This window comes from Nansenia antarctica (assembly GCF_963989245.1).
Source record: "Nansenia antarctica genome assembly, chromosome: 6".
NCBI lineage: Eukaryota > Metazoa > Chordata > Actinopteri > Argentiniformes > Microstomatidae > Nansenia > Nansenia antarctica.
The window spans coordinates 46,627,038-46,699,126 of NC_137676.1; the positions used below are offsets into that span (position 1 = coordinate 46,627,038).

The following is a 72,089-nucleotide window of genomic DNA, read 5'->3' on the forward strand; positions in this document are numbered from 1 at the left end:
TGGCGTTAGAGCGGGAACGACTCCAGTTCGAGCGTGAACGCCTCCAGCGCCAGGAGGCGCTAGAACGTGAACGCCTCCAGATGAACGGAGCGGAACGTGCGGCGGAGAGACAGCGCCAGGAGGCGTTAGAGAGGGAACGCATCCAGTACGAGCGCGAGCGCCTCCAGATGGAGGGGGCGGAACGCGCGGCGGAGAGGCAGATGGCGAGAGAGCAACTGCACGCAGAGAAGATGGAGGAAATGATGCAGACCATGCGCGACGTGTGCATCAGCAGAGCTCCGTCGGCCCGTAGCTCCAGAGCATCATCCGCACGGCCCTCTCGAGTGCCATCTCCTGAACCCCCCGCCGATGGCTCCATGACCCCCGCCATGACTGTCCAACTACAGGCCCAGCTGACCACCTGGAAAGAAGAGGACCAGGGACCCGACCGCTACGCGGCCCAGAGGGAGCCAGCGTCGCTGCCCGGGAGGGGAGCCATTCCCCAAGAGCGTAGCACACCCCTAGGTCCTCCAGTGCACCAAAATGCATGCAGGCCGGACACCCAGACCGTCACTCCAGCCCCGATCATCCACTACAGGATGTTTCCCCAGGTGGAGGGACCCAAGTTCCCCTTCTTCAAGGACGAGGACAGGAGCCAGTATGTGGAACTACGCATCTGCCTAGACACGCTCTTGGACGACTCCTGCTCAGAGTCCTACAAATATGCGATTCTCCTTCAGCATGTGAGGAACCCCAGAGCCCACAACATGGTACTGGCCCATGCCTCCGCACCGACACCTTACACCAGAGCGCTCGCCGACTTGGATGCCCGCTACGGTCGTCCCTGGAACCACGCCCTTGCTGAACTGCAAGCCCTCGAACAGCAGGCCCCCATCAAGGATGAACGGGCGCTGGATGACTTCGCGCTCCGCGTGCACACCTTGGTTGGAATGCTGAAGACGCAGGGCCCAGCTGGCGCCAGCGAGATCAACAGCACCTCCAACGTAGAGCGGCTGCTCCGCAAGATCCCACGCTTCCGGCAGGAGAGGTTCCGGCGACAGCAGCGCGTTCGTAACCCCGGGAAGTTGGGTCTGAGCATGGCTGCCTTCGCGGAGTTCCTACTGGAGGAAGTGCATGACACCAACGTAGACGCCATGGGTTACGCTGAGCCGAAGAAGGAGAGGGAGAAGGGAGACCGCTGGGACCGGCCGAGCTCGAACCGAGGACGCCCAGTAGGAGTGCTGCACACGGAGGAGGAGCCTCGGAGAGAGAGGAAAGCCCGACCTGAGGGAAAGGATTCCTCTCAACCCCCTCAAAGGGGACGGAGAGGTCCACCGCCATGTCCGTACTGCACCAGCGAGCACTGGTTCAATGAGTGCAGTGACTTCAACAACCTGAGTACCGAGGCCAAGCAGAGGTGGCTCGAGGAGAACCAGAGGTGCTGGAACTGTGGGCGCGACCATCTGGCTAAGAACTGCACCTTGAGGAGAAAGTGCAACCGCTGTGAGGAGGTCCACCTCAACATCCTACACGAGGTCTCCCTCGCCAGGTCCACCGAGGGCACCAGAAGCCCTAGGTCCGGTAGCGCACCGGAAGAGGAGACACCTGTCTACTATCTAGACCCAACCCAGAGCAGCGGCTCCAAGGTCCTACTGAAGGTGGTGAAGGTCCGACTGCACCACAACAACGCTGTGTACGACACGTACGCCGTTCTAGACGACGGGTCGGAACGGACCATCCTCCTCCAGGAGGCAGTGCGCCAGTTGGGGCTCCACGGGACTGAGGAGAAGCTGACTCTGCGCACGATACGTCGCGACCTTAAAGAGGTCACCGGGGCGAGAATCAACTTCTCTATCTCCCCGGCGGGGCGGCCGTCGGACAGATATCGGCTTCGGAATGTCTTCACCGCAGACCAGCTAGCGCTCTCCCGCTACGACTACCCCCTGGAGAGATTACGCGCAAGATATTCCCACCTACGGCGAGTAGACCTACATCCGATAGAAGGAGCGGAGCCAACCCTTCTCATCGGCTCGGACAACGCTGAACTGATCGTGTCGCTCCGTCCTCCGCTGAGAGGACCACGAGGCTGCCCGATGGCTGTTAAGACTGCGCTTGGGTGGGCCCTCCAAGGCGCTACCGAGTGGAGAGATAGAGACGGGAGAGCTACGTCATCCCTCCATGTCCGCACCGAAGAAGTGCAGACCATCAACTGCCTTCACACCAGTGTGGACTCCATGGATGCGGCGCTACTAGACAACGTCCAGAAGCTGTGGACGCTAGACGTTGCGCCATACAAGAATGAGAAGCTCTACGTACGGTCCAAGGAGGACGTCTACGCCATAGACCTCCTTAAAGCCAAGACAGTGCGTATCGAAGTCCAGGGCGTGAAGAGATACGTCACACCACTGCTCCGAAGAGAACTCATGCCAGAGTTTCGAGTGTCCCCTCGAACCGTCCTACAGTGTCTGACCAGCACTGAGAGGCGTATGAGGAAGGACGAGGTCCTTGCTGCTTCTTACAGAGCGGAGATGAAGAAACTGACGGAGTCCGGTCTGGTGAAGAAGCTTGAGCCAGCCGAGACGAACCAGAGTGCCGAGTCTTGGTACCTCCCGCACCACAATGTTCACCACAACGGGAAGAACCGAGTGGTCTTCAACTGTAGCTACCAGGTGGGGAAGCTCAACCTCAACCACTATCTTCTCCCTGGTCCAACCTTGACCCCAGCCCTCTTGGGAGTTCTGGTGCGATTCCGTCAGCAACCGATCGCAGTCAGTGGTGACATTAAGCGAATGTTTCACCAGGTCAGGATGTTGGAGGAAGACAAGCCACTCATGAGGTTTCTCTGGAGAGAGGACCCGAGCGACCCCGACCCCTCTATCTACCAGTGGGAGGTGCTACCCTTCGGGACAACCTGCAGCCCCTGTTGCGCCACCTATGCGCTACAGACTCACGCCGCGCAGGAGACGGCACCTCCTGGAGTGTTTGACGCCGTCCATAAGAGCTTTTACGTGGACAACTGCCTCCACAGTTCGAAGACAGCCACGGAAGCCCGCCAGCTAGTCCAGGACCTGCGTGCTCATCTCCAGGAGGGTGGATTTGAGATCTGCCAGTGGGCCAGCAACGACCCGCAAGTCATCAGAGACCTCCCGGAGGGGGCCACCTCGACCAGCAGCGAGGCTTGGGTCTCGCACTCACCAGATGATGCTCAGGAGATGACGCTCGGACTTATCTGGCAGTTCCAGACCGACACTCTACGCTATCGCAATAAGCCTGCCAAGCCCCAACGCGTCACGATGAGAACGATATACAGCACTCTAGCGAGCCAGTACGACCCACTGGGATATATCGCTCCCTTCACGACGATGGCCAAGGTGCTTGTCCGGGAGCTGTGGGCCCAAGAACGAGGATGGGACGATCCTCTGCCTCGTCACCTAGAAGAGAAGTGGAAGGCCTGGGAGCAGGAACTTCCCACTCTCCAGCACATCAAGCTGCAGCGGAGCTACTTCCCTCCCTCCACGGACCTAGAGAGGAGTGTCATCACGCTACATGTATTCTGCGACGCCTCGGAGATGGCGTACGGGTCCGTGGCATACGTCAGAGCGGCAGAGCCTGGAGGTGAAGTCCACGTTTCGTTTGTCCTGGCGCGTTCCCGAGTGGCGCCGAAAAAGCAACAGTCCATCCCAAGACTGGAGCTGTGTGCTGCCCTGAACGGCGCGCAACTGGGAAGGTTCCTGCTCGACGAGCTCCAGCTACCTCTGCTGAGCGTCACCATGTGGTCAGACTCCACTACCGTCCTCCAGTGGTTGAAGTCCAGCTCATGTCGGTATAAGGTGTTCGTGGGCACCCGAGTCGCAGAGATTCTGGAGTTGACTGAGGTGAACTGCTGGCGTTATGTAGACACCAAGAGGAACCCTGCTGACGTCATCACGAGAGGGGCAACTCTCCAGGATCTGGCGGAGCCCCACCTGTATCACACGGGACCAGACTTCCTACAGGAGCGGGAGTCAGAGTGGCCAGCCACGCCGGCGTTAGCAGAAGACAGAGAGGACAAAGAGCTGCGTAAGACGTTGTTCTGCGGAGTCACCCAGGTCGTAGACCCTGAGACTACTCCGGGAGAGGAGTGTGAGACGCTCGAAGAGCTGCAGAAGAGGATGTTCTGCTCCAAGGCCGGTCTACCCCTAGATACTACGCTCAGCGCCGAAGATTACACCGCGGCGGAGCTCCTGGTGCTGCAGAGTGCCCAACAGGATGCCTTCTCCCGAGAGCGGGAGTGTCTCGAGAAAGGGAAGCCGATCCCCTCGGACAGTAGACTCCGCGGCTTAGCTCCAGAGCTCGACGGTGTTCTCATTCGCGTGGGTGGGAGACTGCGCCGCGCTCAAGATCTAGACCTAGACACGAAGCATCCCATCGTGCTTCCCACTAAGCATCAGGTCACCAGATTGGTCATCAAGCACCATGATGACAAAGTGCAGCACGCGGGTGGAGAGCGTGTCTTCGCGGAGGTACGACGGAGATTCTGGATACTCCATGGACGGGAGGCGGTACGGAGATATCAAAGGTCCTGCTCGGACTGCCAGAGGTGGCGAGCCACGCCGCCGCAGCCCATGATGTCCGATCTGCCCGAGGACCGGCTGCGACTGAGACAGGCTCCGTTCCACTCTACTGGGGTCGACTGTTTCGGGCCACTCCTAGTCCGAAACCGGCGAGCCTCCGAAAAGCGGTGGGGCATCATCTACACGTGCCTGACGACGAGAGCAATGCACCTTGAGGTTCTGCACCAGCTCACCAGCGACAGCTTCCTCATGTCCTTCAAGAGGTTCACCTCCAGGCGAGGGACCCCTAAGACCCTCCGGTCGGACAGAGGCACCAACTTCGTCGGTGGTGAGGCCGAGCTGAGGGCGAGCTACGCTGCGATGACTGAGGAGGCCCGTGACCGACTCGCCTCCCAGCAAGTGAAGTTTGAGTTCAACCCCCCAAATGCTCCACACTTCGGGGGAGCCTGGGAGCGGGAGATTCGCTCAGTAAAGAACGTCCTACGTACCATTCTCGGACAGAAGGTGCCTACCGATGAGGTGCTCGGGACTGTACTAGCAGAGATTGAGGGCATCTTGAACTCCCGGCCCCTAGGCTATACCTCCAGTGATGTAGCAGATCTGGATCCCATTACGCCCAACTTCTTGCTGATGGGGCGGCGAGACTCTGCACTGCCTCAGGTAGTCTACGACCCTGCAGAGCTCACCGGAAGAAGATGGTGGAGGCACAGCCAGGTGCTCGCGGACCAGTTTTGGAGGCAGTTCATACTGCACTACCTGCCGACCCTGCAAGTCAGGCAGAAGTGGACGAGGGAGAGAGACAACTTGTCCGAAGGTGCCGTGGTACTGGTGATCGACCAGTCCCTTCCACGCGCCGCCTGGCAGACGGGCAGAGTGACCAAGGTCCTGCCGGGTCCGGATGGAAGGGTGCGGACGGCCATCGTGGACGTTGGTGGTCGCACTTACACCCGACCTGTGGCACGCCTGATTGAGCTCCCTCAAATTACCAAGGACACTATCACCTCCTACCTCACGCTGCTAGAGCAGCCTAGCCAGTGTGCCTTCCTAGTTAACTGAAACCGAGGGTTTCATGGGGCGGCTGTTGTGAAGGCCCACAGTTTAGAGCCAGTTTAGTTTCCCCAAACCAGCCCTATTTTGCCCCTGTTATTTCTTTATTATTTTCTATACTATCCCTGTACGTTTATGAAGGTGTATGTATTGTTATTGTAATGTTTATGTATATGTTTGGTGACGTGGTATATCCGGGGCGGAAGTGGTCTGTGAGTCAGTGTGTGATGAGAATCAGAACGAGAGAGAGTAACGAGAGAGAAGCAACGAGAAGTCAATCTAAGATGGCGGATTCAGTAACACGCACACCGTGCGGAAGCTGAAGACCAAGAGTGATTATCGAGTTCAGAGCTGTGATAGCCCGTTTAGTTGTGTTCCCGTTAGACAGCCTTGCCAGCAGCCGGCTGTTAAACGTTGGACCAAGCGAGACGCCAAACTGGACAGAACCGTCGCCTCCACGAGCGGACTGCGACCGAACGCTGACTCCATCGGAGCTTCGACGTGGACCACCGGACCTGAGCCCTTCACACCTCGGCGCGGACTACGAAGAAGGCCCTTTCTCTCCGCGTTGCTACGTCACCCCCCCCCCTTTTGTCTGCTACCTTCCTCGACGCACATGCCATCCAACCAGGCCTCAACGCGCACCACAGTCCGGGACTATAAGCCTGTTCAGGCCAGATACTATGCGTGAGTGATTGAGTGTGTGTGTGGCCGGCGGGGAGGGAGTGTATATATCTGGGGATGTATACATCAGTTATGTAAATAAATGTGTTTGTTCATATGTGATACCGTTACCGTGTGTTAGTTGTTTGTATGCTAAGGCTAATGCTAATTCCAAGGCTAATGCTAATGCTAATTCCAATGCTAATGCTAATGCTAATTCCCATGCTAATGCTAACGATAGTAACTGCTAGTCTAACGGTTTGCTGGCGCCCCCTGCCTGTATCCTCCTACACTGCCTATTTAGCTCAGAGTTAGCTAGATAACCAGCCCCTTCCTAAATTCTACAGTCCTTTTAGCTACTCCCTGGTTACAAGTATTGTCATTTATGACTCTCACAACTTTTTTTTTTACTTGATGTACTTGGTATGTTTAAGTTGATAGGTAATGACAAAAACAGTGAACAGTGATCTTGGCTTCTTTTATACAACAGTTAGTTCCGACCAAGTAATTTGATTGGACAAGAGGCATTTCATGAGTTACGATATACAGTAACAGCACTGGGACTTTTAACTATATGTATCACTCCGCCGCACAGATGTTCTACTAAATGACCGTTAATTAGACGACATGTTTGTGTTCAGGTTACTAGGCAACAGTCCTTTTGAAGTTCAGTTGCGGAACTATTTTTTGTTTATTTTTATGATTAAATAAACAAACAAATCATAATCTGTTGTCGCTTATTACTGTTAACTAATAAATTGCGCTGTAGAACTGTTGTATAAAAGCAATATCACACTCGAAGTCGTGCTGTTATACTGAATATCAGCACGGCTGTGATCATCTTCGGTACTCGGCCTGCAGCCTCGTAGGCCTACCTACGACCGAATCACAGCCGTGCTGATATTCAGTATAACACACTCCCTCTCGTGTGACATTGCTTAATTATAGACTTTCACTGATATTCCATTTCGACTCAGACTTATATTTTCAATAAAATATATAATTTTTAGACCTTAATTAAAATAATAATGTCATCATTCTCACCTGAAAAGATGTCGTCCTCCATTATGTCGGCTGCAGGCTGGCTGCACTTGAGGTCCTCACTTGCCTGGAGCAGGCTGGTGTCAACCACGACCACAGGCTTGAGGTCCTCACCAGGGTGGACCATTTTCACCATGGGCTCCCACACCATGCTGTCAAGGCCTGCCTCACCTGAGGCTCCAGGCTGGATTGAGGTGGTGACCTGAGCCACTGAAGCTGGCTTGAGGTGCTCGCCAGAAGGCAGCAGGCTGGTACTAGAACAGAACTTCTTCCCTCCCAGTATTTCAGCATAGCACTGAGCGATGTTATCGCTGTCAGGCTCTTTGAGGGAATTGAGTTGCATCACCCTCTTATATGACTCTAAAAAGAAAACCATTGTAAATTAGATTTATAGCAGAAGTACAGCATTTTTTTACTCACAAAAAAACCCAAACATTGGAATTCTTCAGTCATTAAAAACTACACTAGTATTGTCATTTATGACTCTCACAACTTTTTTTTTTACTTGATGTACTTGGTATGTTTAAGTTGATAGGTAATGACAAAAACAGTGAACAGTGATCTTGGCTTCTTTTATACAACAGTTAGTTCCGACCAAGTAATTTGATTGGACAAGAGGCATTTCATGAGTTACGATATACAGTAACAGCACTGGGACTTTTAACTATATGTATCACTCCGCCGCACAGATGTTCTACTAAATGACCGTTAATTAGACGACATGTTTGTGTTCAGGTTACAGGCAACAGTCCATTTGAAGTTCAGTTGCGGAACTATTTTTTGTTTATTTTTATGATTAAATAAACAAACAAATCATAATCTGTTGTCGCTTATTACTGTTAACTAATAAATTGCGCTGTAGAACTGTTGTATAAAAGCAATATCACACTCGAAGTCGTGCTGTTATACTGAATATCAGCACGGCTGTGATCATCTTCGGTACTCGGCCTGCGGCCTCGTAGGCCTACCTACGACCGAATCACAGCCGTGCTGATATTCAGTATAACACACTCCCTCTCGTGTGACATTGCTTAATTATAGACTTTCACTGATATTCCATTTCGACTCAGACTTATATTTTCAATAAAATATATAATTTTTAGACCTTAATTAAAATAATAATGTCATCATTCTCACCTGAAAAGATGTCGTCCTCCATTATGTCGGCTGCAGGCTGGCTGCACTTGAGGTCCTCACTTGCCTGGAGCAGGCTGGTGTCAACCACGACCACATGCTTGAGGTCCTCACCAGGGTGGACCATTTTCACCATGGGCTCCCACACCATGCTGTCAAGGCCTGCCTCACCTGAGGCTCCAGGCTGGATGGAGGTGGTCACCTGAGCCACTGAAGCTGGCTTGAGGTGCTCGCCAGAAGGCAGCAGGCTGGTACCAGACCGGAACTGTTCATACTCCTCTCCCATCGCTAGGAGGAGTTGAAACTCAGCAGAATCCACGGTCATCTTCGTCTCCCACACCATGCTGTCAAGGGCTGCCTGGCCAGCAGTGAGCAGGTTGGCCTCCAGAGTGGGGGGTGAGGCTGGGGAACAGTCATCCAGAGTAGGGGGTGAGGCTGGGGAACAGTCATCCAGAGTGGGGGGTGAGGCTGGGGAACAGTCATCCAGAGTGGGGGGTGAGGCTGGGGAACAGTCATCCAGAGTGGGGGGTGAGGCGGGGGAACACTACTACCTCGAGGGCCTCCACTTCACAGTCAGGAGTGACCACTCCGCCTTGCAGTGGCTCATGACCTTCAGAGAGCCAGAGGGCCAGCTGGCACGTTGGATCGAGGAACTACAGGCGTACGACTTCAACGTGATCCACCGTGCGGGTAGACAGCATGGAAACGCGGACGTGCTTTCCCGCCCGCCCTGCGCCGCTGACAGCTGTAGCTACTGTGAAAGAAGAGAGGTGCAGGAGGAGGAGCAGCTGCGACAAGGGGTGAGATGCGCCGCAGCGGCCCTAACAGCTATCGACGCTGGAGAGTGGAGACGCAAACAGGAAGAGGATGCTGACATCAGGCCCGTGCTCACGTGGGTAGCGGCGCAACACCAACCCCGGTTGGAAGAAATCGGCCTGTGTTCAAAGGCTACAAAGGGTCTGTGGAGTATGTTTACTAACCTAGGCCTGTGTGACGGGGTACTGCAGAGGGGGTGGAAAGACGCGGCCACAGGAGAGACGCTGTGGCAGGTGGTCGTACCCAGGACCCTGCGGGAAACGGTGCTACAATCAGTCCACGGAGCCCCTGGATCTGGTCATTTCGGGGTCAACAAAATGCTCCGCCGCCTTCGTCAGGGGTTCTACTGGGGCCAACATGGGCGGGACGTGGGGGACTACTGCCGCCGCTGTGACAGCTGCACAGCACGCAAAGGCCCCACGGGCACATCTCACGCCCAACTCCAGCAGTTTCCCACAGGCTGTCCCATGGAGAGAGTGGGGATTGACGTGCTAGGGCCGTTTCCTCGCTCAGACAAAGGTAACCGCTACATCCTCACTGCCATGGATTATTTCACAAAGTGGCCGGAGGCGTACTGCCTGCCGGACCAAGAAGCAGAGACAATAGTGGATGCACTGGTGGAGGGGATGTTCAGCAGACTGGGGGTCCCTGAGGTCATTCACACCGACCAAGGCAGGAACTTTGAATCTCGCGTGTTTGCGGCCATGTGCGAAAAGCTTGGCTCCCACAAGACCCGCACCACACCCCTCCACCCACAAAGCGACGGACTAGTCGAAAGATTTAACCGCACGTTGGGACAGCAACTGGCCATAGTGACGGCTAAACACCAGCGAGACTGGGACGCGCATGTCCCCCTGGTGTTGATGGCGTACCGACTCCACCTCCTGCTCCCCCGCACTTCTCATGCTGGGCAGGGAGATTAGGACCCCGGCTGAGATGAAGTTGGGCAGACCGCCCGAACCCCCGGCGGACCCCCCGGGGCTGGAATATGCCCGAAAGCTGCAGGATCGACTGGAGTGCGCCCACGAATTCGCCAGAAAACAACTACGGAGTGCAGGGGCGAGACAGAAGAGGAACTACGACGTGCACACCAAAGGGCAGCATTTCACGGCCGGGGAGCTGGTCTGGGTTTACAACCCCCAGAGAAAGAAAGGCAGGTGCCCTAAACTGGACAGCAAGTGGATGGGGCCCTGCAGGGTCCTCAAGAGACTGAGTGAAGTCGTGTACAGGGTCCAGCTGCCGCCAAGAGGTAGGAGAGTCGCCCTGCATCGAGATAGACTGGCCCCCTACCGTGGCACGGGCACCCCTCCAGGAGAAGGGGGTGAACGGCGCGGTAACCGGGTTGACCACCAGACCCCACCCCGCCCCGGCCAACCCCACCCCCCAATGGACGATCACCCCCCCTCCCCGCCCCGCCAAATCCCCCCCCCCGATGAAGTGTCGTCCCCCCGCCCCTCCCCACCCGAATTCCCCCCCCATGTACTGTCGCTACCTGTGTATAGTCTGTTGCGCTTAAAATTGCAGGTGTAGTTGGATAACGTGTCTAGTTGAGAGCAGAAGAGAAGTGTTTATATTATATTGAATAATGGATCGTTTCTTGGTCTCCAAACGGCCACGTTCTGTGGATGATCAACCCGCAAAAATTGTTGGCGAGTCTCTTGAAACAGAGATGGGAGATACAGAGGACAATCAGTTTGAGGATGATGTCGGAGATGCTAGTGGTGCCAGTATGGCTAAAGCGGTGGATGCTAGTGCCAGTAAACTTAGCGTGGTGGATGCTAACCCGGTTGCGGATATTAGCCAAAATCCTCAGGAAGGGCCAAGACGTCCAATTCTTAAAGGAAACCAATCACAGACATTTGGGACTCAGCAAAGGAGTTTCAACAGAAGCTGGTTCGAGCGACATGGCTGGATGGAATATAGCTAATTTGTTTAGATGTAAGCTGTTGTTCTACAAGCAGCCACAATGGTTGAAGGAGGAGAAGAGGTAGATTTGGTGGCAGATATTATAACAATGCCATTTTCAAGAAGAACCTTCTAAGAAAAGCTAGACATAACCAGAAGAGAGCCAACCCCGACGTTAGCGACGCTATCCATGTAGAAAAGGACTTATTGGTGGAACTGATCACCTGTACTACAACAGAGACATTGAAGTCTTCTTGAGGAAAGAAAGATGGATTTTGTGTTCAAATAATCAGTTGTTTTGGTGAGTACAAAGCATTTAATTTTTGCTGCAAGAGATGTAGATATACGGAGCGACCCTGGGGTTCATAGAGTGTGTGGTGTGGTGCACTGGCTCAGCTGTGTGAGTAAGTGGGGCTTCAATGCGATCTTTTAATCACTTCCCGGGGTGCTATATTGTAATATTGCATATATTGTACTTGTTAAAAGGGATGACACTTGTATGGTAGTAAAACAAACTTGTGATCTCCTTATTCCGTTCTACTCTCCGTGCTCCGATATGCTACCTAACTTCCGTGCCCTCTTAAAGGGGTATACCCCTATATCAGATATGAACATCACAGCAACGCCCGGTTATACTGCATTTCTGTCTAAATGTATAGTTTCTAGAGCAGCGGTTCCCAACCTTTTTGGACTCACAGCCCACTTTACAAATCACTACAGTATTCGCGGCCCACTCAGGCATAGCGCGCGCAAGTTTTTTCCTGTGCACGCGCATGAAACGTGCACGAGCGCTCAAAACAACGACGTAATTTCACCCAAAACTAGAGGGAGCGTGGCAAAAAAATTAAAAAATAAATAGCGGTTAAACCATTAAAGCCGAGCGGCGATGTTTTATATAGCAGGTGATCAAATACCAAGATCGTAAATGTTGTATGTGTTCAATATTTACGACCAAACATCCTTATGTGTGTGGGCAACTCCCGACTCCCGACTAGGGTTGCCAGATGTTTTATTTTATTTTTTTGGGGAATTAGCGGTTTTAGACTGTGGTTAGGGTGGAAAATGTTGATCCCATCTGGCAACACTGTTCGCGAGTCCGATTGTGACGGGGATGGAATGTAGCCAATCAAGAAGCGAGCTGACTTCTTCTTTTCGGATGGAAATATCGGCGCACACCACACACAATACGATCAAGGCTGTTCAATCCAAGATTTTTTATCTTTTTAAAATTAAAACGTTTTTGTAACAAAAAAAAAATACTTTTTTGCCCATGATTTGGCGGACCACCAGAGGGCCGCGGCCCATAGGTTGGGAACCGCTGGTTTAGAGTGTTTGTGAACTGCAGCTCATCCAAAATGTCGCTGCTAGGATCCTAACATAAATTAAGAAGTTTGAACACATTACACCAATCCTGAGATCCCGACAGTGGCTACCAGTCTCTCAGAGAATTCAATTCAAAGTACTCCTAGTTGCATACAAATCACAAGATAGTCTTGGAGCAAAATACATATCAGATCTCCTCTCACCCTATATTCCAGCAAGGCCCCTAAGGTTCCCTAGGAACCAACTAGCTGAAGAAATCAAAGAGGCCCAAACACAAAAGATATTTAAATCTAAGATAAAAAACCATGTTTCGCAGCAGTTATGATTAAACACAAACATTTCTATGAATGTCTTTTTATCCATTAACTATTATCTTATTAAATGTTTTATTCATTTACTTCTTATATTTGCTTTTTTATTTTCTTACTATGCTGCTCTGTATTTTTTAATAATGTATGTAAAGCACTTTGAATTGCCCCTGTTGTATGTGCTATACAAATAAACTTGCCTTGCCTTACAGAGCATCACACTCAGTCTGAGGAGGAGTGTGGTGGAAGAGCTCCCTCCTCTGGCAACAGGAAGGTGGAGAAAAGATGGTACTGTATACTGTACTGCTAACATCCCAACATTGACTGTAGTCTAGGGAGTACTATTCCTCACACAAAAAAATAGAAAGAGAAAATTAAATAAATGACCTGACTAGGCAAAACCCTGGCCCCTAGTTATTCTGTAGAGAACCATTATCTCACACCAGATAGTGTGACTCCGTCTGCACTGAATATATGGCAGATTATTTTTTATATTTTTAATCTTGCGCTCACAAGACAGGTCAGTTGAGGCTCTGAGCATCCCGTAGGAATGATGACACCTGTTGTGAGACAGGCTCAGAGTTGGGGCCTTCATCATGTCAGAAGGATCAGTAAAGAACCCAAGAGTAGACCATCATTTTAAACTAATAGAGAGTTAACATGCTTGCCTTACCTGAATTGAGGATCTATTCTGCATTCAGTCAACAACCTGGCAACAAATATGCCTTTTATTGTGACCAGCCTAAGGCACATCTGTGCAACAATCATGCTGTCTAATCAGCATCTGGATATGCCACACCTGTCAGGTGCATGGATTATCTTGGCAATGGTGAAGTGCTGACTAACACAGATTTAAACAAATTTGTGAACTCTTTGATTTCAACTCAATTGGAGCATTTTTTTTTTTTTTTAATATATTTTTGCTTAGTGTAGTTTCATGAACATGACAATAAGTTCAGTGTCCTTCAGTGGCCTTCCCAGTCACCGGGATGTGGAGATTCACAGCTTGAAAGTGCACCTGAAAACCTGAATGCAATCATGTCATCATGGACCAGAATCTCAAAGGAATGTTTCCAACATCTTGTGGAATCAATGCCATGAAGAATTGAGGCTGTTTTGAAAGCAAAGGGAGGCCCTACCCAGTATTAGCATAGTGTTGCTAATAAAGTGTTCGGTGAATGTACTGTAACACAGTACCATTGATACTCAAGCGTATGGCTTTTAAATGTCTAGTGCTTAGTGCTTATAGTGCAGTCATAACTCAAAAATATCTATAGTTTAAACTCATAAAAACTCGTAAAAACAAGAGTGTAGGTTATTAAGGTCACGATCAGTGAGTACACATTATCTCCATTATGTTAATAGAACATTTCCCATGTGCCTCATGTTCATTTTAACTCTTATTCTACCCTGAAGATGGTGCAAAACGTGTCAGGATAGACGAAATTAGAGCTAAGTATAGTCATTACGTGAAGTTGTTTAAGTGTAGATTAACCATGGATTACCCTACGTCATGAGTGTAAGTACATTTATTTATAGTTCTCGTGGACTAAATCACACAAGCTAATCAGCAGAGGTAAACCTGCACTGACTGGCTGGAATGTTAACTGGCTTAGACGTAATCTACCGTACTACACCAAATGCTTTTAATTTATTTTATTTTATTTATAAATAGACCATATTACACTACCGGTCGATATAAAGCACAAAATAAAGTAAAACAAATCTATAAATGTTTTGGTTGATATTCAGACACCAATATAGAAAGTAAAGTAAGCAGCCATATACGGAAGGTGGACCCAAATAGTTGCAAGACTGTTCCAACTTCATGGTATGAATTTCTTCATTGGTCTAGGAATAGAGCATGGCACTCTCAAAAACACAATTCGAATGAATGAATGAATGGTCTTTATTTGTCATTGATATAGTACAGGTACCAAACAACGAAATTTGGGAGTCGGGGCTCCCCTGGTGCTAGGAAAAAAAACTAAAAACAAGAAGGGAAAAGAGCTGGTTTATATAAATAAAGGCTATGTACACTATCCACTATACTATACTATACAAATAAAACACTGTGCTGTACTCTATGCTATGCTATACCTTTCCTTTATGAATGGGCTCAGAATGACAGTTAATCCTGGGAATGTCCCTAGGAGAGGGCTACATGCTTGGTAACTTCACATGCCATGCAAAGCTTTGGAGCAGTTCCATGGCTAAACATGTTACCATAGCTGTCAGACTGCTCTCCTGAACTCCCACCTGTTCACACAGGCTGCATGAAGCCATCTGCCAGTAAGCCCTTCCATGCCTAGGGTTGATCTGGGTTTTTGTGGTTAATCTCATCAACATGTATGCGAGGCAGGAGCTACGCCAACGAGAGCCTAATTGGATTAGCCATAATAACTAGAATGTTGCCTTGATTAGCTTGCTATATTCAGTCTTGAAAGTATTTAGGGATTTGGCTTCTCACGTGACCTACCACAGGCAATTAGAGTATATTCTTAGGGAGCTTCTATTTTGGGTTCTGATGGGGTAGGACAGTTGAACTATGTGCATGAAGCATTTATAAGTTAACAATCAAATCATATCACTGATTTAAAAGTCCAAACATTGATGTATGTACCAGTATTCATTACTTTTTTCATAGTCATTCTACAAAACTGACATTTTGGGAGGAGTGGGAGGAGTAGTTGTTTGGATAATATTGAGTAGGAAAAAGTAATACGGTATAAAGGCCCTACCCTTTATAAATGAAACCACATACATAATGGAAAACAACTATGTTGACTTCAAGTGACTTGGTATAAAAACACCTGCCAAATTACCTTATAATTATGTTTTTAGATGCTGCACACTTGTCAGTAAATTCTACCCCCAAGCACATCAATAAACACAAAATGTCTGTTGTAATCATTTTCTGATACAGTTCATCTCTATCATAAGAAGTTCCTGCTTCAGAATTGATTTCAACATTTTGAGATAAAAGTGCTGAAAACCCCCACAGTAAAATGCTGTTATTAAGGGTTTATATGTTGGTGTCCACATTTTAAAAATAATGTATAAAGCAGCATTAACAGCAATTCAACCACACTACTTGTAAAGCCCCAAATGACTGACTGTTTCAACCAGTTAGCTCTAACTGTTTACCCAGGTCAAGCAGACCAACCTAAGTGAAACAGAATGTGAGCTTGTGAAATCAGGCTGGTTATATGAGGCAAATAACTGTACATTGTGATCTAACTATCAATAAACATAGTCAATAAACTACTTATAAATCCTTTAAAAAGTCAACCTTCGTGTGAAGTTACTATCCTATGAAAGTACACAATACAGTACTTGCAATGGAATTTATTCATTTAAAAACTATAACTGTACACTGTCCATGACAGTGCATTAACCCATTATCCCGTAGTAGGTTATAGACCTTTTGAATGCATGCCCTCCACCTCTAGCCCTTAAACAGCTCGACCTTTGTGGTGCTCCAGAATAAGCATCACTACAACAGTGACATAACTGTCTCATCCCAAGACAATCTTTGTGAGTACTTTTCCTAAACATTATGCACACGAGGCTTTAATTCTACAACATGACTGAAAGATGAAAAGGTACCATCCACACATGTCAACAACATTCATTCCTGTATCCTCATTATCTGGACTAATTGGATTGGATGGCCAATCAGGAAGGCGCTCCAAGCTTAAGACATCAGGGCTTAAACAGAAGTAATTAGGGAGAGCATTCAGCATCTGAACAGAGAAGGAAGACTGTATCTCCTTGACTGGTACCTGTCCAATTGTTGAGGAACTTCAGAATCCAGGAGCAGGCAAGCACATCTCCAACCAGCCAATCCTCTTCCACTCCAACATTTTCTTGTAGCACATTAGTGCTACAACCCATTTCTCTATAAGATAAGCCCAGAGAACCGTCAACATTTCGTACCTTGAGGACCTTGATTTGGAGGAGGAGAAGTCTGCAGAAGACGAGGCCAATGGATTGGAGCAACAGCTCAAGGATGATGCAGATACGGATGGAAAGACAGTCAAGCTATTGCTGCTTGGTAAGTGCAATCACTCCGCAGAGCCAATGTTAAGTATAGTCCACTGAAATGGAGGATTCTAGACCCCCTATAACCATCAACTTTCCAATAGCTTGAATACTTTTAGCCACACAACATAGGACTTCTTGTAGAGTGTATGATTGAGGTTAAAACCTGAAATGAATTATAGATTAGATTTGTTTACGGTAAGAGTACACAAAAAGAAAAGGTGACAGGAGAAGGACATGGCTATGGAATGTGTTGCTCTATTGTCCTGAATTTGGACCCTTTGATCTAAAAACCCTTTGCATTTTCAGTCATGTCATTTTGCACATCTAAGATCGACGTTCAGTAATTGACTACAATATCTGCAGGTGGTCAACTTATGAACTTTGAGGCAAACCTATTTGTCTTTCATCAGATGTAATGGTGAATTATCATCTGTTAAACATTTGATTCTCTGGTTGTATAGTCAGAAGTGAAGATTCATCAGGGGATTTGCAGGTCAGATTAGATACTTGTTAGGGCTACTCTTACTCTATTAGAATTATGGGAAATAAGATTAGTTCAAGCCTCTGTGACTTTATGATAATTTTATGACAAATTATGAAAGCACAGTACAGGGCCAGGGGGTGTTAACCACTTGGATAGCATTAGAGATCTGAGATGATATTGATATGACCAGATGTCATCCACAGACTCACACAGTAGTCCTCCAAGATCCACAATAGAGGATGATTTTATTTGGAAAGAAACATTTATTTGGAATAACATATTTTTGTAATGTGAGGAGGTAAGAAAAGACAAAGCATGAAAAACAACACTTGGTGACTGCAGGTTAGTCAGAGCTAAGTGGCAAGGCGGAGGACACAACCAATCACAGAAAGATGTATCTTCAGGCAGAGCAACCCTATTACTGCATCATATGGGATATGTCTGTCTTCATTTTAATATCCATAAAGGGACACTTCACAGAATTTTTACCTCACAATCTGTGTCCAGGTCACCTTATGAATGTGAAAAAGGCTTTCAAATACATTCAGTAGATCAAAAGCTAGATATCACTAGTTTGAGGACTTTACCCTGAGTGACGTATTTGGGGGTAATCAAATGGATTTGAAAACTACAAGGAACTTTGGTAGAAGTGAGTTTACTGTTACATAATTAGCCACTGTCTGGTTTGTTTATATCCATAAGCTTCACGCTAGCGCATACATCTATCTGTGTTGTGTTTACTAAGATGCATCAGGAGGGTGCAGGAGGGTGCAAATTGGATTAAGGCAAACATATTCTAGGCACGCAGTAAGGCTGAGGGAGTAACGTCGCATGGCTCAATCAATTTGACTAAAGAGGTGGCCCATCATCCTCAGGGGACTTCTCCTGTCATTTGCAGCATGAGAGGACCGGGGGTGTCTCCAAACATCATGATCTCCTTACAGGCTTTCCAGAACTATTAACTTAAAGTCCTGCAAATCCAATTCGGTCACTTCATTGTAATCTTGTTAGAAGGTTGTGTTTGTTTTGCCACCTGGCCCACATTTACTTTCAGGTGATTAAATTACATTCTGTGTCACCACTGATATAAGTCCATGCAAAGACAAGCCATGGTGTGAGGAACTTCAGAATCCAGGTGTTGGAAAGCTGTATTGCATTGCAATAAACAGTGTGTGCTTTTGTTCTCTCACAGGTGCTGCTGAGTCGGGTAAAAGCACCATCGTAAAACAAATGAAGTAAGTTTCACTCACAGAATCAGGGTTAAAAATGGTTTTATAACCATTATAAAGGGTTATAAAGACTTGAGGGCAAATATGTTTGAGAGAGAACTGGCAAATATGTTTGTGAGAGAATTGAAATTGAATTGAATTGTGAGATCATTGATGAAATGCCTGAAAGGCCTATCGATGCAGATGGCAGGCACAATTCGGCATGCATCACTTTAACTAGCAGTGGAGTGCATCACAAAGATGATTTGTGCAAACATCCGCCAGCTGTGACTGGTCAACACTTGGCTTTATGCACTGCAAATGAGGACTACAACAGTACAAAGCCAGAGGTACAGAGAGGCCACTAGGTGGTGGTATGTAGTTGTCACTGTAGGCTGAGTCTGAATGTCAGGATTTGTCATACCTTATCTGATTCAGTTCAGATCAGACTCCTTTTTGAGAAATAATTTTGAACCCACTCTTTTCTCCTCCCAAAGGATTCTCCATCAAGGTGGTTATACTAAAGAACAACAAAAGGAGTTTCGACCGATGATCTATGGCAACATCCTGCAGTCAGCGCTGGCCATCAACAGCGGCATGGCGACGCTGGGTATTGAGTTTGGTTCACCAGCTGTAGCGGTGAGTTAACTTGATGCCTAGCCTCACACATGAGATGAACACAGAGGGTGCAGTTAGACTGATGGTAGGGCCTAAAGAACATACAACCTCATAATATATTCAGACTAGAATTCACATACATACTTCTCAACAATAACTACATGGTGACTCATAATAGAAGATTAGGAATATTGTGATGGTACTGCTAATGCATGTAGTATAGTATATACTATATATACTCAGTGTAGTAATGCATAATCCACTGGTGAAGAAAGATTGAGTAGACTGACTTTGGAGGTATGTCCTGGGTGCAGGCGGATGGCCAAAAGCTGCAGAACTTGTCAGACTGCATTGACCAAGGCACCATGCCCAGTGAGCTGGCTGATGTCATCAAGAGGCTGTGGAAGGACAGTGGTTTCCAAGCTAGCTTTGAGAGGGCTGCGGAGTACCAGCTCAATGACTCTGCCGGCTAGTAAGTGGATGCTGCTGCATAACCTCACCAAGCTTAGGGATGGTGTGCTATTACAAAAATGGTTTGCAGATGCTTGATGATGCGTTTGCTCTGAATTCCACAGCTACCTTTGTGAGCTGGAGAGGATCTGCAAACCCGAATATGTGCCCAATGAGCAGGATGTGCTGCGGTGTCGAATCAAGACCACCGGTGTCACTGAGGAGCACTTCACCTGCAAAGAGCTGAACTTCAAGTGAGCCCTCACAGTACACGTTGCACAGCGGCTGCACCACCACCACCATTACAGCATTGAAGTCATTTACACCAATTATGCTCAGTAGGCAAACATTGGCTGAGCTGAGTTGCAAAGTTTTGGTCATGTACGGTCAAGGTCACTGACTCACTTTCCTCTCATGAGCAGAATGTTTGACGTTGGTGGCCAGCGTTCAGAGAGGAGGAGGTGGATCCATTGTTTCCAGGGTGTGACTTGCGTCATCTTCTGTGGAGCCCTTAATGAATACGACATGATGCTGGGAGAGGATGTTGAAGTGGTGAGTTCTGATATACATTAATTTACATTTTCTCACTTCACCTCTTGGGAAAGCTAGAAGGAATATGCTGATACATCATTCAACCCCCCCTTCTGTCTCTCTCTCCTCTTTTCAGAACCGCATGCATGAGTCTCTCCATCTATTCAACAGTATCTGCAACCACAAATTCTTTGCTGCCACTTCCATTGTGCTTTTCCTCAACAAGAAGGATATCTTCAAGGAGAAGATCAAGACGGTGCACCTCAGCATCTGCTTCCCAGACTATGATGGTACGGTTTGGAGATTTGGAGTAGACAAGTTTCTTTTACAAATAAACCTTAAACTTGCCAATGCCATTTCATTACTTACTTAATGACAGACATTTAGACTTTCACTCTTATTCCACCTATAGGGCCAAACACATACGATGATGCTAGCAACTACATCAAGACGCAGTTCCAGGATCTGAACCTGAAGAAGAGCGAGAAAGTGATCTACTCCCACATGACCTGTGCCACAGACACAGAGAATGTCCGGACCGTGTTCAACACCGTGACTGACATCATCATCAAGAATCTCAAGGATTGTGGTCTGTTCTGAGCAATTTGAGACAAAAAGGTATGATCTATGACCATCGCTCTGCTTGACAGGAAAACATACTGCAATAAGGCCCAGCTGTGACCAGACCTCTGGAGGCAGACCATTGGCAATTCAATTAAAACTGTATATGACATTATGTCAAGTCATCCAATGTGGCCAAGCGACAAGTTGTGGCCATAATTACAACCTAATGATACTCATATTTCATGGTCAGTTCGGACCGATTGCGACTACTGAGGATGAAACGGACGATGAGTTATCAAGCATTGCCTCAGCAGTCTTTCTCTCTCATATTGCCTTTTCATGACATGTTTCCATCACTGCCTCCTAAAGCACAATTACACAGACTTTATTAAGCTGTACTTGTGTCTGTGTAAATGTAATAAAAGATACGCACATTTATTAAGCGTCCTTGGGTTTTATGAAAGGCGCTATACAAATCAAAGTTATTATTATTATTACTTTGCTGGTGTACTGTAGGTGCAATTGATCATTATCGGTTTTGACTCAAACCCTATATTTTCAGATAGTGTCTCAGTTACTAATAATTTCTATTTAGATAATTATAATGACATTGAGGTCTTATTTCCTTTGTGTCTCCAGAACTTCCTTTACCCCCCAACCCCTTACCTGACTCATCACCTTCAGCTCTCCACTGGTGGAGGAGGAGAGAGGATCGCCAGGTTGTCAAACCATTAGATTCACGTCACCACATCCACATGAAGCCCCAGGTCCTCAGACTCTCCTTCCACCTCTCTATGACTACATCCCTGCAAGGCAATGCACTTCAAATCCAACTGGAATGAAACACCAAGTGACTTGACCAAAGTAGAAATCACATACATGTTAAGCACTACTATTCATATTGTATTGCAAACAACATTTTATTTATTTTAATATCATAAATGCAATACTCAGGTTTACATTCTAGTGTGAGGAATATGTTAGAGAAATGTACTTTGTAAATAAGAGTAGATTAATCTCTATATTTTGAAACAACAAATTACTCATTCATCTATATGAAACTGTGTGAGAGGGAAAATACTTTATTTTGAAGCCGGGTTGTACATCTTAAGTTTAAAAAAAACATTATTGTGAGAAACTGTAGTGAAATAAGGAGGAGTGAAATAAAGATGCAAAGACTCCACTATTCTGTGCCTGATCATTAAGGACTGTATTAACTGATACGAAATGGTAACATGCTCTAAATTCAATTTTGATCATACTTTACTTCATAGTACAGTAAGTCTAATTACAGGGTGTAACAAGGACAGCCTACAACAGGAGACACTAAATACAGACCTTTCAAAGGTAGAAGCATGTACAGCCCAGATCAGTGCTGTTAGGACGAGCTAGGGCAACAGCTGAAGCATGAAGGTGCGTCACAGAGGTCTGCCCTACTGTTCCTTTTCTGCATGACCTGCTTGTATACTCCATTTGGGTAAAAGTGGTTACCATTCAGTGTTTATGGACCAAAAGGCTGAGCCTGGAGTGGATACAATTGAAGCAGAACATTCTATGTTTACATTTTTACACTGATTGGATTGATATTATGAAGAGAAGGACAAACGAGTAAAGCAGGGAGCTTAGTGCCATCATTTAATAGTTTTAAGATTAACAATACATCTGTACAGTCAAACTGAATCATAAATGTTACCAAGGCTGCCTCCAGTAATGTAAGGTATGCTTCTGTGGAGGAAGGCATCACAGTCTAACCCAAATTGTGCTTGGCTATTTGGCAATGTTATTATTCTCGACAAGGTGAAGGCATGCTGTGGGGTCTGAACTTTAAACAGGAGGGCAGCTTATCCCAATGTAACAAAACATTTTGTTACAAACTTGATCTAGTTTGGTCAGTTCATTCTCAACTGAAATCCACAGGATTAAAAAAACACTTCGAATAAAACAAGTCTCTCAATAAAATATCAAGATGTGAATGCCAAATTGTCTTTCATGCAGTTCAGGTAGTTGTAACCTTACAAAGTGGTGTGGAATTATTCATCTTCACATACTGTAGTGCTCACATGACAATTATCCATAAACATTGTGCTGTAGTGAACAAGTGCCTTCAATACAAAAATATTGTTCAATGCAAAGTGGTCCATTTCTATTTTTAGTTAAAAAAACAAAACAAAGCTAAGTAAGTACCCATGTACAGTAGCACAGGTGAAACCTACTGTATATCTCATGTTATAGTCTAGAAAATACTTTTGAAATCCTGAAAGATTAGGCCACTATTAGAAATCAAACTTAGAGTTAGCCTAGTCTATGCACATCACAGGTATCACATGAATTCCTGATCCATACATATATTAGAGCATTCACACTATAGATTCTATGTAAGTGCAATCAAAATTTGAATGAAATCTTAAACCAAAATAAAAAAAGAACTAGGATTACAACTACTTAATACAAACAATTGAAAATGACATGATTATTATGGCAAAAAGGAAGGATGAAGAGTGTAGGCCTAAATTGGTGACAAAAATCTACAAATCTGTCACGAAACATTGAGCTTATCAGCTTCAGTCAGCTTTATGTTTTGGTCCTTGTGCATAGTATTGTGACAATCTACAGGTGTGAGGGCTGGAATGGGAAGAACACTACGGTACTTTTTCTAATAGCACTGTGACTGGCACCAATGCCATAAAAACATCACTCCACTTACATCTGTAAATTAAAAAAGATAAATGACCTGACTGACCTGGCTCCCATTGAACTCACAGTGAGAATTTCACTCAGTTTTCCCACAGTTCTGTCCTGCGCAGTTCGAGCAAGGAAAAATCCTCTATGGGACAAAAGCGGTCAAGAAAAATTGAGAATTCAGTTGCTGCATGCAGCATGGCAATGGTCTCAGTCTGGCCTTACTTCCCAAACCATCTAGTGAAGACAGCCAATGTCATATCCCGTCCTAGAGTCTCATCAGACAGCTACACAGAAAATGACGAGAGAAGAGAACCAATACATCACCCATGAAAGCCATATTACAGATGAATTCTGTGTCATGCAAAGTCAGTCAAGGCACTGAAGGTGCTGACCTAGAGGTGGTGAAACCTCAGTAGAGCCCACATTCCTTCAGGTTGATCTTGATGATGACATCAGTGACAGCGTCAAAGACAAACTGCACATTCTTGGTGTCTGTGGCGCAGGTGAAGTGAGTGTAGATCTCCTTGGTGTCCTTCCGTCTGTTCAGGTCCTCAAATTGACACTGGATATAGGCAGCTGCCTCCTCGTATGTGCTGGCACCTACAGCAGGAGATAGGAGGGGGATCACAGGGTGACCACAGTTACTGTCAATGGAAAGGTAACTAAGTCATTTTGAATTTAGACATAAGCAAAACATAACTGTGTAATTAAAAGACAGAAGAATAATTGTTTTATGTTATCAGACTGAGCTCTGCATAAAACGTGAATAGATAAACACATAGTGAAACATACATCATTGCTGCTAATGTGCAGCATACATGTATTTAAATGTACACCTCAAGTGAACAGCATCAAACTCGGCACAGGTCTTCAGAGTGATGTCATTTATGCCCATGCATTTTTATTTGTTGTTAGAGACTAGTGTTGGGAACATAATGTAATAATAATAATAATAATAATAATAATAATAATAATAATAACAATAACTAGACAGGGACAATTCCTATGGAAATTGTGAAGTGTGCCCCTAATTACTTTTTTGTAACATTACCATGAAATTAAGTGCAACCGACTACTACATATACTACTAGCGTGGAGGCACTTGTTTCAATTAGGCTGCATAATTAAACTAAAGTGCACCTTGCCTCATTCCCCTGCGTTTCAAATCCAAAAATAGGTATAATCGTCAGAGTCTATCAGGAGACCTCAGAAAGGTCTGGGTTATCCAAACTGACAAGCAATGAGGAAAAACCCTAATACAACAGGGACGCAATATGAATATTTAAGACTTCTATTTTGACTTGATCTCTATACAGCTGAATTAAATGATTCAGTACAAATGGTTATCCACAACTGTTTAATATAAGGAGTATTAGTCTTTGCCTGGATGTATTTATGGGCTTTCACTCATTATAATAAACCTTGTGAGGACTATTTATTTTTATGTGTTTATTTTAGTAGGGACATATGCAGCAACATTGACATATTGACATTTCAACAAGCCAGGTGCATTGCATTGGCATTGACATTGCTAATGAACTCCAAATTGAAAGCCAAAGGAACACAGTCCAGAGGCACAGGGCAGGGACATTTAAAGAGTGAAATTCTGATTATGTATCATGATTGAAATAGCGATTTTGCAGTTGTTGGTGAGGGTGCTGTCATTAAAACGTTGGTACAGTGATAGTAGGTACAGTTCATAAACAAACCCGACCACAGCTGAGTTAGACTTCCTGTTCCAACAGAAGTTAAATAAATGAAAATGGGATTGTTGCTTCCATACATGCAAATTGTGAGTATGTTGAAGATAGCCTAACTGAAATTCCAATGCATAAATCAAACCATATGACATCTCTCACCAGAGTACTCTGGGTAGCAGATGGTGAGAGGACTCCTGCTGATCTTCTCTTCAAACAGGTCCTTTTTGTTGAGGAAGAGGATGATGGAGGTGTCTGTGAACCACTTGTTGTTGCAGATGCTGTCAAACAGCTTCATGCTCTCATGCATACGGTTCTGACAGGAAGTAAGGGTAAGCTAGGTCAGAATCCAGGGCTCAAGCATAGGGCAGGAATATTGTGACATTTTTCATCACAGGATAGTAGTGAATAAACAAAGTGTTTTTAAGATGTGTGGGGGGAGGTAGTTGGGAGACCAACCAATTTACATAAATTATTCTTAAAATTGACAGATTAGGCACTGTGCAGAATGGTGAGAGTTTACATAGAGCTCAGTTGTACAGTTCTGCATTCTCACTTTTTTCTCTTTCTCCCTCCTGGTCCCCCCTCATCTCCCCCCCCCCCCCCCCCCCGCTCCCCCCTCACCATCTCCTCATCCTCTGCCAAGACAAGGTCGTAGTCGCTCAGGGCCACACAAAATATGATAGCTGTGACTCCCTCAAAGCAGTGGATCCACTTCTTCCTCTCTGAACGCTGGCCGCCTACATCAAACATCCTGTGGTAAAATAAAGACACACACACATACACACTCCGATTTAGTGCAGGATCAGAGCAGGTCTGCAGGCAAATACATGTGGAGCTATTGGTTGTGTTTTGTCAAAGATGAGTTCAGTATAAATGGAAAAACCCATACTCATACCAATACAGTGCTCTGTACAGTATTTGTTTACATTTATATTTTACATTTTTGGCATTTAGCAGATGCCTTATTCCAAAGCGACTTACAATCAATACATTTGACTAAGCAAGTGAATCATCAATCCACCAGTCATAACAGGAAGAGTAATCCAGCTCAGGCCCGGGGCCATTGATAGAAGAAGGTTTTTCCTTCTATCACCTTCTTCTAAACCTAGGCTTAGAAGCGAAAGAGAAACAAGTACAAGGGGGGCAATAGAAGTTGTATGGGGACACAGTAGAGGGGAAAAGCGGGTGTCTTCAGGAGACGCAGTGCTGGGGGGGCAGTAGATGTCTCAGGAGGAGCAGTTAAGGTGTAACCTGATGAGATGGATCTTCCATCTACCTGATGAGATGGATCTTCCATCTATGATGGAAGCTGGGTAGTGACTCTGCAGTTATGACACCCGTGGGAACAGATCTGACAACTGATTTACAGATTTAGAACAACAGATTTACCTATTCTTATAATCCTGCCACATATCATGCCCTCTCTAGGAATCAAGCTTTGCTGAGAACATCAATCTACGCATGAACAAAATTGTCAGTCCATCCATTGACTTTTATAGTGTACTGCTGTATTTGAAAGGCAATTAATTAAAAGGCCACTAAACTTTGACTTCCATATAAAATCATTTTAATTGTAAATGCTAGGTTATATACTTGTAGTTACTTATCACAAGTTCTCAAGCCAGCAGACGACAGGATTGACAGGGCATGACATTTTTTGATTGACAGTTAGTCTTGTGAGCCGTTCTTTTTTAGCTGGCCGTAATGTTGACCAATGTGTTAGCAGCCTACAGTGTCTCTTATGTGGAATATACAGCATTACTGTTTGCATTCGGATGCTGTTAGATTTTTGCGGAGTTACTTTGAAGCTAGCTTTGTATTTGTTTGCAACTCTACTAAGATAAATGAGGAAACAGGTTATTTTTCTAGCTTTTGCAAAACAACACTGTACTAAATCAAACAACAAGATCACTTTGTTTACCTACACCATTTTCTTACCTTTGTATTCTGAACAGTCTTGCTGCATTTTACCACAACATTCTAAATGATCACACCCAATGAAAACTGAGCATCTGAGGGAGAGTAGCAGCATTTTTGCACAAAGATGACTGGAAAATTATGGAAATGTAAATGTTTCATATTTGGTTGCTGATTTGATCTGGTGAAGCAAAAATTCAAACCAAAACACTGTAAATTACGATTTTCACTTCAGTGGCTTTAAGAGTTAACTTGTGTGTTAATGTGTCTTATGAATCACTTAGATTTAATTAATGAGTTTGTCTAATTACAGGGATGCAAACTGGTGATGGCCCCAAAAAGGTTTTGCATGAAAACAAAGAACATTTATGAAAATTGTTGACCTATTTTGAGGTAAAAACGGCTAAAAGGTGACAAGTTTGCACTTAATTCATGTTGACAGTCAGAGACAGGCTATTTGGTTGCCTCATTAGGCTCTGGCTTGCACTGAGGAGGATTGAATCCTCTAGAGAACATCAAAAGTACCCAAACTAATCCGTGTTTGAATTAATCACCTCATGAATTTGGCAAAGTCATATTTATAGTGTCCGGAAGTGTGCCGTCAGAATGTAATTTGTTGAATTTACTTCCGGTTGAAGCTGAAAATCCCTTTGTTTCTTGTACGTTTTCTTGTCCGATTCACTAGTGTTTGATTGTGCCTCAAGTAGCACCATTCTAACCAGGTCTCCTTATGCCATTAGTGGGTTGAGTGTATAACGAAGGGAGAAGTGAGTGGTACACTGACTTGAAGTAGAGCTCTTTGAAGGTGAAGTGGGTTTCCACGATGCCGGTAGTCTTGACACGCGTGCGCAGCACGTCCTGCTGAGTGGGGACGTAGCTCTGTTGGGAGATCCTGTCCAGGTCATTCAGATAGCTGTGGGAGAGATGGAGACATGAGGACAACTGGTCCCCAATGAGACTACCCAATCACAAAATGGCCCAAGTCCACAGTTTGTGTAAAAAACAACCACAATATAGTTAATATGAAACAAAATGTAATGTAATGTTTAAATAAATGTTATAATATTCCAATGTTGAAATAAAACAAATAATAATTTGAACAAATACAGAAATATAGGAAAATAAATCTATGACATCATATTCAGACAAAACAGTCTACAAAACTGGAGGACGTGATCTCGGCAGAGATAGCATAGGGCTCCATGGAATCCATCTGAAGTGATACTAAATATGGGTTCATATTTTGATGAATGATAAACATTAGCTGCTCACGGTTTGAGTTAAAACAGAGTGTAGGCCATGACTGACTCCAGCGGTCTCTCTGGCCTGAGAGTGTGTACAGAGTGCACCGACAACCACTACAGGTCCTGTGTTTCCAAAATAAAGACGTGTCCTTCACACTAACCTACTTTCCTCCAGGGCATGCGTGATATACTGTATACTGTAGAAGGTAGCCAAAACCTGCCGTTTATCATAAGTTGATTAATCCACTAGAACAAGCATAGAATTGTGTTTGGTCTCAGTGAATCTTCTTCTATTGCAAACATGTTCTTAATATTTAGTAAACTTATATACATTTTTGATTGTTCCCTCTATAAGATACTGTTGAAAAATGATGTAGAATTCACTAGGGTTGGGCGGTAATATGGTAATACGGTATACTGTGGTATTTGAAAATAAAGGTGTTCATTTCAATACCGCCATAAAACAATTCTGCTGCGCAATGTGCGCATATAATAAACGCCTTAAGAGTGTTTGTCCAGCACCAATGTCTGTGTGGTTGGAGATGATATGAAAGTGATGACAGAACTTTTTGTAAACAATGTAATTTGTCAAATAAATAACCTGTCATAAGAGACTATGGCTAGGTTGCACCAACCTGGTTTAAATTTTAAACCGGTTTAAATCAAGGCTTATCTTCTAATCCTGTTGCACCAACAAACTTTAATCCTATTTTAGTTCTCGCAGGAAAATTCAAGACAGATTAAACCCAGTTGAATTTTATTACATTTTAATAATAATTCTATCGTGATATAATTTTATAGTGATATAATAAATGAATAATTCAACAGTGAGTTTTCCCAACGGTATAGCTTTACAAAATACTGATTACTGTCACATACCTCAATGGGAAGGTTGCACCAGCTATCAAGCATGGAAGTGAGAGGAACTCTACAATTTATTTCACTTTCATAATCTGTAAAAATGTGGTCCACCTTTCACCTTTCACTGTCACAAATTCATCATTTGAAATTGGCTGCTCTTTCACAAAGCCCTACAATGTGATTTTTAATCCTGCGGTAATATTGTATAACAGGGTATGATTTGGGGACGGTTTAACAGTGTCAACAATTGGATACCACCTAACCCTAGAATTCACCAATAAATAAATACATTTTCAATGTAACTAACCGAGATTCCAATAGCTGTGAATGGTAAATGGTAAATGGACTACACTTATATAGCGCCTTTTTTGCTGCTCCAAAGCTTCTCCACAATGGCCTCTCATTCACCCATTCACTCACACATTCACACACCAATGGTGGCAAGCTGCCATGCAAGGCGCTGGCCCGCTCACTGGGAGCAATTTTGGGGTTCAGTGTCTTGCCCAAGGACACTTCAACATGTGGCCAGCCGGGGTTCGAACCGCTGACCTGCCAACCTTGTGATCATTAGACGGCAACTCTACCTCCTGCGCCACAGCCGCCCCATGAATGTACAATATATGTAATAATTCTGTGAAAACTCTCACATTGCTTTTTGGAATGCATCTGGAATCAGTTGTGAAGCAACATTTTTAAACAAGTTCACACAAGAATGAGGAGCGCAAGACCAATCTTGTTTCACTACTTCTTGCACCTCCTTGTAATTTCAGAAAAACAACTCTTGGTCCATCAGACATTACGGCTACTGGTTTGTGATCAGCAAGACAATGACAATCGGGGGAACGAGTATAATGCTTTGGGAGCGGGTCAAATGTAATAATGCTAAAGAAAAAAATCTGCTTTCAACACAGTAGTTTGACCACACACAGCCATCCTATGGTAGTGCACCAGCATGGGTAGTGGAGAGTAAAGGGACAGAACTGAGCCCTTACTATGATGCTGAATCATTGAGCTGGTACTCTCGGGAGCGGATGAAGCAAGTCTGGACACCGCTGTCTGTCCAAAGTCTGCGGATCACGCTGATCAGCTCTGCCGTCATCACTCCCTCCTCCGCCGAGCTCGCCAGAGCAAACAGCTGACGGGCATCATCCTGGCAACAGAGAGAGACAGCCCTGTTACACAAATGCCCTTTCACCAGGGAACCTCAGAGCCCATGCAACACATCCACACAGATCAAAAAAAAATGTCATTCTAAACACATGCATTCATACAGGTATCTTAGTAGGTCAAATTGTGAACACTGCAACAATGGTGGTATAGTAGGAACTAGGCTCTGAAGACATCAAATAGACCAATAGAGTGGCATAATCAACAAAACACACCGCTCGTGCGGCGTCCCCAAAGTTGATCTTTAAGCGGCCCATGGCTCTGATGATGGCGATGATGGACTGGATGGTGTTGCTGTACACCACCACTTTGTACTGTTTGCACTCCTCTTCTGAGTACCCATCCTCATGAATGATTCTAGGTGGAGGGAAACCAACAAGGACCTTTTAGATTTCAGATCAATTAAAATAAACATGTGTTGCTTCACAGAAATCTCTCCAGTGTAGGGGCATTTTTTGTCTTCAGTTTTTTTTCTTTCAAGTTATTTAGGACAAGATATGTTGAAAACACATCAACTGTAGATTAGTAAATTCAGCATCAGTGAATCATCAGGCTTTGGCTAATGTGGGAATCCAGGGAATCTATTCAGGCCCTGCCAGGCTCTGCTGGCTTTTGTGGCCATTGTTTGGTGTTATGTAAAATGGGTGCTTCCTCATCTGCCTGAACGGCGCTAAATGAGGCTGCATCTCTGCATCCACAGCACTTCTAACATAGACAAACTCAGCTGCAATGGCAATTCTTCCTGAACCATTAAGCTCTTACAAGAGAGCTGGACTTGGAACAGCTTATGTATGCCTGTGTGTGTGTGTGTGTGTGTGTGTGTGTGTGTGTGTGTGTGTGTGTGTGTGTGTGTGTGTGTGTGTGTGTGTGTGTGTGTGTGTGTGTGTGTGTGTGTGTAGCCTATGAGTTTGACAAGTTTTTGGACTGCAACCTGTGCTACCAGTGTTATAATAATATATTATAATTTGTATTGCCATGCAATCAATTGTTGGAATTTTGTATTCTATGCTCTAGGCAAGGAGTCAGCCATAGACAGCAACCCTTGAGCAATTAGGGATGCCTTGCTCAGGGGCACTTCGACACGTGGTCAGCCGTGTTACGTACCGCTGCGAGCTGCTAGTATGTGACTGCGAGGTGAACTTACTTCATCTGCTTCACTATTGTGCTTTTCCCAGATTCTCCAGCGCCTGGAAAAGAAACAACAGTTAAAGAATCATCAATAACACCCAAAAAAAGAGAATAGACTCTCTATGGATCTTATCTTTCTTGTGTGGCCATTTTCATGGAAGTCGAGTAAAGTGAGTATGGCCATGAGTAGTTTGCTTGCATCTCACACTAGGTTTAGGATTTGATGCACATGGGCAGGAGACAAGAGAAATCATTGGCCCATATTTATAGCACAGTGTGTGGGCTATACCAAGAGACATGCGCACATGTGGAAAATTCCTCACATAGGCAACTGTAGTAAGAAAGAGCCTGGAGCCTGAGAGACAGAGACTGCAGTGTCGTAATCAATAATGGCCACTGAAGAAAAATAAATGAGGTAGAAGGATCTTGTAAGGCATGGAACCATACTATGAAGGGCATATTCCCAGACACAGATCAAGCCATGTCCTGGAATAAATCACAATAATGGATATTCTCCACTGAACAATGGATAATCTAAAAATATTTTTTAGTCTAATAGGCTACTACTTGTGGTTGGAGTGTCTGCCCTGAGATTGCGTGTTCAATCCCCAGCCAAGTCGTATCAAAGACTCTAAAAACGGATGCCTCTCTGTGTCACTCAGGAGAAGTATTTGCTGCAAGGCCCTGTGAAAGAAAGCTTTCTGTCCAGTCCTGTACAGTGGGTGTACTTAAATCAAGCTGCTTGCGTCACACTGAAAAAGGAGAGTTCTGGTGCACAAGGCTTAGGCTAAAATACTTTTATTTACTAGGCTTAGGCCTAAACTATGTTTTGGAAACCTTCCCTGTGAGTTTAATTCAACAAGCTACTTTTATTTGAGAAATGAACATTCACAAACAGGAAACAGTTATCACAGCTCAGAATCCCCCCCCCACCCCCCCCCCCCCAGTGGTCACCAGTGACAATCCCAGATATCATGTTGAACTGGGCGTTGAAGAGCACAGAACAGAACCTATTCAAGGTCTGTTTGAAACCTAAACAAACAACGCCCCACTCTCCAGGTGTGTCTTTTGAACAGGAAACACTTGAGTTTACTTACTGTATGATTGAGAGCTTTGATAGCCTAATTGGCGTGTAATTAAAGGGGTATCAAAGCTGCAAGTTATTGAAACATTCATGAGTAGAATTTTTCAAACTAAGCACGAACTACCACAGACATTAGGGGGTAAATGGGGAGGAATTTTAATTGGCATAGGAACAGTGTGTTATAAAAAACATAGCTAGCCTACTTTGCAACCAAGAGGACACAGCACACCTGAATTGTGGTAGTATAGCTAGGCCTAGGAGTGGGCAACATGGCCTAAATCACAACAACTATCAACAATTTTCTAATTCATCATATTTTCATTTCAGGTATTCACATGAAATTTAGACCCGACATTGGTATTATCTCAATAAATCTGCACAGCAAAAAAAAAAAAAAAACAATAAAGGGGAATGACACATGACGTATTGAACACGCTAACTGAAATGTATTTAGCCTAATACTTGGTGGAGAAGCCTTTGTTTCCAATAACAGCTTCAAGTTGTTTCCTGTATGAAAAAAATTCTCTCTCACAGTGATCAGTGGGATTTTGGCAGATCTTTCAATCTTGAAGGGGGCCCACTGGTGAATCTTGATCTTCAGTTCCTTCCACAAATTTGACGTGCCAAAAGTGAGATTTGTTGATGGGTCAATGACGTGACGTGTACATTTTGTGTCCGAATGTAATATATATATATACATTATGTTAACTAACACTATTTGCTCTCCTTTATTGAATACACAGAGTTTATGGTGATTTGTTACAAATTCAGGCACTTTAAAGGGTTGAAAAGTCATTCGGTACAACTGTCCGAACACATAGGCAACCAGCTAATGTACCATTAAAATATCTAAAATTATATTACAACTATTATATAAACATTCAGGCATGATTTTATAAGGGTTTATAACAATATATTGCAAAATGGTTAAGGATTTTTATGTAGAAATGTTTGCTTTCCTCAAATCACTTTTGTCACGAAAAATGTATTTCACTGATATCATTCGGAGCAACCAATTTAAAGGCACCATTTTGGATCAAATCAACTGTCTGATAATCATCATGTGACAGGATATTACATCATTAAGACCCCTGCAGCAGACCCTCTGATGGGGCTTTCACACCGGCAAAGAACCGTGCCGGTTCGCGTTCGGAAACCTCCGAACGTTGGCGCTGTCTGGCGAACGAGCCCGCGTTCATACCAGTGTATCGTTCGCCAGACAGCGCCAACGGTCGGAGGCTTCCGAACGCAAACGCGAACCGGCACGGTTCTTTGCCGGTGTGAAAGCCCTATGAGTGAGAAGAAAAGTAGCCAGCTCTCTCTTAAATGTTTGATAAATGCACTTTTCCGCGAATTGTATGGTTCAATATAAAACCGAGAACCGTTGCACCCCTAGTACTCTTGCAATGTAAACATGTCCATAATGCTCAACGATGCCTCTTGGTGGTTGTTTTGCCGAGGTGAATGACCTGGAACTCCGGTGACATCGTCACACCAGTCTTTCTAAACGTCTGCCTACTATAATTTCAATAGTGGCTGAAGAATTCTATCATATCATATAATAAAATCTATATATACATTTTTTTATATGTCAAGGAAGGAAAATGTACCCATTGTTGCCATAACAGCAAGTTATTAGTGGTCTTTGTTGTCTAAATAGCCAGAAAATATTTTTTTCATTAACAATAACCTCACCCCTACCTAAAGCTCCGTGTATTTTTCAAAACCATGTAGGCTAATTACCCCAAATACATCACTCAGGGTAGAAATCGGCAAAACAGTGATACCTCGTTTTTGATCTACAGAACACATTTGGTAGGCTAGGTGTTTTCACATGCACACATGTTCGTACGGTGATCTAGATAGACAACAATTTTGTGAAGTGTCCCTGATCATCTACTATACAAAAAAAAAGGATGACGATGGCATAAAAGTCACAATACTTTATGAATACAATGGCAAAGCATGCAAAGCAAGAAATGCTTTTGCCTGAGGAAGATTAGGTCTTGACTGGCCTATTAGGCTACATGGTGGAGGATGGTTTGTCTAAGTCTAACCTATATCCTACATAGGCCTAAACATCACCATTTAACCATTACAGAAACGTTTTCTTAAAAAGGTTGTGTAAGAATGCACTTCGCCACTTCACTGGGCAAGCTTACTGTAACTGAGGGATGTTACACAAGTTAAGATCTTAGAATGTGCCTCATTTAGCAATCATTTTGAATGAAGGGAGATATTTCTGAATCACTATTCATGATCAAGAGGGGGGATTTTCATTAGAAAAGTTTCCAGTGTTCCAGGGAACTGTGGTTTTGTTAAGAGCAGCAGCCTATATCCCTTGTTTTCCCTATAGGCTACCAAAACAGGGGAAAAAGGGTTAGGTCTGGAACATTTCCCATTCTTTTCTGTGGTCAGACTTCAAAAACTTCAAAAACGTTCCACTTGATGAGTATTAACCCGCATTGTACTGTTTCAATACAGCTCTTACACATCTTTCTACAAATCCTCAGAGATTAACCTAATGATCACTCGTTGTGGATCACATCTATCCATATCCTTCATGAATGGCTCCATTGGCAACTCTATTCTTATTATTTAATGTGCATTAATGTAATGTTGTGCACTAGATAGCCTAAAGGTTCTGTTAAAACAGCACAACATAATTGTGACCAGGTTATCACAAGCCGTTAATGTCTAATATTCACAAGTTAGTAACACATTGACTCGAGTCATCACATCAGGTTTTGGGCCATGTGTAAACTCCTCACGATTTCTTCTCATTTAAAAGCATGGTAATAGCATATTGGGTTAGGATTATGACATGATTATGATCCCATAAACATGGAATCTAGGACCTGATATGATGAGCGTCTGTTGAACAGGGATGAGAAAATTATTGTCAATCTTTACTAATCATAAAATATAATTTGGAGTCAGATATAATGTAATGTTAACTTGTGTCAATTGGTCATGTTACCTTGTGTCGTTTTACTCACACACTAAACCTGCATGATAATCTCATATGAGCTCAAGAAACCAAACACAAGACTTGAAGTTCATGCCACATGTTTCTTGAATGTAGCCTGTCTACCTCAGGTGGGGTTCACCCCTTGGAAGCCAGTTAAACATCTGGAACCTATTCCAGATATCATGCTTGTCTGATCTGTAGACCGCAAAGTGTAAAGTGGCATCCGACTCTTTGAGATGTTCACATTCCAACGAACACAGAAGCACCTCATGCTGGAAGGTTATTCCTTACAAACAGATATAAGTATTGTTTTATACGGATACGGACAACAGTGAGTTACCACCACAGTACAGTACAAATCCATTGAGAGAGGACATGTGTTTACATTAGTGTGTCCATCTCCAAAAGCATGTGGGGTAATAACTGCAAAGACAGGAGGCATCTTCTCAATGGAGATAAAGCACACATTGATCAACACTGTATTTGTATCGGCCAGAAGTCAATGCTCATGCAGGTGAAAAGGTTGTTTTGCATGAAATTATTATTATTATTATTATTGTTGTTGTTGTTGTTGTTGCCGGACTAGAAAGGAGATTTAAGAGAATTTGAATAGAAAAACAGACTAGCTACGCAGAACATGTAATCTAGGTTTAACTTTACAGGATGAAGTATGGAGAACACTGCAAGCAAAGCAAGCGCAAGTGATACAAAAATTAACCAAAAAGCATGAACAGGTAGGTGAAATGTACGCTGCTATGTGACACACTGTATCATCATGGGTGGCTGAGAATGCGTCAAGAACAAACAGCACACCGTGCGACATACTCTCTCCATATGGGGGAGAAAACGCGTTACTTACCAAGTAGCAGCAGTTTAACTTCTCTGGATGCTTTCTCCCCATCTTCTCGTAGGTTCCGATCAATCATTTTACTCCTCTCCACAGCTGATTTATCCTCAGCGCTAATCGTGCAACCCATTTTGTATGACTTACTTGTATTCTCGTTTGAATAGAGCTGCTCATACAAGTTAGCAAAAATAAAAAGCTTTGATGCAGCCAGAGACAGAAAAAGGCGTTGGCACTTATCGCAACTAGTAGTCCCACATGGGAGATGCTCTTGGTAAACTACTGCCACCAAAAAAGTGCTGTCTCCGTAGGTGAATTAATTCTGCAACGTTGTCGTTAAAGGTTATCCAAACGATTAGGATTCCGAATTCCCCTATTTAGCGCTCATGAAAATGTAGCTAGCTAGCTAGGCAGCTTGCAGAGTAGAGAAAGTAGGCTGGCTACTACTTTCTCTAGCTGGCTAAAAATGTTGGCGTAAGCATAAAAGGAACACTAGTTGCTGGAAATGGAATACGTATCAGGAAATCTACGGTGTTCAACTCAAAAATAACGTTTGAGACCAGGCACAAAAATTCTGTACCAAGCTAGAGCTTTTTCCCATTTGAAGACGAAGTCGCGCTGTATAGGCTATTGCGCGGACGCGCGCTCACTGCACCACACACAGCTGATGCACGAGAAGAATGTACTGTGCAGAAAATACAATTGACGTTTTGGGGAAGGATGGGAAATGTAGTCTGCACCAATAACCTGAACCCCATCAGTTTAAAAAGTTGGATTCAACATTATTTGGTAAAATGTCTAGAAATACAGCATTTACATCATTTCTAAAAGAAAGTAAACGCTGGTGTCGCAAAAGTAAATGTTCTCCATAATGTTGACCATTGCATATTTTCTTGTTCAACAAAATAGAAGAACTGGTTGCTCTTTGGGATTTCAAATCCATTTTTTGTGTTTTGAACGTGAGCGCCCCCAGTGGAATTCTATATCCATTGTACTAATTCACTCGGACCACACGAGGGGAAATCTAGTGGGAGATTACTAATCCCAATTTAAATTACCATTATCAGTAGCCTATCATATCATCATCTTTATATTGCGATCCAAATTAAATTAAAGTGCACAGTCTAAACGTCACATTAATTCACATATTAGATGATATAGAGACTATACAGTATATTATTATTACAAGCAGAAACAAGGATTGAAACTGCATAAAGGGAACACTATTCCTCACTATTCATATACATAGTAGATACATTCATCATGTAGCGTATGGATTGGATGTTTAAAAAACAATTGGATGAATCATCAGTTTCTTTTATCCTCTTGAAGAGAATGTACACAGATTTATGAATATGTCACTGGGACTGCAAATATTTCAGAATATGGCAACAATACACTGATTTATTAGTCTATCAGGAAGGGCCCTCAGATTTTGAGATACCCCTACCCGAGGTAGAACAAATGACAACAATGATTTTTCTTATCTTTAGGGTCTCCCATTAATGAAATTGATTGTTGTCAAACTTTATTTTGGGGGGAAATATGTTTTTTTGGTTGTTCTTTAGAGCTACCCCAATCCCTGAAAAAGAGCCAAATTAGACCAGGCCGAATATGGGGAAGGTGATAAAGCCCATAATTTGAGAATGATCACTCTTTTCCTCTTCAGATTTGCTGAGGTAGGAACCACGTGGTTGTCCTACATCACCAAATAGTCAGACAACTATTTACCTAAATAAATACTGAATTATAGTCCTGTAAACATAGCTTTAGTTTAGACGGAAACTTTACTTTTTGGTGACAGGAACATAGGACTCCATCACTTTTCTCTCATTTATCAGAAAAACAGAAATCCCTGAAAAATATATAATTACTGAATTGTCTAGGGTGCTATTGAACACTAACCAGTAGTTGTATGGAAATATCTCATACAGTTCTATTGCAAATGAGATTTCTTTAGACATAGGCCTACCTCTTCTCTGATACAGTCAAATTCCGAATGGGGGATAAGTGGCATAATAGCCTATAACTTAAGAATGCTCACTCTGAATTGAATTGTATTTTGAGAAAACCCGAATTGTATTTAGAGAAACTGAATTTGAAAACTGAATGAAAATAATGAAAACTGAATTGAATACAATTCAATCTGTCAAATACAATTCAGTTTGTGCTCAGATTCAATTCAATCTGTCAAATACAATTCAGATCTGTGAAATACAATTCAATTTGTGCTCATATTCAATTCAATCTGTCAAATACAATTCAATTTCTGCTGGCACTAAAATAGCTCCATACTACTTTGGCTCCAGCCGAGTAGATGAGAACCTGCCTCCCACCTAAGCTGCACTGATTCCGCATGTCAAAAGGGCACTGCTGCAGTCCAGCTTCTACTGGAACCAGGCAACCTCTGTCCAGCAATTCAGTACATGGGGCTGGTACTGGGACTCCACGACCAAGACTTGGGAACCTTACTGGACTCATCTTGCAGATGCCAGTAAAGCCTGCACCATTCTCCTCCACTGCAGCTGCAAAAAGTCATGTAGAGGGCGCTGCAAATGCTGTAAAGCTGGAGTCCATTGCACCTCAATTATGTGGATGCGAGGGTGCCTGTACCAACAATGAGGGTCACGACGACAATGAGTAATCTGGTTGTGTGATCCTATAGTTTATTTGAGAATATAAATATTTCCTGGCAATTAATGTGTATAATTCTGATAATGATATAATTATATTGTTGAAATTCTAAACACCTTTGGTCAATATTGATAGCATTTCTCTTTTATAGACTGAAAAAAAGATAAAAGTTATGATAAAACTCACTTTCGGGTAGTTGCCATCTTGGAAATATGCAAATTAGGGGTCCAGACACACCCAATCATAAATATAAGCATTCCAATGTGTTTCTAATAGTAAAAAAACGTAAATAAGACACCAGGTTTGCATTTCTAGTTCATTTGGTTCAAAAGTTATAGCCAAAACCTTTTTCGGAGGGCGGCCATATTGATTTGGCCGCCATGGCGACCTCGGTGGTCGTTGGCTCGGGCGCCCTGGCTAAATCATTAGAGCATACTCTGAGCTACATCTGGGCCAAATGTGGTGCTTTTGCACACATTTGCACAAAAATATCCCTAAGGCCCCCAACTAAGTCTCCAGGAGGTAGGCATATTATTATCTAAGTCTACCATAAAGAGAAGGCTTCACAAGAGCAAATACAGAGGGTTCACCACAAGGTGCAAACCATTCACAAACCTCAAGAATAAAGGCATCTAAAACATCTAAAAAAGCCAGCCCAGTTCTGGAACAGCATTCTTTGGACAGATGAAACTAAGATCAACCTCTACCAGAATGATGGGAAGAAAAAAGTATGGAGAAGGTTTGCAATGGCTCATGATCTGAAGCATACCACATCATCTGTGGTATCCACAGTGGAGGCAATGTGATGACTTGGGCATGCATGGCTTCCAATGGCACTGGGTCACTTGTGTTTATTGATGATGTGACAGAAGACAGAAGCAGACGGATGAATTCTTAAGTGTTTAGGAAAATACTGTCTGCTCAGATTCAGCCAAATTCAGCAAAGTTGATTGGACAGAGCTTCACAGTACAGATGGACCATGAACCAAAACATATTGAGAAAGATTTTTTAAGGCAAAGAAGTGGAATATTCTGCAATGGCCGAGTCAATCGCTTGATCTCAACCCGATCGAGCATGCATTTCACTTGCTGATGACAAAACTAAAGGCAGAAAGACCCACGAACAAACAACAATTGAAGACAGCTGCAGTAAAGGCCTGGCAAAGCATCTCAAAGAAGGAAACCCAGCATTTGGTGATGTCCATGGGTTCCAGACTTCAGACAGTCATTGCCTACAAAGGATATTCTACAAAGTATTCAAAAATAAAAAAATATTTATGATTATGTTAATTTGTCCAATTACATTTGAGTCCCTGAAAATAGGGTACTGTGTATAAAAATAGTTGCAATTCCTAAACGTTTCATACAATATTGTTGTTCAACCCCTTAAATTAGAGCCGAAAGTCTACACTTCAATTGCACTTGACCACAAATCCATTGTGGTGGCGTACAGAGCCAGAATTATGGAAATTGTTTAATTGTTGTTTATATAACTATATCTATAATACAGTCTGTGTAGGCCTACCAAATGAATTTCTCCCAATTTGAGCCTTGGTTGGGGTGTATGGATTAAATTACATATATGTATAATTGAATTGTGGATTGACTATCATGTCCTACCTTCCTACTCCTACCCACAGCCTCCCAGCACTTTCATTCTGTAGTTAAAAACCAGCAGAAAGGTCAGACTGTTTGAACTGCTCTACCAGTCTCCAGGAGGCTCCCTCTCCAGCTGAACATCAAAGCTATGAATCACTCCATCAGGAAAAAAATCAGCACAGGAGTGGCAAGTTAGATAGTGGGAAAAGGAGCGAAGGACAACAACATTTCGGATACAGTTCTGAATCAGAATCAGAATCAGTTTCAGCAAATGCAAGATTTCTTAACATGAATGTGAATAAGACATGCATTCCATTATGTAATACCTCAAGCAGTGGCTTAGGCCAGAGAGACAGATCAATGTGGGTTAGGTTATCGAGCTATGCAGCTTTCCCCACAACCTCCCTCCCCCCACTGACACTCAATCATAATGAGCCTACCGGTGCTACCTGCTTCAAATGTTACCTCTCTTTTCGCTTCATTTCACCCATACAATATAGACATACACATACGCTCACATGCACAGCGCTTGCCAGTAGTGCTAATGTGCACCTGCTATTTGCTTGTGAAAATGTATTTGCCCCAATGCTTGCATTTTGTTGGTGACAAGCAGAAATCACAGTGTGGGGCTTTAATGAGCATCTTTTCAAATAATATTTCTTGGTCAAATCTCGATAAAGGACACTGAGGTTAATCTTGTAGCTATTTCTTTAATCAATGTTTTTGAAGTGTAACCAATACAGGAAAAATCTCAATAAGAGATTTAAGAAAAGAAAACAATAAAGTATCAAACCAAGTAATTTTATCTTAGGTAAAACATAAATTATTTAATACAAAGTAATTACAGTATACGTCATATCTGGTCACACTTTACATTAAGTTGTCCATATACCTGTGTAGTAACTCTCTATTCTAATAACAACATTGTATGCTGTGCATAGTGCATTAGTATTTGGTTTGTATTTGCACAGTAAAGTTTGTGTAATTACAGAAGTGGAATTAGGGAAGCACCATATTCCACTTGAGTAATGAAAAAAAAGAAAACACTCAACTCATGTTAATACAATGTTGTTTCTACAGTAATTGCTGTACAGTGCTACCACACAGGTTCAATACAAAGGTAACTTTAAGTATTACCATGAATGGATTTTAATTAATTGCTTGAACAATGACCAATGTTATTAACATTTATGTACGGTGTCTATTCTAGGGTAAACTCCATTGGTCCTCATCTCTCCTTCTAAATGACTGTCAGTCACTAACAGAACTTAAACCTGACGGAAAATAGTTGGGGGGAGTGTTAAAGTAGAACCAAGGGTTGATTAGTGGAAGGACCGGGGATGTCCCAAAATGGAACCTTTACATCCATAATGGGGTTCTGTAGGCCCCTAGTGTCTATGGTCTAATGACCTACTCCAGTCTGAAACGTGATGTAGTACAACAGCGTGTATTCTTACGTAGTCTTCCAAGGCGACTGACTTGTCTGAGTGAGGGTCTGTGAAGGATGTTCTTTGAAATATAATTAATCCTGACATGATTATTTTACTCAATCATCTTTCCATTGTGTCCTTATATTTTTCAGGTCCTGCTGAGAGATACTGTAATTGATGGGCTGTGAGACTATGAGTGATCTGAAAGTAAAACAGCTACCTTTTGATCACATTTGCTTTGTTTCTTCACGTTTCTTCATCCAGTACGCAGCAGCAATACCCCCCTGCATCCCACTGCTTATTGTGTCTGAAGCTAAGCAGGAGACTCTGGTTGATCATTGGATTGGTAGGGCCAGTAGGGGGCACTCACCCCTCTGGTTTAAAGAGAGCCTAATGCTTAAGGAAAGTGACTGGAAAGTGACTGGAAAGTGAAAGGGCATTGCCCAGCAAAGGGTATCATTGCACAAAGATTAGATTGAACTGCAGACTTGGCTAATCGCAAGAGTAGAGGTGGTTACCCCAGTTACCTGGCGACATTCCCAATCTGTCCCACATTCTAAAATGGTCCCCTTATCATCCCATTGGCTCACTCATTCCCTTTTCCCAAGGCTGCTGTAAAGGACACAATGTTCTCAGTCAATTAACCTGTTAAAATATGGGGTAAAAATATACAGTTGTACAGTTATGCTACAGTATGCTATGTGATGTGAAGATTCACAGGTTTCAATAATGTCTGAAGATTTTATGACAGAGCAATCCCAAGTGAAAAAAGTATACTTAAGTGTATTGAAAAGATATGCTTATTGACGTTTCTCTACAGGCTACATAAATCACACTAAAGTCGAACTGACATGTGTGTACCTACTCAAAGTATACTTTAAATTAATTTCTTAATTTGAGCTTTAGTAGCCTACATGCAAAAAGTATATTATAATTGAATGTACTTTAAATTGTACTTTGGTATGGGCCTACTTACAAAACAGTAACCATTAGAAGATGGGTAGGCCTACATTGTGGCCATGAAGGGATGCACATGACCAGCAACAATACTCAAATAGGCTGTGGCATTCAACTTCAAGCGATGATTGATTGAAGCCGCACACCATTACACCACCTGAAAGAATGAGAAGGTGTTCAGGTGTTCCTAATAAAATGTTTGGTGAGTGTATGTATAGTACAGAACAGATTTGATTGCATTTATTATTCAGAGAGTTTATTCCACTTATCAGATGCAGCCAGACTGGTCAGACCTTGAGGTCCCATGTCTCTGAGCTGGTTGAAACTGCCTTTAGTTACTGTGCTCCTAGGGCATGGAATGACTTGCAGTGTAAAATGAGACTTAATGACTTTCACTGGGCCATTTCAGAAACATGTTTACCGAATTCTTGATGGAGGGTTGTTGTTGTTGTTATAAAACTGTATGTAAATGTATTGTCAATGGAATGTAATAGTGTTTATTTATTTTTCTGTAACCAAGGCACACTTGAAAATGAGACCTTGTGGTCTCAAGGTGCTTTCCCCTGTATACATAAAAGATACAAAATCAAACTGAAGCAGAGAATCATTACAGAAAAACAAATATCTTTATTTTCCTCAGAGAGGACTGTATCTGTCCAATAAAATGAAAAATATGAGTGGGACTGCCCCACTCAGAAAAAATAACTTAAAAATGTATATAACACAAAAATGTGATGTACTTGCTTAACACCTAAACACAGTGGCAACAGACTGAAGAGAAGAAATCTAACTGATGGGGCAATATGAGAGACTGTAAGGCAAACAAACACAGATCAGCTTCCAATTGCATAGTCATTGATAACTGTGTCAGCAGTGGCCCCTTGTGATCCACTCAAGTCTCTTAAGGATACATTCAAATTCAATTCTTGGGGCAATTCGCATTCCTGACCTATTTGTACCACCTCAGAAGACTACGGTACGTAGTAGGTCATTCAGTCATTTCCCATGCTTAACTGAACTGTCCCTCCGTAACACAGGAGAACTCAAAGAGAAAATGTATGCTTAAAAGTAGTAACTACAGTAGGTATAATCAGAATGGAAAAATAAATCATGCACTAACAGTTATTTGGAGATTCTGTCATGAGACAAATCAACTAAGTCAACATTGTGGTTTAGACATTTAAACACAAAAAAGTAGACAGACAGTAGGCAATCTTGCCATGTGGTCCATTATCCGACAAGGCAGTCTAGAACATTCTCTCCACTTTTTTATACCAAAATTAATTAAATCGATAAACATCAGTCACTTTAAAAAAAACAACAACTAATTACTCATACATCTGAGGTATTATTTGCATGTTGTTACATGTCTTGATTTGCAACATCACCAAGTCCTCAAAGCTCTTTAATCCACTGTTCACATTCTGGAGGACAGAGAGTGGGATACATAGCTAGACACAGACACCGTTTTCATTTCAGCACATCCCGTTTTGCTGAGCCATTCGACTTCCTCCCCTCCTTCTCCTCCTTCCCCTCCCTACCCTTGAGGGACTCCCTGTACAGCAGCAGTCTCTCCGTGGTGTGGGGGGGCAGCCGGCTCCTCTTGGCCCTGACGATGCAAGAGGCCATGGGGTAGAGGCGGTCGAAGCCCCCTGAGGTGGCAGGGACAGCCAGCAGCTTCCTGGCTGCATTCTGGAGTTGGGGGAACCTCGAGGCAGCTCTCCAATAGGCCTGGGATGACCAGTCTCCATCCAGCGGGGGCTCGAAGAGGTACTGGTTTAGCTCGGAGAGCTTCATGGTTTTGGCTTCCGGTTGGAGGAAGCTGAAGATGGATTTGCGTTTGATGTTGGAGCTGTTGTTGCTGTTGGAGCTAGAGGCCTCAGAGTCCCTCTGGCATTCCTCCTCCTCACTCTCCTCCTCCTGCTTCACAGTGACCTTCACCACCTCCTCCTCCTCTACCACCGGAGAAGTAGCAGGAGAAGGAGAAGACCCCTGATCGCTCACCACTGACTCCACCAGCACCAAAGCCTGGAACTTGGAAGGTGCGGTCAGGGTGGCACTCTCCTCCTCCTGCTTGGCTTCATTGAAGGGCTGCAGCTTGATGCGAGGGTCCAGGACGGTGGCCAGGATTAGGTCTCTCTGGAGGATGAGAGGCTGGAAGTGGGTGTGAAGCCCTGAGCGGAGAGCCTTACAGAAGTGGCTGTAGTTGGTGGCGCGCGTCTCCAGGGTCTTGTCGAGGCCGATCAGGGAGGGGATGATGAGGGAGAAGGTGGAGGCGTCACTCTGGAGCACCTGGATGGCCTCCTCAAATGGCTCCAACAGCCCGATGATGTCCACCACCTATTCAGTTCAAGGTTTAGTTTAGTTTGTTCAGTTGGACATAAAGAGAAGGCCAAATGCTGTACATAAACAAACAAGAGGGCCGCTGCTCTGCCACTACGTAAACATTTCAGAGAAAAACTGATATTTTTTTTTAGTAATGACTACCGTATTTTCCGGACTATAAGTCGCGCTTTTTTCATAGTTTGGCTGGTCCTGCGACGTATAGTCAGGTGCGACTTATATATCAATATATATAGAATTTCATACTGACAGACATGTACCAAGGAGTAAACATTACCGTCTACAGCCGACAGAGGGCGCTCTGGGCCGCTCTGGGCTTGTGACAACTATATGCTGCTCCTATACTCCTGAAGAAATGAAACATTAGCTTGTTGAAGCCAAGCAAACGGTAGCTTGGTGAACTTGCTTACTGGTAACTTGCTTGTTGGACTCGCTGGCTTGTTATGTTAATTTAGCCTATTCAGCCTCCCAGGTATGTTCTTTATGCTATTGTGTTGCTGAATAACTGTTAATGTGTTATGTTAACATACCTGACTTCTATTCAGCCTGTTGTTCTGTGTGCTATTGTGTAGTTGAATAAACTTGCCTTTCCAGATTAAATGTCTGTTCTTGGTCTTGGATTTTGTGAAATACATACAAAATAAAAAATAAAAAACGACTTAAAGTCCAGTGCGACTTATATATGTTTTTTTCCTCTTCATGACGCATTTTTGGACTGATGCGACTTATACCCTGGAGCGACTTATAGTCCGGAAAATACGGTAACTATCTTTGATCGCCAATGACATCGTTGTTAGAAGGGAAAACTAAAGTGAAAGGGTTAGGGTATCACGTGTTTGATATAATTTGTTATTCCATTCCATGCATGGAGAAGAGCCTCACCACAAATAACAAAAAGACAAACATTAAACTATAACAGCAAACATTAAACCATACCTGTTCCCGCTTGGCCCTGACCATGGGCGGGGAGCTGGAAGAGTCTTTGGCCTCGATGCGGGCCTGGGCCAGGAGGGTCATAACGGACCCCCACGTGGCCTCCAGGACCATCCGCCGTATGCACACAAAGGTGGAGTTCCAGCGGCAGCTCTGTGGGGAGGAGGAGGGGGCAAGGGAGAGGCCACACTCCTTCAGCAGCACCTCATTCCAGTAGGCGCTGCGACGGAAGAACGCAATGACATTGGTGACCTGGGAGAGGAGGTTATCGACCACGCGTGAGTTCTTCAGTGCCTCTTTGATGACCAGCTGTAGTGTGTTGGCGATACAGCTGAACCGTGACCCTAACGTGACCTCTGAGAAGTCTTCGGCACTGGTGGGAACCTGGTCGTCCAGAAACGCCAGCATCTCCTCCTCGTCGGGGTCACCCCTCTGCGACGAGCACATGATCTTGTAGTCGCAGAAGAGGTCATAGGTTGATATGGTGTGCTTGGCCTCGCTGGTGATGACGTAACCCACGTTGTAAGGGAAGAGCCCGTAGCTTAGCAACACAGCCTCCAGCTCCATCGCCACACCAGCGTGCATGTTCTTCTGACCCACATGACGGAATGCCACGGTTGGCCGGTGGATCTGCCAGTCGTCATCAAGGAAGTGCAGCTGCACGGCCATGATGGGCTCAACGTATTGGCTGGCCCAGACATCGAGGGTGACGTGTACCATGGCATTGCCACCGGAGACGGTGGACAGACAGTTCTTCAGCCTGCCAATCAGTTTCGGTTTAACAGCCTTCTCCACCTCGTCGTAGAGACGCAGCCCCACTGTCCACTGGGAGACCCGCTGGTACTGGGGAGCGATGGACGCCATGAAAGTCCTGAACCCGGAACTTTCCACGAAGCTGAGGGGGAGCATGTCCTCTGCTATCATCCTCAGCACGTCTCCGGTGATGTTCTTCAGCTTGGACACAGCGGGGCCACTGGAACCGGAGCTGGGGGTAGAGGAGGGGCTGTGGGAGTCTCTCCTGCCAGGGACAGAGGAGTAGACCACAGACTTCAGCTTGGCCTGGCGATGGTCCTTCCTCTGCTTCATCTTCAGCTTGGGGGTCACATTCTGTCTCATCTATAGGGAACACAGATGGGGCAAGACGTTTTATAAAAGGCAACTTACATCACACAGCCTATTATGTAATAAACACAATCATAATCTCTGTATGACTATGTGATAAAATGAGGGCTGTCAATGTTAACGCGTTAACACTCGCGAGGAGGCGGAGTTGGAGAGGAGAGAGTGATAGAGGTTTAGGTCATCAGAGAGGCCAGTTTTTCTCCCTTTCCTCTCAACTGCCCTGAGCTCTATTCTACAAGCATGTAGCGTTTCAGAGGAGGGAGGATGCAGCATCCTCCACCCTCCTGTCCGCTCTCACCTCATCCTTCGACGCCCTCTGTCCACTAAACTTGAAGCGAGCACGATCCTCTCCTCGTGCTCCCTGGCTCTCTGAAACGCTACATGCTTGTAGAATAGAGCTCAGGGCAACTGAGTTTGTAAGTAGAGTATTGTAAGTAAATACTAGTATTTTAGAATATTAAAAATGTTAATCGATTGACAGCACTAGATCAAATACATTTCATATATGATAAAAATTGTGAAATATAAAACATTTTATTTTCCCACAAGGAAAAAGGCCATCGCATTCTTACCACCTCTGGAGGTTCCGGCTCAGAGCCTAAAACAACATCACAGCGGAAGGCCACCTGGAGGAGAAGATAGAAGGTTGGTTACTACAAAACGACTACAATCAAATCATTTAATCTTGAAACAATTAACAAGATGCATTCATTGAAAAAACGGGTTGTTTTGCGTGTGTAGCGTTACCTACATCCTGGTCTAAAATAGGCTCCAACTACACAACACAACAATATAGATCTGTCTCTAAAGAAATATTGAATTCAATACAGAACTCTTCTGGTATGAATATGGCATAGGTCTGACATCACATTTTTCCAGACCATGTCAATTGTTTGTGTTCTCCATACATTTCCAGGTCTGGAAATGGTCATTATTTCATTCCACTTTCCAGACCTGCATAGGAACTATGCAGTTGGTATACATGAAGACGACAGAAGATGGCTGACCTCTCCCTGCTCCAGTGTAGATTCAGAAGGTATAGTGACGCCCCCCTCCATTACATAACATCCCATCTCTACTTTGCGTCTGAGTCTGGCGTTCCAGTGTTTTTTCACTGCATTGTCCGTCCTGTCAGAGGGGTAGAGAAACAGAGCTGTGATCTAATATGCTGTGTGTCATACCTACCCAACTATAATCAGATGGAAGCAACACTATTCTATTCATCTGTTGACCAGTAACACAGAGATATCATTGTGTCTATGTCCGTCCATTCTGAATCATAAGATCCTGCTAGGATTGACATATCACAATAGACCTTACAATAGCAATGAATGCAATGACAGTAACATACTCTGACCATCAATTCTCAACAATTTCTAACAGACACTAAGCAACCCAATCAGACATAATGACGTGCAATTCATTCTAGTCAATTGAGATGATTACACATTATTTAGATGTATTCAGTCTAGATTCAGTTTATTTTAACCCATCATACAGTATCTACCTTCCGGGCAGCAGCTTGGAGATCTCGGCCCAGCGGTTCCCCAGGACGCAGTGGGCCTTGTAGATGATCAGGTCTTCTTCTGGTGTCCACCACTTCAGGTGGTTGTGCCATCGCTCGCGACACTGTTTCCCCTGACGACCCCTCAGATGCAGGGCAACAATCGCCCACTGCTTCTTCCCATACTTAGACACCAGATCCATCACCTGGTGGGAGGGACAATATCATCCATCATGGGTTGCAGAGCAGGTATAGTCTACTGCAGCGGTTCTTAAAGTGGGAGGGGTCGCGAGATTACTTTCTGTCTGAATGTATTAAAACATTTACGTTCTTAAAATGTAAATCTATCGTTTAAATTATTCAATTAGCCTACATGCACAATTGAGAGTGTTACTGTTCGTCTGAGAAAGAAATGGACCGGATGCTCTGTCTACACAAACTTGACGTGTCACATAGTAGCACGGATAGTACCTTTCGCTCCGACTCAGGAGCAGTAGCTAAAATCAGTACGGTACTACGGCCTGGTACGGGCCAGTTGGCAGTGGAGAAAGCAAAACAAAGCGGGAGCACGGGTTCCGGTATGGTACGGGACGGTAGTGGAGAAGCGCCATTATATACCTCTCTCAATATCTATCACTTCTAGGCAAGACTGGGGGTGGGGGGAGAGGGACGTTCTGTGACCTACTAAATCTAATGCTGCATTCATGACATGTCTGAAACTCAGAAACCTCAGTTCAATGTAAGGTATTTTGATTAGAGCTTCCTATTGGTTCATACTCTCCAAGCGGGAAACTCAGTTATCATCTTTCTACAGCGAGTTTCCAAGTTGGACATTTCAGAGTTTCCTAGTTCCGACATGTTATGAATGCAGCTGTCGAGTTGAGAACCATCCAGATGACACGTCTTGGTTCTACTCACCTTCTCATCCTCCTCCTTGGTCCAGGCCCCTTTGACCAGATCTGGGTCCAGAGCTTTCATGAAGCGATGCATACACTGGTATTCTGAACGACCCTATAGGAATTACGATTGTGTTAGGTTCTCCTCAGTTATGGACAATCATTAACACATTTAAAATCCTAATGGCAATGAATGGATCAATTACATTTGAAAAACAAATGAATTCAATTACACAGCCTTCATTGTAATCATTAGTAGTTCTCGATACTCACTGGTAGGAAGCTGGCAATGGTTTTCCAGTCGGTCTTCCCAAAGTTCTGAACCAGAATCTTGAGATTTTCATCCTGCAAAAATATGTTTTTAAATAATCAGAGAAGACACCTCTGTACTTATGTTTGTCACTGCAAGTCTGGACAAGCTAGGATAGGATAGGCATTTTAGATTGTTGGGACGTGGCACCTGAGCAAAAAATGCTGTCAGATGCTTGGGACGGCCTGACTCTGACGGCACGCCATTGGAAGTTGACATTAGAAACGGTTATGATAAGGTCATGGTTGCCTTCACCAATTAACTCTCTCCCCCTCCCCTTCCCATGTGTCCCCAGCACTACTTTTCTTTTCTTTTTTAACAAAATGTTTATTCAACCTCATACTCATTATGTACTCACATACAGTAACTCATATAATTCATGGCATCAATTAAGTTACTTTCACACACATAGGAATGAATGAACATTGATTCGACAAGACACAAATGCATTCAAATAAAGTAAAAATCAGTCATGGTCAGGTCTACCTTTATGTCTGTACTGCACCTTTTCACACTTGAAACCCAAAATAAGCAATTACAGGAGCCCATCTATTTACTAATATGACTGTCTTCACCTGGAGTCTCCCTGTTATTTTTTCCATTGTGTACACCATCAGCAGCCTGTCTCGCCACTGATATAGGGTGGGTGGTAATGGTTTAAGCCAAGACACGCTCACCATCTTTCTTGCCACCAAGAGAAGAACATGTAGTAAATAAAGCTTCTTATCCATAGCCCCATCCGGGATTACCCCTAAAATATAATATTGTGGTTCTAATGGTACATTAACATTCAAGATGGCAAATATCTCTGCACAAATTCCTTCCCAGTACAACCTCAATTTCGGGCAGTCCCAAAATATGTGTGTGTGATCTCCAATCTGTTTACAATCCCCCTCCAACACAAATTCGTTGTCGTTCTGTTATATTTTTACATGATAAAAGGAGTCCTAAAATATCTCATTTTTAATTTCCAATTAAATTCTTTCCTTAATCTATGGTACCTTGTTGCCTCTAGGCAACATACCCATTCTTGGCTTTTTACATTCACACAATGCATCCCCAGTTATGATGCAATACTTAGAAAAAGAGGCAGGGCCATAAGGAACCAAAAGCAGTGTTTGAATTTGTCTCTCTGTAGGCCATGCTGAATCCCTTTTTTGCAGACTGTCCCACAAGGATCAGCATAGCCATTTCTCTCCACAAACATCGTCTGAAAACCTATTTTCCTGGCCTTTTTCAATCTGGAAAAAAAATAATTCATAATAATAGATGAGTAAAGCTTACTTTCTAATAGTTTAATTTACTTTATTTGCTAATTAAGTAATGGAAACTTGTTAAAATTATGGTAAGTTGCAAATGTTGCCTTGAGGCAACACTGTACCATTATGGATTCACCATGACACTGGTCAGGCGCGCCTCTCAGGGGGCAGGCGCGCCTCTCGGGGGCACCTCTTAGGGGCACTCTCCATGCCATTACTTACCATTACTTACATTTACGTACTTTAGCCACTTTACTCTATTATACTGAGCCAATTACCGCTATTGCACTATTGTCATTGTTCATTGTATTCCACCCCTGTACATTGTACCGCACATTTCAAATATTTTATCTAGTATTTTTTGTATATATAGTTATTTTTAATCTTGTCGTATTATATTGTTCTTTATTGTTTTTGTTTGCTATGCACCGTGGATGAGAGGGAAACGCAATTTCAGCCCTCTGTATGTCTGTACATATATTGGATTGACAATAAAGCTGACTTTGACTTTGACTGACCATTATGGTACGGTGTTGCTTCAAGGCAAAAAGTACCCCCAAAAAAATATTTATTGAAAATGTCTTTAGATTATGTTTATTTGGTCTATTCTATGACAAAAAAACACTCCAAAAAAATGTTCACAACTGGCTTCATAATGCGTACCATAGAGAGATAAGGAGCTATTTGTTATTTTATGTCCACCTATTTTATGTCCAACCTCCCACATTTCATCTTCAATAATAACATAACATATCCAAAGTATTCCCTGACATGTGTACTTGTAGACATTTATATATTTGTGATACCATTTTTGTGCACCCCAGCACTACCTTAATTATACTTTCTTGTTATTTATTGTGTTTCTTTTTTATTACTACTCAATCTTTTCAGTTTGTAAAGCTTCTTTGAATGTCTCGAAAAGCGCTATATAAGTCTAATGTATTATTATTAGTAGTAGTAGTAGTAGTAGTAGTAGTAGTAGTAGTAGTAGTAGTAGTAGTAGTAGTAGTAGTAGTAGTAGTAGTAGTAGTAGTAGTAGTAGTAGTAGTAGTAGTAGTAGTAGTAGTAGTAGTAGTAGTAGTAGTAGTAGTAGTAGTAGTAGTAGTAGTAGTAGTAGTAGTAGTAGTAGTAGTAGTAGTAGTAGTAGTAGTAGTAGTAGTAGTAGTAGTAGTAGTAGTAGTAGTAGTAGTAGTAGTAGTAGTAGTAGTAGTAGTAGTAGTAGTAGTAGTAGTAGTAGTAGTAGTAGTAGTAGTAGTAGTAGTAAGATAAGATCATGGTTAAGGGTATGATCATCCCAAGGATTCCACTTAGCATCTACGCTGAGCAGTCTCAGTCACTCACCTCCTCGTGTGCCCATTTCAGTTTCACCTTACAGCTCTCCCTCTGCTCTGCTACATCGGAGTCTGTGTCGATGCACAGCAGCTCATCTCCGTCCTCACTCATGCTGCAGACACACAGCAGGTGGAAACAGATGAGAGCAGAGACCAGGGAAACACACAAAACCCAAGTAAACCCAAATACAAAACCTTTCATTGGTGGGTCCATGTGAGTTTGAGTTAACATGTAATGTGACAATGTAAAATGCACTTTAATAAACCTAAGATCATTTCCATCCATGTCTTAGCCAGCAACTGCAACCTTTGAATGGGAACATGTAGGTGATTCTCAATTATAAATCACATTCTCAGCTGCTAGGTATTAAGAAAATGTACTAATAGGTGTCAATCCGCACCTATTAGTCAATTGTAAACCAATTGTAAAGTCAGAGTAAACATGTTTCATGTATGTGCTCACACCCGAGACAAATCTAAAGGTGTTTAAAATGTTAATAATGTATACATTGCAAGAAAAGTAGAAACATAAACAAACAAGAATGGTCAGATGAAGGTCGTAAGACTGAAACGCCATGAGGTTAAACTAGCTAACTTAGCATAGCATCAACGTTCCTCCATTTTAAGAGAAATGTTACCCCATGTGCTTTATTAACGGGCCTCGTTAAGTCTCTCATTTAACCTGAAGACAATTAATCTGGAAAAGGAATCTTCTATGAATAACAATGCTAACAGGATACAACTCCAAACATAGGCTAACATGGCTAACAACGTGGCATTAGTGACTTTCAACAGTTGTCTCCATGCCCTTTACAACAGTCTCCTCAGGCCCACCCCACCCCCACCCTCGAATGTCGGTTCAACTGAACATGCGGCTCTGGGGAACAATGTAGGTATGTCGAAAGTACACCAAGCGAACAAATTACTAATCATACTTACATTACAACTTAATTGGCTGATAATCACGAGTGAACGCAACTCACGTGCTTCAGGTAACAAACTGTAGCATTCCAACTTAGCTTAGCTTCATTATAGTAAACGTGTGTAGAGTCATACCTGTCAACCCTCCCGTTTTTCCCGGGATTATCCCGTATTTTACACTTCTATCCCGCTGTGATCCCGTTTAAATATTTCCCCGTAAATCTCCCGTATTTATATATATTTTTTTAAATGTCTCGGTTTGAGAATTACCATATGGTTCGTAGAGTGATTACCATATATGGTTTGTGATCAAGTAGAAGTAGAAGAAGAAGAAGAAGAAGAAGAAGAAGGAATTTCGACAGCACGAGAACAATAAGATGGATGGAGTCGCAGTACCTGCAAAAAAGCTCCAAACTTGTGTGCAAATACAGAAACACATGGGAGGAGGCTCATGTATATTTAACGAAGAGCAACGTCGGAGATAATCATGCTTGGTGCAAAATATGCCGCACGGATTTTAGCATAGCACACGGAGGGAAGTGTGTGAGCCAGCACGATAAATCAGGAAAACATAAACGCGCCAAAGAAGCCCAGAAACATGCCTCACCGTCCGATGACTACATTCATCACACAAAAGGCTTCTGAGGCAGATCAAATAATGAAATCGGAGGTAAAAATGTCAATGCTTTGTGCAAAAAACAGCGTCCCCTTCAGCTTCTGTGATGACTTCAACCGCAGTGTTGCTGACATGTTCCCGGACTCAGCCATCGCTCGCAAGTACTCAGCGGGAAAAACGAAAGCCACGCAGCTCATCAAAGGTAGGCCGAAATGAATGAATAAAAAGGACGATCTTGAATATTTGCTAATGTTCCCATGTTGTAGCCTTATAATAACTGGATGCTTGCGTGGTGTTCGGGTCAACCTGACCCGTTTTCAATTTTTACTTAAAGAGAAATGGTACAAGAATACATTTTGTTGTATTGTTCTTCCCATGATGGATGTATTTTTATCTTGTAGATAGTAATAGTTATTTGTCTGTATTATCTTGTAGATAGTACTAGTTTGTTTTGTCGGTCTTACATGTAACGATGAATTGAGAATCAAGGACCCCAATTGAAATAAGCCAGTGGCTTTCTTGGGTTTTTATCCTGTTAGTTGACCTTGTATGTAATATGTACTTTCATGTACCTACTTCTGCAAATCTTCTAATAAAGTTTTCAATCAATCAATCAATCAATCTGAAACTCCATGGCCTTGGCTCATTTTATATGAAAAACAAAAAACAAAAATCAAAAAAAAAAATTACACATCCTACAATACCCCAACACATTTATGTCCTTCATAAGGTGTTCGGGTCATTTTGACCCGGATACACAGAGACACAGAAACATACACACACTCACACTGACACTCACTCACTCACTCACACACCTCTGCTCTGTCTTTCCCGTGCCGAGAAGCCGTCTGCTCTCGCACTCTTTACCCTTTGAAATGCAACATTGTATAATAATAATAAAGAATAATATTGTACTGGACTCCTCACACCTGCACAAGAAGCCGTCTGCTCTGGCTTTCCCGCGCCGAGAAGCTGTCTGCTCTCGCACTTTTTACCCTTTGAAGTGCAATGTTGTAAAAAAATGTATAATAATATTGTACTGCACCTGCACATCATGGGAGGGATAAAAGAGAGAAATAGCTCTCCATCCCAGTGTATAGGTCATTTCAACTACAATCCTCCACCAGCAACATGAAGAAAAGATTCAGTGTTCAGAGGGCCGTGGAGATAATATTAGAAGAGAGTGAGCAACATAGTGAAGTTGAAGGGGGGGAGGATGTTTCAGATGAGGATAATGTAGAAATTAATTCAGAGTATTCTGATTCTGAAAGTGAAATTGGAGATGAGTTTCACTCTGAGCATGCAGCAGAAGGATCCCCACAGCCAGCCACTGGAAGAGCCCCACAGCCAGCCACTGGAAGAGCCCCACAGCCAGCCACTGCAGGAGCCCCACAGCCAGCCACTGCAGGAGCCCCACAGCCAGCCACTGGAAGAGCCCCGCAGCCAGCCACTGGAAGAGCCCCGCAGCCAGCCACTGGAAGAGCCCCACAGCCAGCCACTGGAAGAGCCCCACAGCCAGCCACTGGAAGAGCCCCACTGCCAGCCACTGGAAGAGCCCCACAGCCAGCCACTGGAAGAGCCCCGCAGCCAGCCACTGGAAGAGCCCCGCAGCCAGCCACTGCAGGAGCCCCACAGCCAGCCACTGCAGGAGCCCCACAGCCAGCCACTGCAGGAGCCCACACATATTTGTCCAAGAATGGCCAAATTGAATGGTCTTCATCCCCAATGAGAGAGCCCCCCCGCTCAGCTGCTAACATTATAAGGATGGTACCAGGGCCCACACGATTGGCAGTGACTCATGTTGATGATATCAAGTCATCCTTTGAGCTGCTGATTACTGATTCAATTCAGAAAATAATTCTTGATATGACCAACCTTGAGGGGAGACGTGTTTTCGGGGAGGAGTGGAAAGAAATGGACAACACACACTTACAGGCCTATTTTTGGATCCTCATCCTAGCAGGTGTCTATAGGTCAAGAGGGGAGTCGACTGAAAGTCTGTGGGATGTGGAGACAGGGAGAGCAATTTTTAGAGCCACAATGTCTCTGAAGAGCTTCAATATCTACTCGAGGGTCATCAGGTTTGATGACCGGGAATCAAGACCTGTTAGACGGCGTAGGGACAAGTTGGCTGCAATCCGCACGGTGTGGGACAAGTGGGTGGACCGGCTTCCACTTCTTTACAACCCTGGGCCCAATCTAACTGTGGATGAACGGCTTGTGGGGTTTAGAGGTCGTTGCCCCTTCAGGCAGTATATGCCCTCCAAACCAGCAAGGTACGGAATAAAAATCTGGGTTGCCTGTGATGCCGTTTCATCGTATGCATGGAACATGCAAATTTATACAGGGAAGCCAGAGGGAGGAGCCCCTGAGAGAAACCAGGGGACACGGGTGGTGTTGGATATGTCACAGGGCCTCAGTGGCCATAACATCACCTGTGATCATTTCTTTACATCCTACAGCCTGGGACAGGAACTTCTCAAACGAAAGGTGACAATGGTTGGAACAGTCCGAAAAAACAAGACGGAGCTCCCACCCCAGTTTCTAAATGTGAAGAACAGGCCAGTCCATTCCTCCAACTTTGTGTTTACAGCCAACACTACCCTGGTGTCTTACATACCAAAAAAGGGCAAGAATGTGATGCTCATGAGCACTCTACATAGGGATGGAAGAATCAGTGGCCGGGAGGACCGTAAGCCAGAGGTCATACTTGACTACAACGCCACCAAAGGTGGAGTAGACAACCTGGACAAGCTGCTGGCCTGCTACAGCTGCCAAAGAAGAACTCTACGGTGGCCTCTCGTGATCTTCTTCAACATCCTGGATGTTTCAGCCTACAATGCATTTTCAATCTGGATGGCAGTCAACCCAGACTGGAACCAAAGGAAGCTCCAAAGACGACGTCTTTTCCTTGAGGAGCTAGGTATGGCACTGGTGACACCGCATATCCAAAGGAGACAACATATGCCCAGGACCCCAACTTCTCTAGCCATAGTGAGGAGGATTACAGATGCTCCACCTGCACAACCCACACAACCACAATCTCCAGTGCCTGAGGTAAGTGTCCTGTTGCGGTTGTTTGTGTGTGTGTGTGTGTCTGTGTTGATTCACTTGCTTAGTCAAATGTATTGATCGCTTTGGTAAATGTAAGTCGCTTTGAAATAAGGCGTCTGCTAAATGCCAACATTTTTAATGTAAATGTAAATATGTGTGTGTGTGTGTGTGTGTGTGTGTGTGTGTGTGTGTGTGTGCGTGTGTGCGTGTGTGCGTGTGTGTGTGTGTGAGTGATTTAGAGTATTAGGAGACGTGGTGGGAAAAAAAATCCTGAACTAAGTCTTTTCATTATTCTAGACTGCAGCCCATGGCAAAAAGAGGAAGCGCTGCGAGGTGTGTGGACCCTCAAAGGACACAAAGACAGGGACCACATGCAGCAACTGCAAAAAGTACATTTGTGGTACACATACTGTCAAATGCTGTACTTCATGTGTTGTGTAGACAGACATGCCCATGCACACACAATTGTAACCAGTGTTATTTCAGTGACTAAAACAGTGTACATTCCACATGTTTTGTGTTTCAGCATTTGTAGCATTATTCTTGTTCATCACCTGTATTTTTTACAGCTTTGATTATAATGCTTTGAAAATCAATTGAGAATATAAGTTCAAAATAATAAACATCAATAAAAACATTGTTTCATTTACATTTTTCCTAGATAAGTATGATTTATGACAACCAAGTCTTTATTATAGTGGATTTTGTTTAGTGGAAGTTAGGAGCATCATGTGCGTAAAAACGCCTCTACTCATCATGCTGCCGTTCGGCCCCACCTATTCCCAGGGGTCTGACACTTTGAGGGTTATAATTAGGCACCCTCTGCTCCAGCCCCTCCAAAGGGCAGCCCCCTAGGTCCACCAGAACAAAATATACACTTTTGAATGTGAACACAGTACCTATTGTGCATTAATGGGTACAGTACCTGTTTGTGCCCACAGGAGGCACTCTTTAATATTATGGGCTATTTTGGGGCTATCTTGCACCCTGAGCATACTCCCTTGTACGGGTCACCATTGGGACTAGGAGCACCGTGTCAGGAAAAGTGCTTTCAAAACCCCAATGATGTCCCGGGTCAACTTGACCCGAAGAGTACGAAAGGGTCCAAAAAGTGAACACCACACAAGGGTTAACAGGTGCCATAGCTGTGGAGCTTGACGACGAGGTGTCAACTATATGCAAATCCCAGCCTTTTTCTTTGTTGTGCGACGAATCAAACAACAGAAAAACAGACAAAGAATTCGTCATCCTTGCAAGAACATAATATGTACACATATTATGATGAGGCTACACTTCAGGTGGCAACCAAGTTCTTAGAAATGCCCATATGCAATGTGGGTAATGCTGAGAACTTGTATGCAAAGTTGTCTGAAGCATTGAGGTGAGAGAAGGGCACTGTCGACCTAGTTTGCATTTAATTATAACAGCTAGAGCATTTTACATAGCAGTTTTTAATTTTTTTAATTTTTTTAAATGTGCTTTCCTGTTTCCAATAGCAAAAGAGGCATTCCATGGGAGAACCTCATTGCCTTCAACTCAGACAATGCAAGTGTAATGAAAGGCAGACACAATTCGGTCATCACTAGACTAAAAGGAAGCCAACCCAACGTCCAGGACCTTGGCTGCATTTGCCACCTTGTCCAGCTTGCCACTGGCTGTGGCATCAAAGCAGCCAAAGTTCCAGTGGAGGACATTTTGGTGGGAATATATACCCACTTTGACAAAAGGTAAATGTAAAACAACTATACTTATAACTCTAATCTCATAATTACACCATGAGCAATGTAAGATCACTTACAAAATTATCTTGTTTTCAGTGCAAAGAGATGTGAGCTCTACAAAGAGTTTGTAGAGTTTACAGACACAGACAAGTTGAAGCTGCTGAGGTACTGCAGTACCAGATGGCTCAGCCTGCTGACTTGTGTAAATCGAGTCCTCAACCAGTGGGATGCTCTACAGGTAGGATTGTAATAGTAAACTACACTCAGCAGATAACTACACAATTTATTGTGGTGTTTCCATTGTATTTTTTAAATCAAATATGCCACCCTATATCCCTATAGGCGTACTTCAACAGTCACGAGGAGGTGGAGAGGAATGCCAAAGTTCGGGATCTCGCAAGCCATCTCCGTGATCCAATTGTGAAAACGTACTTCATGTTCCTGAGTGCTGCCCTCAAGCCTTTAGCTGCATTTAATATTGCTTTTCAGGTGGGTGTCATGACTTCCCGGTAAAATGTCAGAATAATAGATTAATAATCTATTATTAATAAATAATGTAATATGATCATGCTTATTTCATTGTTATTTTGTTGTGACTACCGGTACTGTCTACAGTCAGAGGGAGTACAGATCCACAGACTTGAAGAGGAGATGTGCAGGCTGATCAGGCGATTCCTCGGCTACCTCATACCAGCCAGGGCCATCATGGATGTGCCTCTCAGGGATGTGAACTATGGAGAGGGACATCAACTGCCAGACGAAGACCTCTTCATTGGAGCAGAGACGAAGGCATTCATGATGAGTAATGCAGACCTCACCATTTCAACTAAGAGAAACATCTTTCAGTGAGTATATTCCTCTGTAGTCACATACTTACATTATAATAATTAATTATTATTATGTCATCTTTTGACAGCCTGAGAATAATTATAGAGTTCCTGATATGTGTGCCACTATCTAATGCATATATTATTATTTTTTACTATTACTCTGTTGTAGAATTGTGAGAAGCTTCTATGAAGCAGTTCTGCGTAAGATGTTTGCCTCCTTTCCGCTTGACTCCCAACTCCTCAAGGACCTGAGAGTGCTGGCCCCTGCAGCTCGGCTAGACGTCACACCAGGGACAGGTAGGGGCAGTTTACATTAGATTAGGGACAGATTACAATTGACAACAAAAATAATTGAGAATAAGATTAAGAACAGATAAGTCACTGTAAGGACAAACGATAACAAGCAGTTGAACACTATTGTTTTATTTTACAGTGGAAAGGCTTAGTGCCCTGTTCCCTCAGTTGAGCTTGAGGCAGGATAGGCTGAGAGAGGAGCTCATTGATTACCAGGTGACCAGTAGCAAGTAGCAACCAACTCCACCAAGAAGACAGAATCGACAGATTCTGGGGCCTTGTAGGCAAGGACTTGCGGTTCAGTGAGTTGACAAGACTCATGAAAGCTTTATTATGCATTCCACACAGCAATGCCAGCTCTGAAAGAGTATTTAGTATGGTAAGAAAGATAGTTACAGAAAATAGAATGGCATTGGACAACAGCACTGTTTGTGCTTTACTATCATGTAAAATTAACCACACTGGTCCAGCCCACAAATACACTCCTTCTCAGAAGACCATGTGTCGAGGTGTCCTTGGACAAGACACTGAACCCCAAATTGCTCCCAATGAGCGGGCCGGCGCCTTGCACCCGTGAATGGGTGAATGAGATTTCATTGTAAAGCACTTTGGAATAAGGCGCTATATAAGTGCAGTCCATTTACCCAACAACGTTTTGATCTGACAAGGTTCTTTGCCAGGTCATTTCTCCCAAAGTGTACCACCCCCCTAATTATAGACATCTACAACTAACGTCACCAATGAAGGCAGTCTATACATATTTAGGATACACATAAAAAACATACGAAGGAAACTCAAACAACTTCCAGCCGATTCTATGTACACAAGTGCATACTTCAGGGAAAATGGTAGAGAATTGGGACGCAGCCTAGCAGAGGGTCCATCCTCCTCCCCTCTTCTCCTCCTTCTCCTCCTCCTCCCCTAGCAGAGCTCCATCATCCTCCCCTCCCAGCTCTCCTCTCATTCTCCTCCTCTTCCCCCTCTTCCTCCTCCCCTAGCAGACATCCATCATTTCCTCCCAGCTTCCTCTAGTGCCTGTACTCGTCTCCACAGTCTCCAATCAGCTTCATGAGATCTCTGGAGCGCTGCAGCATGATGACGTTAAGGTCCTGTGGCGTGAGCTGTAGCTCCGCTCCACAGCTGCGCAGGCTGTCCTCAATGTGTTCCGCCCCGGCGACGCCTAGGCGACAGCCCACGATGACTCCGCCTACCGCCGGGCGCTCCAGGATGTAGCGAGTCGCCACGCTGGAGATGGAGCAGCCATGTCCCCGGGCAACCGTGTCCAAGGCAACCAGCAGCTCTTGGAACAGGCTCCACCCACCCCAGCTGTCAATCACATTATTGTACTTGCTGAGGGAGGCAGTGGAGAGCTCCGCCCGGCCTTTAGGCTCCGCCTTGCCAAGATAGCGCTCTGAGAGGAGACCACCGGCTGGGAGAGAGATGGGGGGGGTGGAAGAAGGTAGAAATGGAGGGGAGGTGGAAGAAAGGAAGAAGAGCAGAAGGGAGGGCAGAAGGCAGGGAGTGAGAAAGAATGGGTTGATAGAGAAAGTGGGGAGACCGGGACAAAGATGGAGATGGTGGGAGGGGTGGAAAGAGGTAGAAAAGGGAGGGGGGTGGAGGGAGGGCAGAAGGGAGGGAAGGAGGCAGGGAGTGAGAAAGAAAGAAAGGAGATGGAGATGGTACAAGGGAGGGAGAAAGAAGGAGGAGGGGGTTGACATAGAGAGTGAGAGACAGAAAGAAGGGGTAAAGATAAGGACACACAGAGGGAGAGATGGAAACACAGAATGAAAGGAATCATCAGTATAGTCAACGCCATCTTAGAATACCACCATTTTATATCACTACACCCCAATGGAAAGATTACCGTGAAAGAATTACCATGAAAAATGCTAACAAATAACTAAGTCTTTTCCTAATAATAATCATATTGTAGTTACCTTGACAAATATATATACAGTATATATGTTAATAGGGGATTTAAAAATTGTTGTTGTTAGGTTTAGGGCAGTGGCGTGCAGTCAGGTGAGGCAGGGTAGGCAGTGCCTCACCCAGGCATTTAAGAAAGAAAAAGAATATCAGTCTTTTTAAAATATTTTTGTATTTTTGTATTTTTTACTCATTATTCTTAACTTTAATGTGTTAAAATGTTGTTAAAATAAAAATAAATGATGTAAAATGTGTTGTTTTAAAAATGTAATGCATGCCCTGGCACCAGGAGAGTTTGCTCCCAAAGCTAGCTGAATGCTGGCGAGAGACTGAGGCAGACTGTGCTTGTGCCTCTGTGCTAGGCGAAGTGATAGACCAACGGTTTCGTAGGTTTGCGCATGCGTAGTCTGTTCTCACATTGTCTTCATTGATGGACGTTGAGGCACCGTGCAGGCTGCCTCTGACAGCATGATTGACAGTTTGCGTTTGGCTTGCCGTAGCGGCATCCTCTGCTGTTCGCGCCGCGGTTCTAAATTTCCCCAGCTAACTTGAGATCTGAACGGGGAACGACGAGAGCAGTAGCTCCATCAATCGTGGGAATTATGTCGAACTTTTACATTTGATGGCAGAAAAGGATGAGAAATTAGCCGCACATTTGCCTACGCATGTTACATATGCTTAAGATAATGTAGGCTATTGCGTGCCGGTTCAAATGCTGTAAATCCTGTGTTGTTGATGCAGGTGAATTTATATTGTCATTGAGCTGTTTTGCGTGCTGCTGTAAATCCTGTTGAGATGCAGGTGAATGTAGGCAATGCCATACAGGCTGTTGCGCTACGCTATGTGTAGTTATGAGATAACAATACATTTGACATTTTTGACCAGCTATTTGATAGTATAGTATATATGGGCTATGTGATTGACTTTATAGTATAGTATATTAGCCTACATTACATTACAGTCATTTAGCCGACGCTTTTATTCAAAGCGACTTACAATAATTGCATTTAACGTAGGAGTGTACTGCTTTTTTAAGGCAAAATGAAGAATAGCAAACAAAAAATACAGTATAGCAATATAGCAATAGCATAGAGAAGAATAGCAAACTCACAATACAATAGGTGCTTAACAGGGAGGATTCTGGTAGTAGGCCTACTTCTTGAAGAAGTGAGTTTTGAGCCTGTGTTAAAAGATATAAGGGCTATTGATTGCCTTTATAGTATGCGCCATTTGAAGTCTGGCTGCTGCGTTAATCTTTTTTTTTTTTTTTTAATAGCTCACTGCCTACCCAGCCAATGACCTCACTGCACGTTACTGCAAAACATATAGTTTATTGTTATGTAATTACAAAAACATACTTGTATTGTCATGTCCTTAAATGTTTACTTTAGTATACTTACAAAAAGTATACTTTATTGTCATGTTCTTAAATATGACGACAGGATACTGACAAAAAGTAGGGCTATACTTCATTGTCATATCCTTCAAATCGGACTGAAATAGAATTATGACACTCATAATGCCTGGGTAGGTTTCTCTAAGTTGTGTCCGAAATAATGACACTCGAAGATATTGTGCTTCGAAGTGCTGAACCTATTTTTTACATGTTATACCATTGTAAATTGCTGTGACTTCTGACATCAGGCACGTTCAAGGCACTGGTGAAGACTGCTCCCCTCGCCTGTAAACAAAGTTGCGCGTGGACATTAGACTTCAACAGCTAGCTAGCGATTGTTAGCATACACTTCATATCCCTGCTGCTAGATGTCCGCAGATTTTAACGCAGACTTTCTCTGAATAAGAATACTCGACTAGTCAATTTCAGGTATGACTTGAGTTAGTTGAGTAAATTATCTGATGGGATATTGTTGTATACAACAGTTACTTCCGACCAAGTTATTTAATTGGACAAGAGGCATTCCATGAGTGCTGATATACAGTATAACAGTACTGGGACTTTTAACTATGTATCACTCCGCCGCACAGGTGTTCTATTGTTTGTGTTCAGGTTACTAGGCAACAGTCCAGTTGATGTTCAGTTGCAGAACTATTTTTTGTTGGCAGAGCCAAAATAAATGATTAAATAAACAAACAAATCATAATCTGTTGTCACTTATTACTGTGACAAACACAAAAACACTAGTGGGCCACTACAAACACAAAAACACTAGTGGGCCACTACAAACACACATACCCATTATACAGTCCTGCAATCAGCCCCCAGCAATTAGCACCTCCGTTTGGCCCTGCCTCGGCCACACCTCCTCAGGAAGCCATACTCAAATAAAACATAGAACATAATGGGGCAGGGGCATAACACCTAATGTGGGGACAGGATTGGCACAGGGCAGTATGCTAGGCAAGAGGGTATTCTATAAAACAGTAGATTTGTTTTGAATCTATCCCCTTCCACTGCAGAGGGGTCTGCATTAGAGTCTCTGGTGAATCCCTTCCCTAGTATCTTCATTTTGTGTTGCTTTTTTAACTGCTCAAATAATGTCACTTCTAGTAAAACATCTTACACGCCTTTGTTTAATTAGCTAATTTAGCAGCTAATTTTCTTATTCTCTTTTTTTTCTGAGTGGGGCAGTCCCACTCATATTTTTTCATTTTTATTGACAGATAAAGTGACGTTTTGACAGGAAGAATGGGTGAGAGAGAGGAGGGATGACATGCAGGATATGTCCCCGGCCGGAATCGAACCGGGGACCCTGCGGTTACATGGTCGACGCTTAACCCGCTACGCCACCTAAGCGCCCCTTCTTATTCTCTTTTAGTAAAGAGAAAAACATGTCCACTTTGGTGTATGCTTCTTTGTCTTGCTTTCTCACTTGAACTGCTTCTCAATTTCTTTTTTAAAAAGACAGCTTTTTAAATATGTTTTTAAATAAAAAGTAATATAGTCATAAATACAGAGTCTATCCCATATAGATACAGTACACCAGTGTATATGTATGGTCTGGTTACCTTTTACATTGTTTCATTAGCTGTGACTGAGGTGAACGGCCGCATCATTGCCACCAAGCCTGTGCATGTGGCCCTGGCCCTACACAAGGAGGATTGCCAAGCACAGCGCGAGGAACTTATCACGAACCAGTACATGCAGAGGATGGCCAGCTTCCACACCGTGCCCAACCCAGTCATCAACCCCTACCAGCCTGGTCCAACATTCTGCATTCCACAGGCACCTGTGGAACCAGACCTGTGCTGCCTTCTACCTCACCCCCTGGGTGAGACCTGAGCACTTCCAGAACATGGCCAAAACCAGGCGTTCATTGGATCCTAGGCCTCAGACCTTCAATGCCGAGACCATCAACAAAACATTTATCATGAATATGCTTTTGATTATGAGTATCTAATAAAATAATATTGCAAAATAAAAAAGATATTAAAAAATATCATCCATTAGAAAATGTTTACATTATTGACGCTGCTATGTCTGTAAAAGGGTAGGTTGGATGTCAATCAACGGTGTATAGCTGTGCATTTTGGAAAATTATTTTGGTTGAAAAACGCTTGTTCTTTAGAGACCAAAACAACATTCTGCTTATAGATCAAAACACTAACATTGCTTCTTTAGGGTCTTTGATGAAAACAGTGCTTTTGAGTACTGTATATACGTGGAAAATACTTTTTTCCTACGAATATCTATTCACTCCATAGTGTATGTGGTTCAGAGTGCACCAAATAAATCTTCTACTGAAGGTTTCCTGAACCCCTACATAGGTGAAAAACCCAAACTCTGTACAACATAATTTACACTGCTGGCTACAGTCCTTGAGGTAACAATGACTAGAATGGTTCTATACATTCTTATATAGAAATTTTAATAGAACATCAAGGATGTGTGCGTGTGTGTGTATGTGTGTGTGTGTGTGTGTGTGTGTGTGTGTGTGTGTGTGTGTGTGTGTGTGAGTGCGTGTGTCGGTGTGTGCGTGTGTGTGTGTGTGTTTATTTAACCAGTTACAGAGGGAGATAGACTTTTATCACACCTGGCATACTGTTATATGACATGTACAGAAAAAAATTAAAACAACTTTAATAAGGGCTAAATTTGTCACAGCAAACAATGTGATAAACGATTAACAATAAAAGAACACAATATCCTGTTACCGTGTGCGTTTGTGTAACTCCTGTTTGGGAGTGTGTGTGTGTGTGTGTGTGTGTGTGTGAGAGTGTTTGTGTAACCTGTGTTGATTGAATAAATAATTCGGGAGATATTCCACATGCATTTATTGAAAATTTTTCAATATCATATAGCATTGTGTAAATGTGACGGAGTATGGTCTGCATGTTCTGTGTTTGTGTGTACATAATGCATCTATGTGTGTGTGTGTGTGTGTGTGTGTGTGTGTGTGAGTGTGTGTGTGTGTGTGTGTTATGTGGCCCTGCCCAGCCCGTGCCACTGTTTGACCAGCTCCTGGGGAGTGTTGACCATGTCCCTCCAGTGCTGCAGCTGTGGTCCGCGGGCGTACATTAAGGGCCCCAACACCACCAGGCCCAGAGCACCTGAGGAGGGAGGGACACACACACACACACACACACAGAGAGAGTCGTCTGTATTAGAGTCTCTGGTGAATCCCTTCCCTAGAATCTTCATTTTGTGTAGCTTTTTGCTTCACTTTGTGCTGCACACGCATGGCTATGACAATGACAATGACAATACTATGCTGGCTGCACATCCCTGATTAATGTGATCACATAGTAGCTCATAACTGTATATACCTCTAAACTAAAATGATGTTTACAATACCGTCTCTGCACATACGGTATATTATATAGTTACCTATCACTATCACTATCATTATTGTTTTATTTATATCATGTTCTTATATCACTATTTGCACTTTTGGTTGGATGCTAAACTGCCTTTTGTTGTATAGTACTTGTACTCTGCGATGACAATAAAGTTGAATCTAATCTAATCTATACAACATAATTTACACTGCTGGCTACATGACTAGTTAGAATGGTTGTATACATTGTCATTTAGAAACTTAAATAGAACATCAAGGAGTTTAATGGATACATGTCACAGTTGACAATGTGATGATGTAACAAACAAGGACCACACAACTGGGGTTCTGGAACCAGTTCTAAATGTCATTAATTTCATTTACCTGCAATCCTCTCCATAGACCACACACGTTATTATTATCAAGAATATCCAAAGCTAAAATATTAGATTTCTTCTCAACTTCTCTTCAACGAAATATGGATATGGCCTCCTTGTATGTTGGAGATCTCCACCAGGATACCACTGAGGCAATGTTGCATGAGAAATTCAGCTCTGCTGGTGCAATTATCTCCATCATAGTGTGCAGGGACGAGATCACTCAACGATCCCTTGGGTATGCCTATGTCAACTTTCAACAGCACGCTGACGCAGAGCTTGCCCTGGACACCATGAACTTCGATGACCTCAAAGGAAGACCTATGCGCATCATGTGGTTTCAGCCTGACCCTTCACTGAGGAAGAGTGGGGTAGGAAATGTTTTCATCAAGAACTTGGAGGAATCTATTGACAGCCAGGCCCTCTACGACAAGTTTTCTACATTTGGAAAGGTCCTTTCCTGTAAGGTTGTTTGTGATGAGAATGGCCAATCTAAAGGCCATGGCTATGTGCAGTTTGAGTGCCAGGAGGCTGCTGAGAGAGCCATTAAAAGGCTGAATGGCGCCCCGCGGTGGTGTAGCGGTCTACGCACTGGCCACTAGTGCATGCTGCCCACCGGGGCCGGGGTTCGTATCCCGGCTCGCCAGATCCAGATATGGCCGAGGCACACGGGAAGCGGCATATTGGGCGGCCGCTTCCGAGGGCGGTATAGGAGTATTTCTGGACAAGGATCCGTCGCGCAACACCGCCCCCTGGGTGCCGGAATAACGGTGCTGGGCTCGAGGAGCCAGTCAGCTAGTCTGCCTGGCGGCCTCTTCTGGGACTGCCGGCCACGGGGTCGTGCGGCGGATCCTATGCAATAGGCAGGGGATAATTGGATGCTAGGTTGGGTTCAATTGGCTACCAAATTGGGTGAAAAAGGGATCAAATCTGAAAAAACAAATAAAAAATTTAAAAAAAGGCTGAATGGCATTCTGTTCAATGACAAATTAGTGTTTATTGGACACTTCAAATCTAGAAAAGAACGAGAGGCTGAACATGGAGCCAGGGCCAGAGAGTTCACCAATGTGTACATCAAAAACTTTGGGAAGGATATGGATGACCAAAAACTGAAGGAAAAGTTTGAAATATGTGGACCAACCCTGAGTGTCCGGGTCATGACTGATGACAATGGTCAGTCCCAGGGTTTCGGCTTTGTTAGCTTCAAAAGGCATGAGGATGCCCAGAAGGCCGTTGACGACATGAATGGTATGAAGATCAACGGGAGAAAGGTCTATGTGGGCCGTGCCCAGAAGAGAGGAGAGCGCCAGACTCTGCTGAAGCGCCAGTTTGAACACATGAAGCATGAGCGTATGACCAGATACCAGGTTTGTGGCTTCCGGTTCTCTGTTACTAACACAGAAGTTGATATTACTTATACATAATTATTGTTGATGTGATTTGAGGTATGAAAAACATTTCACTAAACAGAGTTTCTCTCTACCAGGGTGTCAATCTGTACGTGAAGAACCTGGATGATGGCTTGGATGATGAGCGTCTGCACAAAGCGTTCTCCTCCTTTGGAACGATCACCAGTGCAAAGGTGATGATGGAAGGTCAACGCAGCAAGGGCACAGCACCAGGTGTTTATCACAAACCAGTACAGTGTCTGCGCCATGCCCAACCTAGTCAACAACCCCTACCAGCCTGCTCCACCATCTGGATACGTCATGGCTCCCATTCCACAGGCCCAGACCTGTGCTGCCTACTACCTACAGAACCAGACCGGTGCTGTCTACTACCTCACCAACCAGCTGGCTCAGCTGAGACCTGCTCCTGGCTGGGCCACCCAGAGTGTGTCCCAGGATCCCTGTATGATGACCTCTCAGCAAATCGGTCAGTATATTTATTGAAGCAACCCTGCACATACAGTAGATGTGTGACTTAGACCAATATCAGAACATTTACAATGAATATGCTTTTGATTCTTACACACACAGCCACTCAGGCTTTGAGACAGCGTCCTGCCAGTGCAAATGCAGCTACAGCCAGGATGCGCACTGTGCCCCAGAACAAGCATGCAGCTGGTGAACACTACCCACAGCAGCACATGGCTCCCCAGACACAGGTCCCCATGCAGCAGCAGCCTGCTGTGCTGACTGCCTCCATGCTGGCTGCCACTCCTCCTGAGGAGCAGAAACAGCTGCTGGGTGAGTCTACTTGTTAGATATTTAGATCCCCGTTAGCTATCCTGTATAATAACTGTTACTGATTGTTTGATTCTCCATCCCTCCAGGTGAGCATCTCTTCCAACTTATCCAGAAAACACACCCCAGTCTAGCTGCCAAGATCACAGGGATGCTGCTGGAGATGGACAACTCTGAACTTCTCCACATGCTGGAGGCTCCAGACTCCCTGAGTTCCAAGGTGGATGATGCGGTCGCTGCACTGCAGGCACACTGGGCTAAGGAGGCTGCACAGAACTCTGACCCCCTCCCAGCTTGTGTTCAAAGTGATTAAGACGAGGGATAGACAGAGAAAAGAAGAGTAGATAGACAGAAAAGAAGGGTAGATAGACAGAGAAAAGAAGAGTAGATAGACAGAGAAAAGAAGAGTAGATAGACAGAGAAAAGAAGGGTAGATAAACAGAGAAAAGAAGAGTAGATAGACAGAAAAGAAGAGTAGATAGACAGAGAAAAGAAGAGTAGATAGACAGAGAAAAGAAGAGTACCGTATTTTCCGCCCTATAAGGCGCACTTAAAAGTCCCAAAAAAAAAAAAAAAACGACAGTGCGCCTTATAACCCGGTGCGCCTTATATATGGATCAAAATGTAAAAATTACATGACCAATATTTTTTTTTTAATAATAATACAATGTTTCAGTACGACTGGTAAACTACAAAGCCGCACCGCTTGCAGCATTACGGTAATCAGTAAACGACGGCCGCCATCTTGGAATCTCCGCGAATGCTATGCTTGTGGTGGGTTAACATAATTCACCCCCGGAACTAATAGTTGGGAGTATTGTTCCGTACGGAGGGTTAAGTGGGTGGTACTGAGTTTTAGTTCCTGTTTTAAGTGTGTGATAACAACTGGTTCATGTCTGTCAATAAACGTCTAGCTGTGACATTTAATACGCCGCCTCCGACTCCCGTCTCTCGGCACTACATGCTATTGTTATTCTATCATGTGCTCTGAATGGATGCCGTACTCACCCAACTGTTCAATTCGGACACTCACACCGCTTGCAGCATTACGGTAATCAGTAAACACCGGTGTTGTGCTTACTCACAGTCCCACACCACAAGACCCCAAGTAAAGAAGACTAAACAGAGTTTCCGAGGGAACAAAGTGAGATTCTTGGTGCTTTCAACTTGAAGTTTTAAAGTACCCACTCGATATAATAAACAACAGTTTAACGATCACTAAACACTTATCATTTGTGTATTGGATTCATTATTCTCGTTTGCCGGAGGCTACCGGTAAGGGAGGGTTGATTTGTAAACATACTTTCGTTTTAGCTCGTGTTCAAAAGCAAGAACTGTGTGTTCATCTAGTTATGTGTAGTTATGTGTTTTTAGCATGTCGATGTTCTCCCAGTATGTTGTCATGTTATTAAAATACAGTTTAGACCTTCGTAGCGATGTGTTTTGTTAGCTGTTAGCCGCTAGCAGCGTTTGTTGTGGTTTGGTCAGATTCACTTTTCTCCCATTCAGTGTTTGAGATGAACCAACATTCAAATACGCCTGTCGTGTTCAATCTTTCTCTGATTTGAATGTATGACACATCATTTGAAAGCTTACAATCTGTAGTTTAAGCATGTGTAAAAACTGAAAAAGTACGTTGCACATTTCACCAGGAGCTGTCACATATTGGTTGTTGGTTATAATTGTATAGCCTATTGGTTGTTTTCTGGTGTTGTTTTGCTCTGTTTGTAGTCTACTTGATGTATTTTTATCAGCTGTTAAATCACCACAGCGGTTAATCCACTAATAGAGATAATAGCAGATTGAAAATGCTTGTAGCTAACTACTCTATATCTCGTGGTTGCAGCTATTGCGAATTGCTATTCACGCGAGTCAGCTGTGAATCACCGCAGGTCCTTGACGCTTGTTGCAAAAATGGATGACGAACGGCTGATACTTGAGGTGGAAAAATATATATTTTTGACAGTGGAGCAGGTAGAACGTTGATGGTGACAACGCTCAGGTGGAGCTTGGACAACGGGAAGTTGACACAACACCGATGGAGAGGTGACGCAACGCAGTAGGTGGAGCTTGGGCGTAACGCAACCCCAGTCAAACGTTTGACTGCAGTATCTATTCTATGCGCCTTATAAGCCGGTGCGCCTTATAAGCCGGTGCGCCTTGTATATGAAAACATTTCTAAAATAGGCCATTCATTGAAGGTGCGCCTTATACTCCGGTGCGCCTTATAGGGCGGAAAATACGGTAGATAGACAGAGAAAAGAAGTGTAGATAGACAGAGAAAAGAAGAGTAGATAGACAGAAAAGAAGGGTAAATAGACTCGTGACGAGGGATGGAGATCCAGACATTAAAACCTACTCCTCCTAACCCAACATTGAACAACTTTACATTTTCAAAATATTATTAATAAATTAGTTCATTACCAAATGAACAAAATGTCTATTTTGCTATGCCTGAATGCCTTTTACTGTGTCAGTGATCAGAATATCAACAGTGTTGTACTGTACAAAGACGTGATAGTTATGCATTTTGCATTGTATATCTTGGAAAGTCATTTGGATGAAATACCGCTGGCTGTGATCAATTCTCAAACTGTCTTCAGAGGCCAAAACATCTCTGTGCTTATAGATCTGGGCCAAACCATAACATTTCTCTACAGAACATAATATGGAGTGATGATAGCTGTGGCACTGGTGCATGGAGGAGTATTAGGTTCTTTATGTTTCTGAGAGGCTCTAATCTACACCTACATACATCACCACCCACTCTCCAAGAAGTAGCAGATCCGGATTTGTATATCAATGCCTTACTTACAATGCCTAAGTTTCTTATTTTTTGTG

At 43.7% G+C, this 72,089-nt stretch overlaps 2 protein-coding genes across 2 annotated transcripts; one reads left to right on the forward strand and one right to left on the reverse strand.

Annotated features, from left to right (window-relative positions):
- Positions 1-10,169: 10,169 nt before the first annotated feature.
- On the forward strand, positions 10,170-20,707 carry gnat2 (guanine nucleotide binding protein (G protein), alpha transducing activity polypeptide 2; the record flags this gene model as incomplete). Its single annotated transcript, XM_080534556.1, has 10 exons — positions 10,170-10,566; positions 10,901-10,990; positions 16,683-16,826; positions 18,493-18,535; positions 19,006-19,147; positions 19,441-19,598; positions 19,702-19,830; positions 19,999-20,128; positions 20,244-20,397; positions 20,520-20,707. The coding sequence occupies 10 exons, from the start codon at positions 10,170-10,172 to the stop codon at positions 20,705-20,707; spliced, it is 1,575 nt and encodes a 524-aa protein (XP_080390682.1).
- A 1,695-nt stretch (positions 20,708-22,402) lies between these two features.
- gnai3 (guanine nucleotide binding protein (G protein), alpha inhibiting activity polypeptide 3) lies at positions 22,403-36,809 on the reverse strand. Its single transcript, XM_080535029.1, has 8 exons — positions 36,285-36,809; positions 31,387-31,429; positions 30,458-30,599; positions 30,068-30,225; positions 27,755-27,883; positions 25,675-25,804; positions 25,213-25,366; positions 22,403-23,953 (listed from the first exon to the last, which is right to left on the reverse strand). Exons 1-8 carry the CDS (start codon positions 36,400-36,402, stop codon positions 23,763-23,765), a joined length of 1,065 nt encoding a protein of 354 aa, XP_080391155.1. The 5' UTR covers positions 36,403-36,809; the 3' UTR covers positions 22,403-23,762.
- Positions 36,810-72,089: the final 35,280 nt, after the last annotated feature.

Excerpts from the sequence above, each read along its gene's own strand:
- gnai3 (XM_080535029.1), bottom strand. The coding sequence starts at position 36,402 with ATGGGTTGCACGATTAGCGCTGAGGATAAATCAGCTGTGGAGAGGAGT. Across the intron at positions 30,226-30,457 it reads TTGGGGACGCCGCACGAGCG|GATGATGCCCGTCAGCTGTT; the intron begins GTGTGTTTTGTT and ends CTCTGTTGCCAG. Across the intron at positions 25,805-27,754 it reads TTCAAAGAGCTCTACTTCAA|GATGTTTGATGTAGGCGGCC; the intron begins GTCAGTGTACCA and ends ATTTTACCACAG.